General features: G+C 35.1%; 5 protein-coding genes and 1 pseudogene across 7 annotated transcripts; 2 read left to right on the forward strand and 4 right to left on the reverse strand.

The window, feature by feature from the left end:
• Window positions 1–1850: 1850 nt before the first annotated feature.
• LOC120130541 (uncharacterized protein At5g65660-like) lies at window positions 1851–2461 on the reverse strand. Its single transcript, XM_039147763.1, has 2 exons — window positions 2144–2461; window positions 1851–2045 (listed from the first exon to the last, which is right to left on the reverse strand). Exons 1-2 carry the CDS (start codon window positions 2361–2363, stop codon window positions 1921–1923), a joined length of 345 nt encoding a protein of 114 aa, XP_039003694.1. The 5' UTR covers window positions 2364–2461; the 3' UTR covers window positions 1851–1920.
• A 24260-nt stretch (window positions 2462–26721) lies between these two features.
• Window positions 26722–30035, forward strand: LOC120131070 (auxin-responsive protein IAA9-like). The gene is made up of 6 exons (XM_039148170.1): window positions 26722–26853; window positions 27785–28453; window positions 28558–28781; window positions 28905–29046; window positions 29583–29644; window positions 29878–30035. Exons 2-6 carry the CDS (start codon window positions 27819–27821, stop codon window positions 29916–29918), a joined length of 1104 nt encoding a protein of 367 aa, XP_039004101.1. The 5' UTR covers window positions 26722–26853; window positions 27785–27818; the 3' UTR covers window positions 29919–30035.
• Window positions 30036–31598: 1563 nt separating this feature from the next.
• On the reverse strand, window positions 31599–33366 carry LOC120131009 (tRNA-dihydrouridine(20) synthase [NAD(P)+]-like). The gene is made up of 5 exons (XM_039148129.1): window positions 33235–33366; window positions 32520–32730; window positions 32246–32352; window positions 31764–31891; window positions 31599–31674 (listed from the first exon to the last, which is right to left on the reverse strand). The coding sequence occupies exons 1-5, from the start codon at window positions 33364–33366 to the stop codon at window positions 31599–31601; spliced, it is 654 nt and encodes a 217-aa protein (XP_039004060.1).
• A 1700-nt stretch (window positions 33367–35066) lies between these two features.
• LOC120131011 lies at window positions 35067–36975 on the reverse strand (annotated as a pseudogene).
• Window positions 36976–45395: 8420 nt separating this feature from the next.
• LOC120130863 (putative uncharacterized protein DDB_G0286901) lies at window positions 45396–48908 on the reverse strand. Of its 2 annotated transcripts, XM_039148016.1 has the most exons (4): window positions 48853–48908; window positions 46343–48204; window positions 45785–46177; window positions 45396–45736 (listed from the first exon to the last, which is right to left on the reverse strand). In XM_039148016.1, the coding sequence occupies exons 2-4, from the start codon at window positions 48180–48182 to the stop codon at window positions 45558–45560; spliced, it is 2412 nt and encodes an 803-aa protein (XP_039003947.1). In that variant the 5' UTR covers window positions 48183–48204; window positions 48853–48908; the 3' UTR covers window positions 45396–45557. The 2 variants fall into 2 exon arrangements, with proteins under 2 accessions (XP_039003947.1, XP_039003946.1); XM_039148015.1 differs by having other exon boundaries at window positions 45396–46177.
• A 14830-nt stretch (window positions 48909–63738) lies between these two features.
• Window positions 63739–65466, forward strand: LOC120130947 (cysteine desulfurase, mitochondrial-like). Of its 2 annotated transcripts, none has more exons than XM_039148092.1 (2): window positions 63739–65162; window positions 65259–65466. In XM_039148092.1, exon 1 carries the CDS (start codon window positions 63793–63795, stop codon window positions 65143–65145), a length of 1353 nt encoding a protein of 450 aa, XP_039004023.1. In that variant the 5' UTR covers window positions 63739–63792; the 3' UTR covers window positions 65146–65162; window positions 65259–65466. The 2 variants fall into 2 exon arrangements, with proteins under 2 accessions (XP_039004023.1, XP_039004024.1); XM_039148093.1 differs by having other exon boundaries at window positions 63739–65158.
• Window positions 65467–72089: the final 6623 nt, after the last annotated feature.

Below are 72089 nucleotides of genomic sequence, written 5' to 3' on the forward strand. Positions count from 1 at the left end.
AAGATATCCTAATAAGAAGAGTGGTTATAACATTTGACATGGGATCACAAAATTGTTTCTTTGTAATATTTAAAGGAACACGATGGCCCCAAGCTGCTTTCATGGCCTTCTCTCCTTTTCAGTTTTTGTTTCTTAAACTGAGATTGAAAGAAGCCATCGCGAAAATTGCAATTCGGCTGTTGGGATTTTGTACTTCACTTAATTTATTAATGCTTGTAAGTTAATGGAGTTGGTTAAGACCTTTTTGTTCATTAAAATGCAGTTAATAATGATATCCAATTAATTAGTATATTTTTAATTTTAATTGTTCAAATTATGAATCTTTCAATTTAATTATACGAGTATCATTGATTGATTTTAAAAGAATTAAATTATCTAAGTGATTAAAAGAATTGTTGTTCCTAGAGATCACAGGTTCGAGCACCAACGGTTGCAGCAGGGTAATTGAGCGTTCATTGTTAAATTATTAATAGTATGAAGAACATATGTCATGTTTGAGTTACCAATTTAGTCAATCTACAATGTCATCTGCCACGTTATCAACAATCATAGATTACAACGTCAACATCGTGGGTCGCTACGTCAGTATCGTGAACTGTCACGTCAACGCCGTAACGGTCAATGATGAAAAATATTGGTTAAAAGATCACATTAAGCTTATTTTCTGAATTGGATATATAAACATCTAATACTTTTTTACCTAAATTTAATAATTATAGTTATTTAAAATCAATATAAGTTTAATTAAATTTTTAATTAATTAATATCAATTTTGTACTATTGTTGCAACATTATTAAAAATATGAGTTAAATGTACGCTTCTTCATATAAATATTTAAGCATAAAATCCGATAAAAACTCGTTTTATCCTATTTTTAAGTGATTGTTGCAGCATTATTAAATGTACGACTTCTTCATATGAGTTAAATCGTAGTTTTTTTTCTTCTTATTTTTTAATTTTAAATAAATATATTTTCTATTTTGATTTTTTTATCGCATATCCTTATAAAATATCGATGATAATAGTTTGATGTTTCGTATTATATTCATCACGGTACACCTCCTAATAATAAAATATCGATGATCTCGTATGGTTAGAACATGAAACATATATTCAATAGGAAAATATCGATGATCTCGTATGGTTAGAACATGAAACATATATTCAATAGGAGATTTGGACGGATTCAGAATCGTTTACGAAACAATATTTTAAATTAATTTTCTCAATATCCACAATTTCATTAATACTGCGTATAAATTCAACATTAAAATTATTGATATTTATTAAGTTTTTTAAAAAAATATGAAGCATGTATTCGCTCAAAACTTGGGTATTTCAATCCAGTGTTTTTGCTTGATTTCCAAGTTTCCCTAAAATGAGAGAAAAATCCCACAGCTTTACCTAATTTTTGACGGTGACCTCCACTAATCAGTTATTATTCTTCACACATGCGCTTACCTTGGCTTTCCCAGGAAACAGGGTTCCCCGCTTCTCATGGCTAATCCCGATTAGTTAAATTCGTGAACTGCCAAAAAGAAAGTGGCTACGAAATCTCCTTTTTCAGGAACAAAATAGCCCAGCTTGCATACTCCGTTACTCCAGAAAAAATGTACTTGAACTGGAACTGGCAAGTTTAAGTGCAGAAAAAAGCAAAAAAGATTGGAACAGTTGGAATCTTCTTCCTGGTGGGGGAATAATGGCATGAAGCCGTTATAAGCGGTTAAAAGTATACACAAATTTACCTGTAATTTTTTCAACCTGGGGAATGATCCAAAGATGGTCAATTTTCCGACCCATCTCTTTCCTTTTTTTTTTCTTTTACTGATGAAAAACTCGGAGGGAAGATTAATCTAAATATGTACAATCAAGTTGCCAATCCCAAAGGTCATGGGAAACGCGGCGCCTTGGGCGGCTTTTCAACTTTTACTTCGAACTTGTCTTGCCGTGGAGGTTGACATGGACATGGTAATGCTATGAACTTTGGGATCCGGTCTCCCGGCATTAATACAGGCAAGCTCTGGCTTTGGTTTTGCTTCAAATCCTGAAATCATTAGCACAAACTAAGCTTAAGCCTCAATTCTCAACTCAGTTTTCTGTTTGTTTTTAAAGATTGTGAGACAGAGAGAGAGAGAGAGAGACCAGGCGTGGGTCTGGAGAGAGAAGTTTCAATGTCGGCGTCAGGATGGGAACCATCGGCGAAAGATCGGCGGAGTGACCTGAGCTTGTCCAAGTGATAGCAGAAGGAGAAGATGCCACTCAAGCTGAAAATGATGATCAAGAGGAGAGCTGTGCCAAGAGGGAAGCCGATGGACGGTCGAGATGCATCCACGTGGGGCGGTGAAACAACCTGATTCTCCATCGCATAGACTCCTCTTCTCCAATGATGAATGAATTAGCGAGTCTGTCTGATGCTGTGGTTGGTCCTTCTCTCATAAGTAAGGGGAAAAAACAGAGGTAAAGACCCTGCAAAATTAGGGTATACGAAAGAATATTTAGTGATGTTAATAGGCTGAAAGGAAATTTGAGGAGGCGAGTGAGAATGGAGAGTGGGGAGGGGTTTATAAAAATGAAGGGAAGGTGTGTACAGTGTACGTGAGCAATAATAGTACAATGTGGAAAGGTGTACCGGCAAATGTCCTTGCTGTCCGGGCCATAGTACGGATTTTACTGGGTCCAAATGTTGCGTGCTAGCCATGATCCTAGAAACTGGTATTATTTTTTTTGCGTAATCATTATATATCAGTTTTAAATCTTGTAATAATATATATTATAAATGTAATTAAGTCTATTTTTAAAAAAAGTAATAATATTTACTTTAATTACTAAAGTACCTCAATAAATACAATCTGAAAACTGTTATAATGCTTGGATCAGGTCTTGGTCTCCCTCTTTTAATACTTTAGCTTTTTGGGCAAGGGAAACCAGTTACAAGTTAAGTGACCATATTCTATGGACGGCAGCCACCAACTTGTGTATCAAGCATATGTTGTAAGGATTGGTTCCAAACTTTGCAACTACTATCATGTCTTAACTCACAGCTAATTCCCTATACTTCACAAAAAATGCGGAATATGGTTAGATAAAGAATTGTACTTCGTCGATATACCCTTGTGTAAATCAAAGGTCGAAAAGGGAGCTGGGCTCCTACAACAACAAACTGTGGGTATTTGATATTTGGCCCTTAGAAGTTGTTAAAGGGTGAACCATAAACAAACCAAAAAAGCAATAAAAATCAAGCAGAAGCGATTAATTGGGGTCATGTCAAATCCCTATTCTTTTCGTGGTTTTACAGTAAAAAGTGGAACTTTGAAGAAATTGCAGGATGTTTCTGCAATACAAGAAAATAAATATCAGACAATAAAACAATAGGAATAACCAATTGTTTAAGAGTTAAGAGGCATGCATAATGCTGTTCATGCGAACGACTAAGAGATGTCGTGGCGGCAATGAACTCTTTATATAGAGGAAATGTCGTGTGGGATCCGAATTCGAATGTTTAAGACAGATTTTTCAGCTCTCTTTTGACTTCCCTACCCACGAAAACATACAGAAACCCTCGTTTTTTCTGCACAATGGGGACCGCTTTTTAAAAGTTAGTCTAATAGTTTGAACTCACTTGTTTGCATCACCCGATAACTCCTAAATGTTGAATAATTCAAGTGTCGTATGGTACACCGTTGTGCACATGTTGTTGCTGGAAAATATTCAGTGCCCAGCATAGGAAACGTTGATAGCCATCTCTAACTATTGTGAAAATGGGACCATCAGTCTTCTTTAACTTGCCAGTTTCGTACAGAAATTACAGTCAGACAGTCAAGACTTTCATAAATCTTCTATTTTCAATTACGGGTTTTCCATCTATGAATGACGTGTCATGCGACATGCAGGACAGAGGTATATTAGAGATTGAATCTCTTAAATTTTAAGAGACAAAAATATTATATTAATAAAAAATAAATAAATGAAATATAAAATTATTTTAAATATATATTCTCACCAATAACTCTCCATTATTCTCCACGATTTTCAGAATCAAAACAGTCTATATCCGAAGAATCAAATATATATATATATATATATATATATATATATATATATATATATATATTCTCCATTATTATCATATTCTCACTAATAATTCAATCTCACAAAGTTAGAAATATAATATAATAGAATGTAATTAGTTGGTATTGAGTTAGTCAAAGTTAACTGAGTTTGTTAAAGGTTGGTTAGTTTGTTAGATCAAGTTGTTAAACTTGGTTTAGTGGTGCTATATAAGTGATGTTTGTAATGGGTTAAAGACTTAAGCATTTTGTAATTCATTTCTTCACATTTAGTAAACAGAGTTGCCTCTTTCACATCTTCTCATCTTCATTCACTATCATTTACCTTCCTTCATCTTCTGGTTATTATGTCTTATTTCTCACATGGTATCATTCACTAAAAAGATCTTGACACCATTTTTTTCCCGTTGTTGCACCATTGGACTCCTTTCTCTCACGCAGTTGCTGCCACAGTGAGATTGCTATTCCACCGTCATTGACAGTGTTGTTGTTTCGATCATTAAGCGCCACTCCTGCATCAACGAGCTACTTTATTCTTCCTTGACATCGATTTTTCTGTTGGCAGTTTCGAATGTGAATCAGTTTCACCGTCGGAATTCATCTTTTGATGAGTGTGACTGGTGATGTGTTCTTAGTTTTTTGGCTTGATTAATATCTAATTTTCGTTCTTGATAGTGTGGTTTCATCAAATGTTTGTCAATGGTTGGTCTTGTTATAGTTTCCCACACTATCTGTCACTTTGATTCCTGGTTGTTCTGCGCTTCTCTGCTTCAATTGAGCTTGCTGAATAATCATGCATTTTGAACGATTCAATTGATCCTCTAGTGTCTGGAAAGTGACAAGGAAATTGCAGTTTTTTGTGTGTGCATACCTCCAATGTGTTCGACTAAATGCTTCAGTGATGTTATTGTGAGTCCAATTCTTTGTTGTCGTTGAGGACAAGTTTTGTTATGTGTTGCATTGCTGGTTGGAAACTAGTGTTGTAAGTTGATGTTGAATAATGGCCATTGGTACGATGTTGCTTTGCTCAGCTATTGACATTTTAGTTTCTACAGTAACTGTTATTTCTTCTCCAAAGTTTGACATGGAACTTGAAAGCTTAACAGCTAAGTTACCATAGAAGAAAATATCTGGGGAGAGTCAAGTGTTTAACAGCCTTGTTCTCCTTAACCAGACAAAATAGAGTGTTTTCTTGCTCAAGAGAAGCTTCATATTACACTCGGGAGCTTGTAGCTTAACAACCTTGCTTCCAACAAAAAGATTGATCGAATAAGTGAAGAAGAATGACAGTAAAGATGAAGAACAAGGGAAAAAAACTGTTAAAGAAAAGAGAGCTGAAGAAAGCTTCTTTCAACGAAAAAAAATTGTTCAGCGAAAAAAAATTGTTAAAGAAGCAATGTGAATAAAGGAAAAAGAAGAAGAAGACACTATTTTCTTTTGGATGCCATGCTAATTGTTTTTCCCCCCAAGAAGATCAAGAAGAAGAAGCAGGAAGAATGTTATAAATATAATATAATATAATGTAATTATATGGTATTGAGTTAGTCAAAGTTAACCGAGTTTGTTAAAGGTTTGTTAGTTTGTTAGATCAAGTTGTTAAACTTGGTTTAGTGGTGCTATATAAGTGATGTTTGTAATGGGTTAAAGACTCAAGCATTTTGTAATTCATTTCTTCACATTTAGTAAACAGAGTTGCCTCTTTCACAGCTTCTCATCTTCATTCATTGTCATTTACCTTCCTTCATCTTCTGGTTATTATGTCTCCTTTCTCACACACAACTCATCATTTAGCAACATAGATGCCTGAAAAGATGATGAAAAAGTATACAAGGTTTTATTACCAACCTTCCATTTGCAAGCATTCCTTGAAAGACATAATTTTTAAAAATATTTAACGTGTAGCAGCATTAGCCATTGGGTAGCAGGTGGTAGTTAGTACATCTTAGTCGGCATTACAATTAACTGGAGATTGAATGCATTGCTACTGCCTTCCTGAAGCTTCAATAATGTAGTTAAAATATCACATCGAACGTAGTACAACTTATCAATCTAGTAAATTACCTTTTAAATAATGGGTTTTAGTTATATTTCATAATTTGGACTTGCTTCCTTATAGCGTTTGTGTTTTAATTATTGAATACGTCGGTCCAATATTTTAGAAAATGACACTCATATGTTTGAATTAATAGAAGCATACAAATCTTTTATCGTTCGAAAGATGACAAAATTATCTACTTTTGTTTCAAATGTTTTCATTGAGGAGTACATTAGAAGGCTCAAATGGAGACGATGAGTGAACCCAGGACAAAGCACACACCCACCTTGACAGGCAAAATATTAATAAAAAAAGGCAAATCACCTATTTATTTTGTTACATTTATATTATTTTATTTCTTTTTTGGTCATCAATTATTATTTTTTAAAAATAATATGTAATTTATATTTAGTCACTCACCGTTAAAAAATTAACGACGATACTAATGACACGTGTCATGAGTAAAATCAAAGAAACTTAAAATCTAAAGGAGGAATTGAACTCTAATATATTAGAGAAGATGCATTGCAATTTGCACCTAGTCACTGGGCTACGAATGTTGTTTATGTCAATATCACCAAAGCTTATATCTAACTTATATTACAAAATTAATGATTTTAATTGCATCTTTGATTTGAGCATGAGACCTTTAGGACTAAAAACTAAACATTTTCACCCTTTGAAATAAACTAAGAACTTGTAAGCATTCTACAAGCATATATTTAATAGGAAAATTCTACGACTTTCGACGAGCACTGTTGAACACCACTAACGATGAGCACTATTAATTTAATTTATAAAAATTTAAAATTCTAAGTACTCAATTTATAATTATAAATTAGTTAAAAAATTTAAAGATAAATTAGTTAAAATAAAAATATTTATTATATTATTTTTTCATTATCTTTTTAGGTAAACTATAACAATGACCACCTAACTATTATCTATTTTTTTTTTTCATTTTGACCACTATTTTTGAATTTTTGTCAATCAAGTCATAAACTATTTAAATGCATTCAATCAAGCCACTTGTTATTAACAATTAATGAAAGTGTTGACGTGACAGTTAATAAAATTTGTATAATTACACTTTTAGTCATTATTACTTACACAGTATATCAAATTGGTCATATTTTGAAATTAATTCGATATATTTTATCCCCCAATCATATAACTTCAAATCTTTTATATTGAAATATTAACAAATGATACATAGGAAATTATCCTCCAATCATATAACTTCATATTTTGAATTATAATTTGATGATTTAAAATAAATAAGGGAAATAAAAAAAGAAAATCTCTAGATCAACAACGAAACATGTTTGAGATGATTTTGTAGTTGTTATTATCGATATGTATACAATAAACTAAGTTTCACGTGGTATATTTTTTTAAGCAACAATACTTATAATATTTCCTATTATTTTGATGTTTTTTTATTTAATATTGTTTTATATCTATATCTATGCGTCTCATATAGATTGAGTTATAATTTTGATGTTTATTAAGATATATTTTAAAAGTTTCTTGAAAAAAGTAAGTAAAATATTATTTATTTTATCATTGATGAACATATAATAATTAATTGATATTATTCGAATAATTTTTTTTAAATCTATTTAGTCATTAGGCAATTGATAGTTGGCATTATAAAATCATCAAATTATAATTCTTTGTGTATCATTTGTTAATATTACAATATAAAAGATTTTGAAGTTATATGATTGGATGATAAAATATATTGAATTAATTTAAAATTATGACCAATTTGATAGATTGTGTAAGTAATAAAGATTAAACGTGTAATTATACAAATTTTATTGACCACCACGTCAGCACTTTCGTTCATTGTTAATAGCAAGTGGCTTGATTGAATACATTTAAATAGTTTAATAACCTGATTGACAAAATTTCAAAAAAATTGAGGTCAAAATGAAAAGGGACTATAGTTAGGTGATCACTGATATAGTTTATCCAAAAAGATTACGAAAAATAGTATAATAAATATATTATTTTAACTAATTTACCTTAAATTTTTAACTAATTTATAATTATACGTTGAATCCTTTAACATTTTAAATTTTTATAAATTAAATTAATGGTACTTATCGTTAGTGGTACTTAACGGTACTCGTAGAACGTAAAAGAGTCGTCCTATTTAATATATAACATAAAAGAGATTATGACATGAAAATAAAAAATATTTTAAAAAAACACATCATGACATATCAATAATGTTAATATTTTAGCGATGAGTAATTAAAAATAAAACATAACATTAAATATGATATAAAAATAATAATTAGATAATTAAAATAAAAATAAAAATAAAATAAGAAATGACCAGCCGAGATGGCGGCCAAGTGTAACAATGAGTTAGTAGATTTTAGAATTTAATAATGAAAATGGGATTTGGTATATTTTTTTTTTTATTGAATAATATATCATTTCATTTACTTCTTCATTATAGTCAATAGTCATGACTATACACTAAACTGTAAGTCTGTAACACTAACTTCACATTCACCTCTTCCTAATCCACAATACAATGTTACTTTATATGGATTGTTATTCAACGTGTAAAAAATAGAAATGAAATTACATTCTTACCACAACCATATAAAGTACAGGAGCCCTGATTTCATCAAATTCATTATTTTCTTTGTATTAGACTGATAAGGGTGTATTTGGAATATTGGATTTAGAGAACAGTCTATGGATGTACTTGGGTTACTGGGTTGAGAGAATAATCTATGTATTATAAAAACATTTACATGGTAATTTCTTATATTAGCTTTAACAATCGTAGTCCTTAAGTTCCATTTTATTTCTCTATATCATGTGAAAGTAATTTCACCCAAAAGTACTCTTTTCCTTGCAACAATTTTTAATAAAATATTAAATCTAAATTTTTAAAAAAATTATATCGTAATATTATTACCAATTGACTCAATTATAAAATGATAATAATTTAATAAATAAAAAATGCTTACTACTAAAATAAGTGTCCAAATTATACCGCTCTTCCCTAATAAGTGTATAAACTATCTTTTAACTCATACAGGTGCATAAAATTATAAACGTTACCACTTTAGGTATCTCGGTTCTAACGACCGTTAAAAAAGCTTGTTAAGTGATATGTGCTGCAATATGATAATTTAAAAAATTGTTTTTTAAAAAAACTTAAAAATATTTTGTTTTAAAAAAAACCCAATTTTTTTTCTAAAATACCAAAAAAAACCTAAACTTTTAAAATATCTTATTCTAATCTCATTTACTCTAACTGACGATCATCTCGGGCCACCTATATGTTACTGACCATCCACTAACTGGTTACAACTCTTAATATCATCTTAAAACCTAAAATTCCCAAATCCCTAGATTTCAACCCTAGTCCCTAAAATTTCAAATACACGATCCCTTAAATTCATTTGATCGATTGCGATAATCGGTCGTTTAATCGATTGTGAAAACCGACCCCTTGACCATTTGGTTGGTCGGTCGTTTGGTCATGAAAATTGAAATCATGAAAGGGAGGAGAGCGGATGCAAGATTTTTTTTAACAATATTTTTTAAGAAAAAATAAAAAATTCTAAGTCTGTGATACGTGTTATTTAATGTGTTTTTTTTTCGTTATAACCGAGGTACCTAAAGTGGTAACGTTTTTAACTTCAGATATCTAAAGTGGTAATGTTTATAAAATTAAATACCTAAATGAGTCAAAAAATAATTTAAACACATATTCAGAAAAAGCGATATAATTTAGACTCTTATTTTGATATTAAACCATAAAAAACTGTAACTTAACGGTTGTGAGAAGATATAAAATGTCCAGCAATTTTTTAGCATTTTAATATAAGCTTATGTTAACTTCCTAAAAAGACTACTTTTAAAGCTTTTTTCACTTAAGTTATTGTTTGTTTAAAAGCTTATTTTAGTCATTTTAGGATCATGTAGTTGCATTTGTGGTGGTTGTGCTATTTTATTTCTTAATGATGTTGTTTGAGGGAAAGGTGCAGTTTGTCTATGGTGTGCAGGGAATAGCAAGAAAAAGGATTCTTTGGGAAGTAATGCCGCGGCATCACACGTTGCTAGAGCAGATTGAAATGCCTTGGCATTTCTGGCGCAGAAAAAGACAAAAAGATATTTCTGCATCAGGACAGCTGTCCCTGCACGTGGAGGACTGCTGTAACCGCCTGCCAGAGCTACCAATGGACCACTGCCACTTGGAGGATAAGATTCATGCACAAAATGTGATTCTAGGGGTATGAGGGGTATTTTGCACCCAACAAACTCATCATTACCCCTAGATATTTTATTTATTATATATGACACCTCATGGGAGAGAGAGAGAAGAGGACGAAGAGCACACGTATAGAGCAGAAAAATCACATTTTTATTTTCTTTTTTCCTTTCTTCGTCCTTGGGAATATTCCTCCATTGATTAAGCTCCAAGGAGTGGCAAGCTAGGCGCCAAAAGGAGCTAGCGAGCTAGGTAGTTCGTGGTGGCCGAGAGGAGACCTCCGGTGGCGCGTCGAAGGCTTCTTCTCTCTTCCCTTTTTGCTGCTATTTTTTTTTATATTATTTTGTGGGTTGTTGGAACGAATTTTCATGACTTTGTGTTTGGATATTTCGAACCCCACCATGAACTAACTTATTTGGTGGTGGTTGGTGGTTGTTTGAACTTTATTTCCAATAGTATATTTAAGTTTATTTTGGTTCTTTATTTGCTTTGCTTATGAATGCTTCACCATCTAGGCTTGTAAGAGGCATGTAAATGTCCATCTCTTATATGAAGGTTAGGTATTCGGAAGAATCCTAAACTAAAAATACTTGTAAGTATTCGGAAGAAACGCAAGATAAGATCCTCATAAGCAATGGGTTATGGTATTTTCAAGGGGCTTTGAACCGGCCTAGGAATATTATAACTTAATCCCTTAGATCTCGGAAGAGACTAGGATAGGATTTCAACGACTAAAAAGGGTGTATTTATCAATAGGGTAGGCTGTCCAACATCGTTGAGTGAGAGCAGATGCCTTGGCATCCCATTCTGTTAGGTTCTTTTGAACACTTTAGGAAAGCCCTGTCGAGTAAGTAAAGACCAGTTAGCTTAAATATACTTGAGAAATAAATTTAGCAACCTTAGACCAATCCCTACCATTCATTTAATTGGAAGCTTGTCACGTGAGGATTATTTTCTTATTTTATTTATCTTTTTATTTACTGTCTTTACCATTTCTCATTACCTTGACATTTCACCATACTCAATATTAAACATCCATCATTGCCACTGCATTTCCATTTGCTACACCATCACACCATCAATCCACATTCATCAGCATACACATTTCCATTACCGTGACATTTGTATATATAAAGACTAACTATACTTAGATAATTTAGTGCGTTGCTTTGGTTAGACTTTCGTAATTTCACCCAATCCCTGTGGAGACGATACTCACTCATCATTATATTACTTGAGCGATTGTGTATACTTGCACATTATTTGCGTATATTTTATAGTACTCACAACACGTGAACAAGTTTTTGGCGCCGTCCCCGGGGATTGGCAGCCTGAAGTTATTTAATTTTGCCAGAGCATTTTATTTTGTTTTGCATTTTTATTTTTGTATAGTTTACTTGATATTTTTGTTTTATTTTTCAGGTTTATTTAGTGTATGCCTAGAAGAAATTCTGAAGAGCCTTTGGAACCGATAGAACCTGAGATTGAAAGACTCTTTAGAAGAAGAAGACGTGCTCAAGGAAATATGTATCAGATTGGAAACCAAGGCATTGGTCAAGATGACGGAAATCAGAATGCCGCGGTATTAAACAATGCTGAACCTGCTATCAGGCCTCGCATTATTCGAGATCATTTAAATCCGATGCTGGATGATCTGAATCCTGGGATTGTGGCACCTGAAATTCAAGCTGCACATTTCGAGCTGAAACCAGTCATGTTCAACATGTTGAATTCCATTGGGCAGTTTGGAGGTATGGCAACTGAAGATGCCAGGCAGCACATTCACAATTTTCTAGAAGTTTGTGATTCTTTCCGCCAAGAAGGAGTGCATGAGGATTTTCTGAAATTAAAGCTTTTTTCGTATTCATTGCGTGACCGAGCAAGGGCTTGGTTGAGTTGTGTACCAGCCGGTTCGATGGAATCATGGGCCGATCTTTGCAAGAGCTTCTTATTGAGGTACAACCCACCGAATATGAATACGCATTTAAGGAATGAAATATCATCTTTTCGCCAGGGCGACGACGAATCCATGTATGAGTGTTGGGATCGTTACAAGAGTTTTCTTCGAAAGTGTTCAAATCATGGTTTTCATGATTGGACTCAAGTAGTCATGTTCTATAATGGAGTCAATGCACCTATGAGGATGTTACTGGATGCCTCGGAAAATGGGACATTGCTGGATAAATCACCTACGGAGGCGTTTGCTATCTTGGACAGAATTGCTAACAATGATTATCAATTTCCTTCCTCAAGACTTGGGAGTGGGAGGAGAGCACATGGAGCATTCGAGTTAGAAGCCAAAGATTCGGTGTCCGCTCAACTCTCCGCTATTACTAATATGTTGAAGAACTTACAATGTTCCACTGATGTGAAGGAAGTGAAAACAACTAGTCTGGCATGTCTGTTATGCCAAGGCAATCATCACGAGAGCGAATGCCTAACCAACCATGAGTCCATCAACTTTGTAGGCAATTACAATCGAGGCAGCAACAATCCTTACTCAAACACTTATAATGCTGGATGGCGTCAGCATCCTAATTTTTCATGGGGAAATCAAGGAGCCCACAATACTAATCAACCTACTAGGCAGCAAAATCACAATGAGCCTCAAAATTACCAAAATGCTATGCCATGGCATAATTCTAACAAATGAGCTTCATCTTCAGCGAGCATAAGTTCCTTAGAAGATAAAATTCAAGAATTCATATCTACTACGAAGACAATGCTGCAAGACCATTCTACTTCAATTAAGAATCAAGGAGCTTTACTTCATAGTCAAGGCGCCTTACTTCATAGTCAAGGCGCCTTACTTCATAGTCAAGGCGCCTTACTTCAAAGCCATAGCTCGTCTCTGAGAGCTTTGGAAGGTCAAGTTGGTCAGATTGCTACGGCATTGCAAGAGCGTCAGCAAGGACGTTTGCCAAGTGATACTGAAGTCACTAAAAGGCCTGGAAAAGAGCACTGCAATGTGTTAACTCTTAGGAGTGGAACACAAATCAATCGACAAGTCAAGGATAGTGGGCCACAACAAGATGATTCTAATCCCACTACTGAAGCTGAATTACAAGATGATAGAGTTTCTGAGAAGGACAAGGAGGAGGATTCTGCCAAGGTACCAGATTCTGATGCCAAGGCAAAAGAAAATTTTATTCCTACAGCTAAGGAAGCTAGACCTCCCCCACCCTTCCCGCAAAGATTGAAGAAGCACAATGATGAAGTTCAGTTCAAGAAGTTCGTAGACATTCTTGATCAGCTCCATATCAATATACCTCTCTTGGAAGCTGTTGAGCAGATGCCGATGTATGCCAAATTTCTGAAGGACATCTGTACCAAGAAGAGAAAAGTAGAGACTGTTGCCACGACAACAGAATTTTGTTCTTCATTGAGTAAGTTGCCGCCAAAGAGAAATGATCCGGGCAGCTTCATTATTCCTTGTTCAATTGGAGCTAATTTCGTTGGAAAGGCTTTATGTGATCTTGGTTCAAGTGTCAACTTAATGCCGAAATCGATATTCTTGAAGCTTGGCATAGGAGATGCAAGACCCACCTCAGTTATTTTACAACTTGCCGACAAATCCCATGTTAAACCTGAAGGGAGAGTCGAGGATGTCATAGTAAGGGTGGACAAGTTTGTGTTTCCAGTCGACTTCTTAATTCTGGACTGCGAAGTTGATGCCAAGGCACCAATCATTCTGGGAAGACCTTTCCTAGCCACTGGACGTATCTTGATAGACTGTGAAAAAGGTGAACTCACCATGAGAGTGGCTGATCAGTGTGTGACTGTCAATGTTTTTAGAACGCTCAAATATGTTGATGACACTGAAGAATGCCAAGGCATTTTTGAATTGAACTCAGTAATTGAAGAAGAGACTGAACATCTTTGCCAGAACAACTTCATTCAGCTAGCAGAAAATGAATATTGGGTGGATGATGAAAGCTTAGTGGAGTCCGACGACTTTCCAATTTTGGAGGAGCAATCTAGCTTAGTACAAGTTAGATCAGGTATGAATTTTGAACCTCTGGATTTTGATGAATTCATTTCTCCTAAGCCTTCATTAGTGCATGCACCCAATCTAGAGCTTAAGACTTTGCCAGGGCATCTTAAATATGTTTACTTAGGTAGCGATGAGACTTTACCAGTGATTATTTCCGCTAACCTTACTGCTAACCAAGAGCAAAGTTTGTTAAGTGTTTTGATGCATCATAAGAAAGCAATTGGTTGGACTATGGCCGATTTGAAATGCATTAGTCCCACGATCTGCATACACAAGATTCTGCTAGAAGATTACCACGACAATTCAATTGAACCACAAAGAAGACTCAACCCTGTTATGAAGCAAGTGGTGATGAAAGAAATTCTGAAATGGCTTGATGCTGGAGTGATCTACCCTATCTCCAATAGCTCATGGGTGAGCCCTGTCCAATGCGTTCCGAAGAAAGGAGGCACGACGGTGGTTACGAATGAGGATAATGAGCTATTACCCACTCGCACTGTTACCGGATGGAGGATATGTATGGACTATAGAAAACTCAACAAAGCTACGAAGAAGGACCACTTTCCTCTACCTTTCATCGACCAAATGTTGGATCGATTGGCCGGCAAAGCATTCTATTGCTTTTTGGATGGGTACTCGGGGTACAATCAAATTGCCATTGCACCATAGGACCAAGAGAAGACTACATTTACTTGTCCCTATGGCACTTTTGCCTTTAAGAGGATGCCTTTTGGACTCTGTAATGCCCCGGCAACGTTTCAGCGCTGTATGCAAGCTATATTTTCAGATATGGTTGAGGATTTTCTGGAGATCTTCATGGACGATTTTTCTGTTTGTGGGGATGATTTTGAACGATGCCTCGGTAATTTAGCAAAAGTTCTCAAGAGATGCGAAGAGGCTGAGTTGGTCTTAAACTGGGAAAAATGTCACTTCATGGTGACTGAAGGCATTGTATTAGGCCACAAAATTTCACACAAGGGTATTGAGGTAGACAAGGCGAAAATTGAAGTGATTAAAAAATTGCCACCACCAACTTCGGTCAAGGGAATAAGAAGTTTTCTTGGACATGCTGGATTCTATAGAAGGTTTATCAAAGACTTCTCCAAGATTTCTAAGCCCTTGTGCACATTGCTTCAACAAAACCAACCCTTTGTGTTTGACGAATTATGCCTCGGCGCATTTACTGAGCTGAAACGACAACTGATCTCGGCACCCATTGTAGTCCCTCCCGACTGGACATCACCATTTGAGCTGATGTGTGATGCAAGCGACTATGCCGTAGGAGCTGTTTTGGGGCAACGCCGAGGTAAAATTTTTCATGTTATTTATTACTCTAGCCGCACTTTAAATGAAGAACAATTGAACTACACCACCACTGAGAAAGAATTACTTGCCGTAGTATTTGCTTTTGATAAATTTAGACCTTACCTAATAGGCACTAAAGTTATTGTTCACACTGATCATTCGGCTATAAAATACTTAGTGAACAAAAAGGATGCCAAGCCTAGACTTATTATGTGGATCTTACTTTTGCAAGAATTTGACTTAGAGGTGGTAGATAGAAAAGGAACTGAAAATCAAGTTGCTGATCACTTATCTAGGCTAGAGAACAATTCTGAATGCCATGACAATGTAGATATCCAAGAGGAATTTCCTGATGAGAAAATTTTATATGCCGCGGCGATCCCGTGGTACGCTGACCTTGTTAATTTTCTTGTTAGTGGAATTGTGCCTTTTGATTTGAATAGTCAGGCTAAAAAGAAGTTCAATCACGATGCAAGGCACTATTTTTGGGATGAGCCATATCTGTTCAAACATTGTGCCAATCAGCTCATTAGACGATGTGTACCTGAAGAGGAGAAAAGTGATATTTTGTACCATTGTCATTCGGCCCCAAGTGGAGGCCATTTTGGTGGAACAAGGACTGCTGCTAAGGTCCTGCAATCAGGCTTTTACTGGCCAACTTTGTTTAGAGATGCCCAAGCATTTTAAAAAGAATGTGATCGATGCCAACGGACTGGAAACATCTCTAGACGACATGAGATGCCGCTGTAAAATATTTTGGAGATAGAGTTGTTTGATGTGTGGGGCATCGACTTCATGGGACCATTCCCATCTTCTGAAGGAAAATTATATATATTGCTTGTTGTGGATTATGTGTCAAAGTGGGTGAAAGCAATAGCAACATCAAGGAATGACTCCAAGACCGTACTCAAGTTTTTTCACAAGTATATTTTCACTCGGTTTGGAGTACCTCGTGCTATCATCAGTGATGAAGGAACCCATTTTGATAACAAGTTGATTGCCAAGGCATTGCTAAGATATAGAGTTCGACACAAGATTGCCACAGCATATCACCCGCAGACAAATGGCCAAGGTGAGATATCTAATCGAGAGATCAAGCAGATTTTAGAGAAAGTGGTGAACCCAAAGCGAAAGGATTGGTCGCCAAAGTTGGATGAAGCACTTTGGGCGTACAGAACAGTATTCAAAACTCCTTTGGGGATGTCACCCTTCAAGCTAGTATATGGGAAAGCTTGTCATCTCCCGGTTGAGCTTGAACATAAAGCTTATTGGGCTATCAAGCGATTGAATTTCGATGCTCAACTAGCTGGGGAGTAGAGATTATTAGAACTTAATGAAATGGAAGAGTTTAGAGCACAAGCATATGAGAATGCTCGGATATACAAGGAGAAAACCAAGAAGTGGCATGACCAAAAACTGATGCCACGGCATTTTCATGTGGGGCAACAAGTCTTGCTTTACAACTCCAGACTTAAACTCTTTCCTGGGAAGCTAAAATCTCGATGGTCAGGGCCATTTGAGGTGCATTATGTCTATCCCCATGGAGTTGTTGACATCAAAAGAATAGACAATGGGAAGATCTTCAAGGTCAATGGCCAGCGTCTGAAAGCCTACAATGAAATTCCACCACCGCACAACAAGGACGTGTTACGGCTGCACGATACTGAAGCGTGCCCAGAGGAGAACCAAAATTCGATGCCTCGGCATTGAATTTGTGTATGTGCATAAATAAAATTTAACATTCAAGTTTTTTCTTTAGTTTTATTTTATTTTGTAATTAATTTTTGATATGATTTGTAGGGACCACATTGCTGCAAACCGTACAAGGAGCGGTTACCAAAGGGAGGAAAGGACAAAGCATCAACTGGAGAGATATTCTTTTGATTTGTTTCTTTTTATTTAATTTAATTTCTGACATTTACTTTTCTCTTTCCATAGTTTTTGTCCCATCATCATCATTGCTTTTTGACAGTTTTTCCTTCCCCATACACGCAGAACCCCCACCCACTAATTTCTCTCTTAACCGTCCTATCACCCCTTTTCCCTCCCAAATTTTTAACTTTTTCTTTTATCTTTCATTATTAATTTTTCTCTTCCATTTTAACTTTTACCTTTTCTCTTTCTTTCATTCATCTTCTTTCTTTGTTATTTCTCCATAGCCGAAATACATCCAAGTTTTTAAAGCTTTCAAAAGTTTCTTCCTTTTTCATTTTTCTTACATCAAAAACACTGAAAATGGTGCGCTCAAGACCGGCTCCAACCGACACGACCGCTTGACAACAGTTTGAGAACGATGAGGCCAAGGCTCGGTTCCAAAATTTCAAGAATCGAAAACTCTTTTTTGAGTTGGGATTTATTTTTACCGAGGAAACCGATGGTGGTTTTGGACTCGATGTTATGGACATCGTGACGCCGCTCAAGTGGCAGAAGTTTGCCCGTCATCCTGGTTCGGTGAACGCCTCATTAGTTAAGGAGTTCTATGCGAACATTTCCAAGCCCAATCAACACTCCATCTTCGTTCGAGGTAAGCAAATTCGTTTTACATCCACTGCTATTAATCGTTATTTTCATTTACAGGAGGTAGTAGACGGCCATGCCACGTTCGAAGAGGAAGCCGATAGCAACACATACGATAGGGTCTTGGAGGACCTTTGTTTCGAAAACACTGAGTGGAATGGTCGCCAGACGAGCCGATACTCGGTTAACCGGGAACGTCTTCAGCCGCACGCAAAGTTATGGAATCACTTTCTCAAGCATAAACAAATGCCCACCTCCCACAACACTACGGTATCACTTTCACGCTTATTGCTTTTGCATTCTATAATGGTATCCCGTTCGATCGATGTGGGTCGTATCATTGTTCAGCAAGTTCACGATTGTTTGGGTAAAAAGGCAAGTGCTTTGGTGTTTCCTAATTTAATTACCGCTTTATGTCGTAAGAAAAAGGTTGAGGAAAATGCTTTTGATGAAATTTTACCTGGATTATCAGGCATCACTAGGGCTAGACTTCCACTGTTGTTGGGAATTGAAAATCCCAAGTCTAACGACCCTGTTCATGAGCAATCTGCAGGTGCTACAGAATCGAATGCCGAGGCAAGGTTACTTGCTCTCGAGGAAGCTGTGACGCAGACTCAAGCTCAAATGCATTCTTTACACGGTGATATCCGTAACTTCTTTGGATATGTGAAGCATAGAGATGCTGTGGTGGAATCATTCTTTCAAGAAATCATTCCCCACGGACAACGGAATTTTCCTGGATTCCCAGACGAAATTCTATCGGTATTCAATGCCGAGGCATCTCCAGAGCCTGAGCACGATGCACCTGATCCTCCTGCTGATGACCCTACTCCTGATACACACCGGTCCAAGACTCCTGAATACCCACCCACTGTCCCTATCGAAGAAACACCCAGCCCCGTCCCAGCACCCAATCCTTCTCCTGCACAACGTAGTGGTCGCCGCACCAAGACCACGGCTGGACACATTACGCACTATTACTCCAATTCTTACGAGTCCAGCCCAGCACCTATCCGAAAGCGCACCCGACGAGGAGCTGCTAGCACCTCCAAAGTACCACCATCACGTAAACATTGAGGTACCTCTCTTGCATCTATTTTCATTTAGTTGTATTTCATTGCATAACATATACTTTATAGTTAGTTTAGTTCTCTTTAAAGCATTGAGGACAATGCTTCCCTTAAGTTTGGGGGAGGTATTGTTCTTGGTAGGTCATATGCATGATAGCATTAGCATAGTATTATGCCATGGCATCAGTAAATGGTAGGACAGTTAGATGAAATGTTTTGATGATACCCGATGATGATAATTTTGTTAGGCTAGAATCTGAATGTAAATGACTGTTGAGAATGATAGAACTCACTCTAGGGTTTGATGCTTGGTGAAAAATATTTACACGATTTGTATGTTCTCTATACTTAGAAAATTTAGGAAATTTTTATGAAGGAACTTTAGTTAGCCGTGGCATTGAAATATAGTATGGTGTTTAAAAGGAAAATCAAAAACAAACTCCCTTAGAAATGAAACTGTGAATAAATGCTTAAGCATAGCTGTAGAGTGACACTCCTCTTTGCCGTGGCATTTCCTGGAACTTTCTTTAATAAATGGAAGCCTCGTGCATATAAGTGAATGAAAGAAGTCACGGGATGACTCTACTTAACTAGCTCGGGGATGGAAGGTATGCTCCCTTTCATCTAGAGTGCGGGAGAGTAGGTGTGATGAGCTGACTCCCTTCGTAACAACATTAAAAAATCAAAGAAAATGGAGTAAAAATGTGCTTAATGATAAATAAATGCCTTGACAAAAACTAGGGGACTTGATTAGAAATTGTCTAAATTCGCTAAGTATAGATTGGATACAATCACACACACACACTACCACAAAGGATTTTGACCTAGGGAAAAGTACTTGAATTCTTGATAAGTCTAGCATGTTGAAGCCTATCGTTCTGAGGGTTGAAATTCAATTTTGTCATACTGTTTTACTATCGAACTTTGCCATGACATTATGCTTATGTAACTGCTATCCATTGCTTGAGGACAAGCAATAGCTTAAGTTTGGGGGTGTGTTAACTTCCTAAAAAGGCTACTTTTAAAGCCTTTTTCACTTAAGTTATTGTTTGTTTAAAAGCTCATTTTAGTCATTTTAGGATCATGTAGTTGCATATAGTTGCATTTGTGGTGGTTGTGCTATTTTATTTCTTAATGATGTTGTTTGAGGGAAAGGTGCAGTTTGTCTATGGTGTGCAGGGAATAGCAAGAAAAAGGATTCTTTGGGAAGTAATGCCGCGGCATCACACGTTGCTAGAGCAGATTGAAATGCCTTGGAATTTCTGGCGCAGAAAAAGACAAAAAGATATTTCTGCATCAGGATAGCTGGCACTGGACAGCTATCCCTGTACGTGGAGGACTGCCGTAACCGCCTGCCAGAGCTACCAATGGACCACTGCCACTTGGAGGATAAGATTCATGCACAAAATGTGATTCTAGGGGTATGAGGGGTATTTTGCACCCAACAAACTCATCATTACCCCTAGATATTTTATTTATTATATATGACACCTCATGGGAGAGAGAGAGAAGAGGATGAAGAGCACCCGTATAGAGCAGAAAAATCACATTTTTATTTTCTTTTTTCCTTTCTTCTTCCTTGGGAATATTCCTCCATTGATTAAGCTCCAAGGAGTGGCAAGCTAGGCGCCGAAAGGAGCTAGCGAGCTAGGTAGTTCGTGGTGGCCGAGAGGAGACCTCCGGTGGCGCGTCGAAGGCTTCTTCTCACTTCCCTTTTTGCTGCTATTTTTTATATTATTTTGTGGGTTGTTGGAAGTAATTTTCATGACTTTGTGTTTGGATATTTCGAACCCCACCATGAACTAACTTATTTGGTGGTGGTTGGTTGAATGGTTGTTTGAACTTTATTTCCAATAGTATATTTAAGTTTATTTTGGTTCTTTATTTGCTTTGCTTATGAATGCTTCACCATCTAGGCTTGTAAGAGGCATGGAAATGTCCATCTCTTAGATGAAGGTTATGTATTCGGAAGAATCCTAAACTAAAAATACTTGTAAGTATTCGAAAGAAACGCAAGATAAGATCCTCATAAGCAATGGGTTATGGTATTTTCAAGGGGCTTTGAACCGGCCTAGGAATATTATAACTTAATCCCTTAGATCTCGGAAGAGACTAGGATAGGATTTCAACGACTAAAAAGGGTGTCTTTATCAATAGGGTAGGCTGTCCAACATCGTTGAGTGAGAGCAGATGCCTTGGCATCCCATTCTGTTAGGTTCTTTTGAACACTTTAGGAAAGCCCTGTCGAGTAAGTAAAGACCAGTTAGCTTAAATATACTTGAGAAATAAATTTAGCAACCTTAGACCAATCCCTACCATTCATTTCATTGGAAGCTTGTCACGTGAGGATTATTTTCTTCTTATTTTATTTATCTTTTTATTTACTGTCTTTACCATTTCTCATTACCTTGACATTTCACCATACTCAATATTAAACATCCATCATTGCCACTGCATTTCCATTTGCTACACCATCACACCATCAATCCACATTCACCAGCATACACATTTCCACTACCGTGACATTTGTATATATAAAGACTAACTATACTTAGATAATTTAGTGCGTTGCTTTGGTTAGACTTTCGTAATTTCACCCAATCTCTGTGGCGACGATACTCACTCATCATTATATTACTTGAGCGATTATGTATACTTGCACATTATTTGCGTATATTTTATAGTACTCACAACACGCGAACAGCTTACAATAATATCTACCATACTATTATGTTTTTTTATATGGATAAAGTTAAATACACTTTATAAATAATGTTATTTAAATTCGAATAATCTAAATGTAACATACACCCTTTAACTCTTTGATCACTTCTTGAATTTACACAGAAATATTTTAAAATTTTAAAACTGAAAATTTGTACGTGGTAATTGTTTTTTGAGAAAATAACCTCAGGGACCAAAAATGCCTTATAATATACGATTTTAACCAACTTTTTTTGGATTTGCCAAAATGACCAACTAAATCGCAATGCGATCGATAATTCGCAACGCGATCTCCGGTATCGCAAATCAGTTTCCAGATTCGCAATGCGAACTTCGACTATCGCATTGCGATTTATATATTCGCATTGCGATAGTCAAAGTTCGCGTTGCGATTTCTTCCAAATTCGTTGCGATAGTCCAAAATCACAACGACTGGTAGTATTGCATTTGTTTCTTAAGAATTTTCTCTAAAAAGATAGTATTCGCGCGGACGTGTCGAAGATACATATTACCACGACCACGACCACGAGACGAGACGAGACGGACGGCGGCGGCGGCGGCGCGCGAGAGTCCTCCTTGTTCTCTATCACTCAACAAGGAAGTGGGAAAGCCAAGCCTTAAATACCATTCCCAATAGTGTTTCCAATACTATGTGGGATTGAACATTACCAACACTTGTTCCCAATACAATGTGATTATTCAGGAAACAATTAACAATCATGCACCTTAAAACAACTGAATCAGCAACCAATTGCATTAGTATTATACGATTAAATATGTCATAATTAAAAGTCAATCTACAATCAATCACGATTATTGCAATTTTAAGCAAAACATTCAAAAAAAATTGCATCACTCGCGAGAATAAAAAAAATTGTTATCGTGCAATTACAATCAATTGAAAATAAATTAGAATTGTATGAAAAATAAACGAACCACAAATACTTTTCATACAAATACTAAAGTCATTAACTATAATTCACAAATAATATCACTATTTAAGGCTCAATCCCATATAGTATTGGGAATAAGTGTTGGTAATGCTCAATCTCACATAGTATTGGAAACACTATTGGGAATGGTATTTAAGGTTTGGCTTTCCCACTTCCTTGTTGAGTGATAGAGAACAAGGGGAACTCTCGCGCGTCGCCGCCGCCGTCCGTCTCGTCTCGGGTCATGGTCGTTGTCGTGGTAATACGTGTATTCGACACGTCTGCGCGAATACTATCTTTTTAGAGAAAATCGTAACGCAAACTTGGACTATCGCAACGAATTTGGAAAATCGCAACGCGATAGTCGAAGTTCGTGTTGCGATAGTCGATGTTCGCGTTACGAATCTGGAAACTGATTTGCGATACCGGAGATCGCGTTGTTAATTATCGATCGCATTGCGATTTAGTTGGTCATTTTGGCAAATCCAAAAAAAGTTGGTTAAAATCGTATATTATAAGGCATTTTTGGTCACTGAGATTATATTCTCTTGTTTTTTTATATATACATAAATCTGGGGTGAACAAAAGGTAGCATTTGTTCAAAGACTTTCAATCATTTGACAATAAATACTCATATCTTTGGTATCTACGGTGTTCAAACCCGATACTCTCAAGAGATAACTATAAGTCTTTTAACAATTGAGGTCATTTAGTTGTAATTTATTTCTCAGGTAAAGTATACAAATGATCCTCTAACTATATGGTATTGCTTTACTAAATCCCTCGACTATTAAAAGTTATAAAATGGTCCTCTGACTATAGAGTGTTGCTTTTTTGAGTCACTTTAAAAGTTACAAAATGGTCATTCGACTATTCATTATGTTCCAAACTTGTCATTTTCCGTTAAAAGATTGACGGTTGTCTAAATTAGACGTTAACATGATGACTAAGATATGATAGTCGTTTGAGATTCTGAGATAGCATTTTATCATATCATAGTCAGTAGGCTAACGTTTAACTCAAAATACTGTCATTTTTAACAGATAATGACAAGTTTGAAACATACCAAATAGTTGGGTGACATTTTACAACTTTTAATAGTCGATGAACTCAACAAAGTGCACTCTATAGTCAAATGACCATTTTATAACTTTTATTAGTCGAAAGACTTAATAAAATAATATTCTATAGTTGAGGGATGATTTGTGTACTTTATCCTTATTTTTAATGCAAATTATTGTAAGATTGGTAAATTAAACCACTCTTTAACATTTAATGGGCTCGTCAACTTGATAGAGTTATATGGACTTGTGAGCTCGAGATGGGCCAGTGAAACTGGATGCTACATTCTACGAGTTCACGTATCAACCTTACAAATATGTAGGTGTGGGCCTAAATTATCGCAACCAACTAAATTATAATTATATCCGGTTAATGTATAAGAGTTTGAAACACAAATTAAGTAATCTCAATAATAAAAGAATTAGTGTTATTCTTTAAAATTTTAAGTTCGAACACTAATAATAAATACTAAGAGTATGAGCGTTTAATGTTATATAATTAAAAAATATTTTTGAACATATATTATCTTGTAATTACCCAAAATTAATAAAAAAACCAAAAATAATGTATAGTCTAATAACTATTTTGTGTAATTGTTAGAAAACGTATTCTAACAAATGAAATCAAATAAATAAAATTAACATTACGGGAGATGCTACATTCCTTGATTGCATATAGCCCTGTTGGTGACGATATCACTTGCATTGTATAGTAGCTATTGATATTTTATCTCAAGTTATAATTTAAGCATATTATTATGAATATAACTTTATAATAAGATAAAATTATTAAGTGATTTTAATGATTAAAAAGAAATATTATTTTTAAAATATTACAAATTTGAGTAGTCTATAAAATATATGTTATCAATAATTGAAAACTATAAATAGATATTATATTTTAAAAATATAAACTTTAAAATAAAGATAAATTATATTTTATCTCTTGAATCAGTCAACTTTATACATTAAAATTTAAAATTTTTAACAGTATGTTCATAACAATTTTTATTTTATTTTTCTCATATTATATTAGAACTTTTCTATTCACGTTGATAAAAAGTATTAATTTTTTTATATTATACATTTTATCCACTTTTAGTTTCTACAATGTTTATATTAATTTAAAATAAAATTTATTTTTATTTTGAATACAAATAATAAAATAATTTTAAATATAATAATATGTGAAATATTTTATTAGATAATAATTTTTTAATTAATTTAATAATTCAATCTTAATACAATTATAAAATAAAATATTAATATATTATTTTCATAAAAATATTAAACATTTGAATTAAAAATAATTTAAATATTTTCTTTATAAAAATTACTATAAGTGTGGTTATGGGTAGTTCTACTGTATTGTAACATAATATAAGACTAAGGAAAGACGCACCGAAAATATTAATATATTTTTAACATTTTTGATAGTGCGTTATCTAAAAATATTAATTTTTTACCTAATATATTAATCTTTTAATGTTTCTGAGTATTACTTTCTCCATAATATTTTGAAAATATTAAAATATTAAAATTTTAAATAAAAAAATTAACATTTTAAATAATACTCCACTTAAAATATTAAAATAAAATTAACAGTTTTTATTACAATTTTCTTTAATCTTATATTAACTGCTTTCCCATATTAAACTGCTTTCCCTCCGTGTAGTTATAGATCGTCAGCAACCAGACTTGAAAATGCCGCTTTCTTGTCCCCGCAACCCATTAACATTTCTTCTCCCTGTTTTCTTCTGTCCCCTTCTCTTTTCCTTTTCCACTTTTACCCTTTTTTTGATATTTATTTTTTACTTTATTATTATTTCACAAAACAATCTTTTTAATATTTAGTGCAGTACAAGAGGATAAGTAAAACCCATTTTGGGATAAAGGCATTAACTAATAATATCTAGGTTAAAATACATCCTTCTATTATATGATATTTTTTCATAATTCAAAAATAATTTATTAAAAGAATGTGTAGAACTGATAAAATTGATATAATACAAATTTTAATCATTAAATTTTACAAATTTTATAGTTTAATGTTAATTTTTAAAAAGTAACTCTCAATATTTTTAAAAATATATTAATTTAATAAAAAATGCGGGAAGATTTTTGGGTTGCTTATAGCTTTTAAGGCCCTCAGCTTTTTCTTCCCCATTGCCATGGATACTAGCCTTAAGCAGGTTGAGAACACAAATAATAATAAAATTCTTGCACCCTTGTCTTTAAAGAATTTAAATAAATACTTATTATATATAATTTTTATTCAAGTTATATCATAAAATTATTACTTATTTTTCCTAAAAGCTTAATTACATAACAAAATTGAATTAAAGTAAATACATATAATTTAGACTTGGGACATTAAACTTCTTATACTAATCATTCTTGAAATACATATGCTCTACAGTTAAATTAATACAAAATATTTTGTACATTCAGAGAAAAGGTACAATAATTAATTGCTATAAGGGTAGATTTGATATTTCATACATTCACAGTCACTGAACCAGGATGAAAGCACGTCAAATATCGTCTTTCCTAAAATATACCACCTGATAGATACAATACTGGACTTTCAAAAATCGGACGGTCCCGATTCCCCATCTTGTAAACAATCTCAACCGTTGGATCAGATACCTCTCCTTTAATAACGCAGTATAAAATGAACTTGTCTTTTTATTTAAAAATTCGCACTGTTTTTTGTGTTAATTTTCGGTTTTACCCTTTTTGAGTTCCCCGGTTAAACATTTTTTTTTTTTTGCTTATTGAAAGGATCTTAAGCTCTCTTTGTTTCTCTGCTTTTCATTTCGTCTGCATTTTCTTTGGCAGTTTTCGAAAGCACCAACCGATCTTCTTCTCTTTGTTACCTTTAATTTTTTTTTCTCGCCGGTAAGACTTCTTTTTTCTGGTTTTTTTCATATTTTTTCTGGACCTGTATTTTTTTCTTTGTTTTTGTTTTGCACCTTCTTCTTTTCAGTATATTTTTTGGATTCTGGTTTTATCCGTGTGTTTCTGTTTGGTTGCCGTGACAACAGAAGAAAAAGGAAGAAGAAAAGCTTTCTTCCCCCCTCCCCCTTTTTCCTTTTATCTTTTGTTTGGTTTCTCTATCATTTTTTCCGGTTCAGCTTATTATTCAGGAAAATGGAAATTTCAACACTCTTGACAATACCAAATGCATAAGATAGTTACAAATCTACTTTTTCCCTTTTTCTTGGTTATTTTGGTACTAAAAAAAGCTTAATCTTAACGTTTTCATCCTAAAAAGTTTAAGCTTTATCATTCTGGGAAACCTAGTGGAAGATAACGCTAAGAAGAGTTAATTTTTTTAATAATGTTCTTTGTAAAGTTTGGACTCAGGATTTTGCCTTGCTGTTTTTCTTCTTTCCACATTTTAAGAGGTCTTTGTTGAAGTTGGTAATCTACTTGGGGTTTTTCCATTGTCATGCAATCTAGTTTGTAGATTGGTTGAATGCAGATTAGCTGGTTTACACCTTTTTCTGAGCTTGAACAAGTGAAAACTTTAATTAGCTTTGATCGTTTCCTTTAAAAATGACACAAATTAACAAATTCTGGCAGCTAGGATTGATTAAGAAAATGGATAAGTGGGTTTCACAGATGCTGTTATCGGTTTAGAAACTGCTGATGCATGGTGATTTTTCACCAGATTGGTCTACTTGACAGTTTAGCTTATATATCTTTGTAAGTAGATGTTGATCTGTTGTAGTTCGTAGTGGCTTCGAATCTTGTTTATTTAATTCGGCTTAAGGGTGTTGTTCTTGGACTAGAAGAAGACTTGATTTGTAATTCTTTCATTATGCAGCAAAAGAGGCTGTCTTGAGAAGTTTTTAGTTCTGATGTCTCCACCGCTACTGGGCGTGGAGGAGGGAGGGCAAAGTAGTGTTCCTTCTCCCTCTGTTGAGTGCGTCTCCCAGAATGTCCAGGGTTTAAAGGAGATAAATTATATGGGATTGCCAGATTGCTCTTCAGTTAACATCTCTGGTGTCTCAAGCTTGCCAGAGGGTAGCAGAAATAATCTTAATTTGAAGGCGACAGATCTTAGGCTTGGTCTTCCTGGATCTCAATCCCCTGAGAGAGATGCCGATCTTTGCTTGCTGAACACGGGTAAACTTGATGAGAAGGCACTTTTTCCTCTACTTCCTTCTAAAGATGGAATCTGCTCTTCATCACAGAAAAGTGCTGTTACTGGATACAAAAGGGGGTTCTATGACACCATGGATGGGTTCTCCCGGGTGAAAGGCTCTCTACACACTGAAAAAGATTGGATGTTTTGTGGAGGTAGTTCTGAATCTCAGCCTGTGGGACATGGTCAATGTCCTGGTAATTCAGGGGTTAATGTGATGTCAGCAAGATCTTCTGGAGTTCAAGCATCTGTAAAGAAAGATGGGCCTGCAAACGTTCAAACCACCAATGTAGCCAACCTTAAGCAAACTGGCGTTTCTAACCACAACAGCGGTGCACCTGCTGCCAAGTAAGAATACTTGAGAAAGGACTCTTAATCTTTGATTGGGATAAATGGAATTATGTAATGACCATTTTTATTTGATTGTTATTGTGATATATCATCCTTGACAGGGCACAGGTTGTTGGCTGGCCACCAGTTAGATCATTTAGGACCAAAACGCTGGCCAGTTCTAAGAACAGTGATGAAGTTGATGGAAAACCTGGTCCAGGTGCTCTTTTTGTCAAGGTCAGTATGAATGGGGCTCCTTATTTGAGGAAGGTAGATTTGAGAACTTATTCAACTTATAGGGAGCTGTCTTCTGCACTTGAGAAGATGTTCAGTTGCTTTACGCTTGGTAAGCTACTGCTGTACTCTTTGCCTTGCGGCAATATCATGTACTTTTTGGTGCAACAAACATGTTTACGGTATTGTTAATGTTTAGCATATGTCTGGTGACCGCATTTTGTTATGATTTTAGGTCCATGTGGGTCTCATGGAGCTCCTGGGAAGGAAATCTCCAGTGAGAGCAAGTGGAAGGATCTTTCACGTGGATCAGAATATGTGCTAACGTATGAAGATAAAGATGGTGACTGGATGCTTGTCGGGGATGTTCCATGGGAGTAAGCTTCATTCGCTGAAAGTTACTGTTTGCCTTGATGTTTTCTTTTTGAAATCGTTAATCACGTCTGAAATGTTGGAGTATCTTTTATAGATTGAATCTCTTTAATTTCAGAAATGGTTAACGTAGATACAAATGACAGTAAACATGTGATTACATTGTATGCTTGTTTACATATTATGATTACTTATTTAGGCAAGCACTTTAGCTCTAGCTCTCCTATTTCCTGCCAATGTGAATAGAAGTAACCGCTTGGTTAGGTCATAATTCATAATATGGGTTTTAAGAATAGTGGTTGAGACAATTTTTTTCCCTTTTCCACAATATGGTACAATGAGAATAATTTTACAGCTAATAGTTTGGAGCCTTTCTTTTGATAAAAAAAAGGTTGAACATGATGATAGATTGTTGTTTTAAAAGTCTTGATTTCGGTCCTGAATTGAATTGCTCCATAATAAAACTTTAACTGCTGTTGGATTGAGATACCGCACTGAGGTTACCTTCACCCCCCTGAACTGTGATTTGGTTTCGTCTCAGGATGTTTACTGAAACGTGCAAGAGGCTGAAAATTATGAAGAGTACTGATCCGATTGGATTAGGTAAGTAATTTTTTATTATCTGAACATCACTTCATTGTGGAAACCGGGTGTGTGGATTGTGCTTTCAGTTTTCATTAGTGTGATTTCATGTTATAGATTTCTTATAATCATGGCCAAAGCCTAGTCCGCTTAGCCTTGCTAGATTACTTATCATTATTTTTCTTTTGATTTCTTGTGAATTGTAGACGGACAGTCTTAGGCTAATGTGAAGTGTGTTTTCTTTCTGTCTACAGCACCAAGAACAACAGAGAAATGCAAGATTGATGAGTACTAGAAAGAATCAGTTTACTTTTATGTTTCTGTCACAAGTTTACGATGGTTGTTGAAAGTGTTTAAGAACATTACTGATTATGGATATTATATTACGTAGAATGTGTGCCCGATCTTATAATCTCCCTGATTTTCTTTCTTCTTTAATCTCATTGCCTCCATAAATGCATTGGGTAACTCATCTTCAAATGTAAATTTCTTTTTTCCCAATTTTGTTCAACGAGAGAACCCCGAACTCTATCAGAACGTCTTAAAAACACAAAGGACAACATGTGATTATATCAACAGATGCTGTAAGAGAAATGTCAAAAGCGTACAAGCAAGGGACCTAATTAATGGTCCTTGTCGTTGCTGGTGGAGACAGGAATTCAACCAACCCAAGAAATGCGTGAATAATAATAATTTGCAAGTTCATTTCCAAGGGATTTGCATTGAACCGCTAAAACAAGATGACTTCATTGCGGGGGAAGACCGATTATAATTGGCTCTTCAGTTTGTTGCTCTGTTTTAAGTAAAAACGCATTTAAAGAAGCTTGCAGGGAAGACTAAGGTTACAGAGTATAATAGGGTGGCGTCGCTTAAGCTGGGCTGTGGTCAGCTACGCCTATGAGTCCGATCTTATTAATGTCGATGTTGAAAGCAGCAACTTATTTAATAAATGATGCAGTCAACACCAACATAGAGAGAAGATGTATTAAGATTGCTATGGATGGATTGGATTATAATATAGCATTGCAAATGAAAAAACAACCTTGGGAAATATATAAGAAAAACCACCAACAAAATTGTTCGAACAATACTCTTTAATTATTGAAATTATTCGATAAATTATGGTGTTGATAATGAAAAAAGATGGTTAAAATTTTATTGTCAATCTACTAATAAATCAATGAGGGAGGAGAAAGAAGAATTCTTGGACACTGACTTGAGTGATACCATCATCGCCGACAAATGAACTGAATTCTTTGAACGACACAGAGACCTTGTGGGAGTGTGTTTTGTTGTAGTTTGAATTCTGTGGTAGACATGAAATGTGGTTTGAGAGGATGACTGAGGAAATTTATTGTCGAGTTCAAAGGAAAAAATCATATGAGACAGAGAAATGGTACATAAATTTGTTTGTTATTGATGCTATATAGTTGTAATTGGTATTATTTTTTAAGATTACTTTTTGTTTTCCAGTTTAAAACTTGTGGAAAAGGATTCTAAATATTTAATGTTAAAAATTTGGAAAGCTTAATGGTGAAACCGGAGGGATTTTTTTTGGACAGAAGGTGAAATATGAGTTTGAAGGAGATTCTGAAAGATTGTTTGTAGATAAGAATTGGTTTAAATTAATTATTTAATTAAGTTTAAATATAAAATTTAAAAAAGTATATAAAAGTTTAGATGATAACATGACACAACATTCCCACCCATTTAATATTTTTTTTTATAGAAAAACATAAATATGAGACAAAATACAAGTTTTAGTTTAGAGGGTAATGTATAATTAAGTAAATATATGATAGCTTCACCTTCCCTGAACAAATTTTACTTTAGAAGATCAAAATGCTCCACAAAAACAATCAATGTTACATATTATATTCACTAAAGATACAACAGAGGAGACTGGGTCTGGCACCTCCTTTTTGCTAGCTCATCTATCTGTATTTAGTTTATGGTTCGGCTTGCCGGAGCTTCTTCACGCAGTCTGTCCATCGAGTGAGAACCTGTTACCGCTAACCAACTGGTAATACTCTTCCACTCCGTAAACTTTCCTGAACAATCGGAGCAATAATACACATGACAGACACACGCAAAAGCAAATTACTTAGGCTGAAAGAGGTGAATGTAAAGGCGGGCTTACGCTAGATCGGCCAAACTTTGCGACTTGATCACAGCTTTTCCTTCTGGGTGTTCAAGGCAGGAGTAATGCACTACCATCTCCTTTAGCGTGTGCTTCGTGCTTTTAACATCATTATCCCATAATACGCTCTGAAATAACAAGTCCAAGAAACTTGTAAACTTGGTAACTCGGGAATGTCTGATCCAATACCAGGATATGAAACTTAATCAGCACGCTAGAAACCACATATGCAATATAAATTGACAAAATCTTAAGTGATGACCATTACTCTCAATCTCCGAAGGCATATGTTTAGTTTTCGATTTCATATCATGTTTCTTATACCTAAGACGCATACGTAAAATTAATAAATAAAGCTAATAAAATTGCATTACTGTTCACATTGGTGTAGATACAAGAATAAATATTATCGTTCTTTGGAAGAGGAACTGCAAAGCACAATTTTAAGCTGTCTTGCAGTTCGCAAGTTAAGAGATACCTACCTTCCTAACATACTCTCTTTTCACATCTTCCCAATCTGCTTTACCTTCAGGAGAGAAAATTGAAGCATTCCAGAGAGCACCTCTAGCAGCCATAACCGATGAAGCACCTAAAAGAAAAATATTTACACATACCAGGACACAGTACAAAAGCAAAATAAGAAACATTATGGCGTTGTGCAACTGCCTTAAAGTTCAAAGAGCTTGGAATCCAGTAGGAAACCAGAAAAATATATTTAAAGATATCATTAGAAGTTAGAGAGTACCTTAGGGACACCTCTTGCAACTTTAACGCGTTCAAAATCATCATATTCGAAAACATCACCATTTGCAATAACTGGAATAGATAATGCGGATACAACATCGGCAATCTCATTCCACTTTGCTGGGTCCCTTGGCCTATCTAGAACTTTTCTGCAAATTATACGAGAAAAATATAATAAAGCGTTAAGAAAACAAAAGAACTTCCGAATCTTAAATGGATAAAACTACAAACATAAATGAGGGCAGCACAGAAGTGTGATCCCTGTGGTGTCCTTAATGCCTAGTTGATGTCATAACAATGTTTTATGTGCAACTATTTTATCCCTGACTCCTCTTAGGCTATATAACTCTATGCTGTCAAAATGACTTGGGGCAACCCAAGTTGATGTCAAAAGCAGCACCCATACCTCCACTCACAGAAAATGACTTGGGGCAACCCGTATTGATATCCACAGCATATACAAATGTGGATGGATTCCAACTTCAACCCCTATATGTAGTTATACATTAATGTGAGCCCAACCATCCCAATTAACCTACAACTCTAGCCAACTTGCACACGGAGAAAACTCTTAGTGGGAGAATTGCAAAGGTAAAAATGAAAATAATTTGATCATAACAAACGAGTCATCAGAATCTAACAGAACAAAAGGGATATTTTCCAGATTATCATACAAATAACATAATTAATAGTACTTGACTTGAAGCTAAAAGAACCACGTGCGTACAGAAGATGCAAACAAACAAATGTGTAGGGTCATCATCTCAACTTCATGACAATGAGGAAAAAGAATGCAACCGGAATAAACATACACTATTTGAGCTGCCTCCGGAGCCCTCACAGCATCAGAAGTGCCCATTTGAAATACCACCCGGTCCCTTTCTCGGTTGAGCCAATATATTCTACAGGAAAGAAAAAGAGCAGAAATAAACAGACATGAGTTCTCATAATCAGCCAACATCAATCGTGACAAATACACTGCACACAATGTCAAGGCCTTATTCTGAAGGCTTCACAATAAACACGTACAAAACATTGAAACAAATATGATTCCCATTTCATTCCCCTGTTCCATTTTTATTTCATTGACCCTGTTTGAATTTCACAGAACTTAAGAGAATAGCTTGGGATAAGGTGCAAATTTACCACAAATCCCCTCCCCTGGTTTCAATCTCCTCTCATTGAGCCCATTATCCCAATCCCATTTATTATGTCAATATATGCTCCTCGTGTATTATTTTTAAAAAAATTTAATATTCTCAAATAATCATAAAATAGTATCTTTTTAAATTTTATTTACCTACTGATAACGTGTATACGCCCTATAGACATATCTGGTCGAATTTAAGACCTCTAAAAAGAACAATTCTCTTTTTAATCAATAAACCACTTGAGAGTTTTATTTTTGGGTATTTTATTTTCATTCATCATGTAAAATACGTATACAGTCTATATTAATTGATGTATCGAAATTTTTAAACAAAATACCATACGCGTACGCAATTACTGTATTAAACGTTTAACATGTAGACAAATATTTATTTATATCGACTACAAATTGTTTGTTGTGTCTATCTACAAACTTGAAGTATTTATTATTAATTTTGGTTTAAATACTCTTTTAGTACATGAATTATACATAATATTTTAATATCATATAAAACATTCTCAATTTTATAGATGATTTTTCAGTGTTATTTATTTGAAATTGAATATAATTCATGTAAAAAAGAATTACTTAACCCTTTTTACTTGGTAATTTGAAATTTTGATTCTATGATTTCCCCCGATTAACAAAAATAAATCACACTGATATGATTAACAAACAAAATTCCGTGGGCAAATGGCTTGACAATGATGGTTATGGATATGGTGAAGGATTTTGGCAAAATATTTTCGATACTTATCTAATTTTTTTTTTGAAAAGTTTAGAAGTTTAAATTCATTGTTTTTTAATTTTTGAAACTTAATGATAAATTTAAAAAAAATAAAAAAAAGAAATTAAATTAAAAATTCAAAGAAATTAAAAGTGAAAATATTAAAAATCATGAAGGAACTAGATTTTTTTTTTTAAAATTGAGATGTCAAATACTAATTTTCATTTTTTGGGGGGCAGGGCACATCGGTCCAACGGCTAACGCCCGCCCCTGGTTATGGCAGCAGCTGTGGATACTGTTTTCAGGTTCATGCCATGGATTCAGTTAGCCATTTCCTCCCTGTCATCTTTATTGTATTCAGGTTGCCATCCCTAACAAGTAGTGACCAAAATGAAAGAAAATAAAGTGTATAAGTGCCGTGCATATGTAACTTTACAAGGACCCGCGCTCTAATTATACCAATTTTGTTAATTGTCACATAAACACTTTCGTCAATTGTTAACGGCAATTAGCTATATTTAAACTATTTAAATAGTTTAGTGATCATATTGACGCAAATTTAAAAATGATAGTCATTTCGAGACCAAACCCTATAGTTGAGTGATCATTTATATAATTTACTCATTATTTTATTTGAGAAAAATAAATATTTTATTTGACAATTACGACGCTTGTGAACGTTATTTTGAGAAATGGAATATAGAAATATAGTGTTTCTAAGGGGAAACCAAGTTATCAGCTACCCGTATTTATTTGTTGACAAATGAAATCCCCTTTTGAATGCCAGCTACAAGCTCCCTCTTTGCCTTCTCCAAGCCAACCCTGTTGATCATCATTGGGATTTTCATGGTGAGATTTAAATAAAATATTGGACAGTGAGATATTTTATTACATCTAACAAAGATGGTTACTGTTACAGACCTCTCATACTCGTTAATTGGGTCGAGAGGGTGTATTTCTTCCTCAGCACCGGAACGACCCAGTCTTACCTTGGATGCGAAGAAAGGTAATTCAGTTACCTGCAAAAGGAAATATACTAGTTGTTAAAAAACCTAGAACAGGAAGAGAGAGAGAGAGAGAGAGATTCAAGCGTAGGTGGACCTGTATAACATACATGAGATGCAACATATGCACATTCGACAATTCTGGCATCACCTCTTAAGCTACGGAGACATGCATCAGCAAATTTAACAGCAACGTATGCCTGCACTTTTATTTATGTTTTGTGATATGCATTAAGCTTCAGCTAAAATCATGCCTGCAAGAAGTTGCACATAATGGGTCACTCACCAGACTTCAAGTGTGCATACATCACATGGGAACAGAACACCGGAATAAATAAGTTTCCAGAACCCAGACAATGATGCGAACATGAAGTAACATAAGTGGATAACTTCAGAATAACTGACAGAATGAGTGGCGCATGAAGTACAAATGTGGTGCGCTCAACTTTTTGTCTTACAGTTAAAATTAAATCCATTGATGTAGAGAAGAATGTAATCATCGCTAATAGTTACAAGTCCATTAAGAAAAATAGAAATGCAAAGCTCTGGATTCATCCTTATCGTTAAAAGCTCAGGACATGGCTAGATTTATTTGTAGGACTACCTGAAAATTTTAAAGGCAGCTAGCTGCATTAGATCAAATAACACTTAATCCCCCAGCATCATCTTTTTATCAGTTCATTTCTAAACAATTATTCTTTAATCATTAAATCATGCCCTAATTCATAAATCCTGTACGGTTACTTTCTCGGAGCATTTTGTTTCAATTGATCCATGTTATAGCAAAGAAAAGTCACTTCTACCCCATAACGTGTCCTTTTCTCAATCTCCAGATGCAACTGGTAATGTTTCTATATAGATCGAGTTACTGGATAACAAGATGGAAAATACGGACTCCAACAAAAATGGCCTATAGAATGCTAACTAGTAGGTGTGTTATACTTGGATTTAATAACTTTTAGATCACTAGGGCATTTCAAGCCATTTGAGTTTTCAGTCAAGGAAAAAAAATATGCTTTACCTCAACGACCTCTGTACCACCATTCTGAATAGGATCTGTCAGATAATCAATTTCTCTTGCGGTGAAAGAGCATGGGGGCTTAACCTGTATAAGGAGATTGTTACATAGAATGCCATTTTAATTCAAATTAGCTAGCACGTTAATGCTTGGAAACAAGTCCCTTGAATCTGAGATAAAAGAGGTAAAATAGTAACCCCTGCATGTCCCCCCGGCAACTGGAACATCAACCTCTCGTGGGTCCAGACCCAAAACTTCCACCTCTAAAGATACCAAAACAATGGGGCAATAGTTATTAGTGAATATCGGTACACAACAATGAAGACAACTAGGCTGCAAACGTTTAGATTCATCACAGATAGACTAAATTTTCTGCTATATGCCTATGCCATGTGAAAATGATTACCAAAGAAGGCTATCCAACATTGTCTAACAAAACCAACATCGACTAATCAACAATGGAAAAATATGTAGCTACCATGAAAGTAATTGACAATAGCTTTGGGACAACACTTCACAATTCCTTCACATAGTCTTAACAATTCCAGCATTGATGTTGAAAAGACCATCTCTTGTCATTCCATGTTTCCTAGGAACTCCAGCTGGAATAATTACAAGGTCCATCCCTGTTAAAGCCTCCTCCAATTGTTGTTGCCCCAGAAATCCACGTACCTAAAGATTCAACAAATATTGCTAAAATTCTTAGTGAATACCTCCAACAAAACTCGAACTGTCTCATCGTAACATTTGTGAAAAGCAGCACTTTGCCAAATCAAGTTCGGTCAGTAAACAACAACGCAAAATCAAGTATAAACTTGGGGCGATTTCCTATTTCATTTCAAGCCTTGGTTTTTATTGTTCTCTATCTTAAGTTCTTTACTACATTGATCACACCTACATCCTAATTCCTAATCGAAACAATGAATTCGATGTAGCAATTACAATATTCCAACACCAATAAAAACAACAATTATCGATTTCAAAAGCCAAAAGAAGAAAGGCATTCTTATGTAAGGGAACCAAAACATACCACAGCTCCAGTGTTCATGTGGCCAGGGATAGGCCTACCCGGGGCGGGTGGGGAGGTCACCACCTAAAATTTTAAAATTATCAATTGTCATATATTTTAATTTTTTATACGTATTTTTTTATTGAAAATCTGTTTTAGATGCCTAAAATTATAAATGTTACCATTTTAGATGCATAACATTAAAAATATTATTAATTTAGGTATTTTAATTATAACAGTCATTAAAAAAATTTGTTAAACGACACGTGTTACAAACCTATAATTTTAATTTTTTTTTATAAAAAATTTTAAAAGATTTTTTTTTAAAAAAAAAGGCCAACGCGTGCCTCCCCTATCCCTCCTCTGCTCTCCCTCCCTTTCGTGGATTTAATTTTCATGGCCAAACGATCAAAATTCAAACGGCCGACCGATTAAATGGAAAAGATATCGGTTTCTATAGTTGATTAAACAACCAATTACTACTGTCAATCAAATGAATTTAAGAGATTGAGTATTTGAGATTTTAGGGATTGAAATTTAGAGATTTGAGAATTTTAGGTTTTGAGATGAAATTAAGAGTTGTAACTGGTTAGTGGGTGGTCGACGATGTATGGGTGGCCTGCCGCCGGTGAATGGGTGGCCGGAGGTGACTAACGATTGGAGTAAATGAGACTAAAATAAGAGATTTTCATAGTTTAGGTTTTTTGGTATTTTAGAAAAAATAGGGGTTTTTGAAAATAAAATATTTTTAAGTTTTTTTTTTAATTTTAAAATTAATAAATTATAACACGTATCACTTAACGAAATTTTTTAACGAACATGAACAAGTAAATTTAATCTAATACATTAACAAGTAAATTATTTTAAGATTTATGACAAATGCTGCAGTATAAGATAATTTTGTCATATCGACGAGATGAATTCTAATGAAAAATTATTTCTTTTTCAAAATTTTCATCTTAATATGACAAAATATAATTAAAAATTATATATTATTAAAATCCATTATGTCGACGTGACGGGTTTCCTCTATACTATAATATTTGTTGTAAATCATAAAATAATTTTAAAGATGGTCTAATAGACTAAATTTTTTAACGGACTAATCTATTAGGTGAATCTTACCCAAAATCACCTCTATTGGATTACATCGGGCATTTTGTTCTCTCAAGATAAGGTTGAATTTCACCATTTTTCATTCGTTGCTAAGTTATTTATAATATAATATGATATTTTAAAGTGATTTCATATGTTATTTAAATTATTGTAATTTAAAAAACTTCAATAATTATATTTAATTTAACTTGATTTCAAACTTTAATTATAATTTGAATAATTATACGAAAAGGAGGGTTTCTAGAAAATGTAATATCATTTCCAAGTTGCAATTAATAATTAAAAAATTTCAGAAACTTTTTGAAGAATGATGATGGCTTCCTTTGAATAAAGAGAAACATTAACGTCTAAGGCACAGCACTTGATTACCCATGTCATTGTCATTGTTACTTGGGAAAATGTCGGTTATCTTCGTGTCGCGGCTTTTTTATTTTAATTATACGATGATAATAAGATTTGGTCTAGTGAGATAATATATTAAGTCTTTTAAGTAAGGTTAGAAGTTTAAATCTTGGTGTTTGCGAATGGAGCAAATTAAATTGGGAGGGTCGTCCTCGTCTCTGTAGTAACTGAACTGGATTAGTCGGTCAATAGATCGGATATATAATTAATTTTAAAAAAATAATGAAAATGACTAATACATAATGGGAAATCAGAACTATTTAGTTAAAAATCTTATTTTTTTTTCCAACTTCCTACTATTTACTACTTCAAATGTTTTTTCCTAGTTCAACATATATAATATAATCATTGAATTAATTGATATCCATTAAGTAATCGTAATACAACTAAGTAAATTTGGTTTGTCGCCCAATCATAATTTTGATGCTTTCCAAGTCGCTCCAATTTAGATATCCATTAAGAGGGAAGAAATGAAAAGCCGAATAGATATCCATAAACAAGTTTAGGCCGAAGGGTAAGTTGAAAAGGCTCTTTCACCGGCCACCAAAACCCAACAATCCCCTGAAACCAATTGCTTCGGCTTTGGCCTTGTACAAACAAAGTTTATTCCCCCGCGTGCATAAAAATGGCCCTATTATTCCATTCATCTTCCTCCCCTTTCAAGGCATCTGGGTCCCTCTTTTATAACCCCATCTCTATGTCCCCTTCCAATCTTCACACCCTGGTGGGGCTGAAATGGGAAAGTTTCAGAAAATGGCTTCCCATGACAGCCCATTCTCACCTTTCTCAACCATCCATTTCTCTACAGTGACGGTTGGTTAGACCAGATTGCCCTTCCATTCATACTTCCCTTTGTAGGCTGCAACTTAATGTACAACTCTTTTCTCTCTTTCTTTGTCTAACTCGGTACAATTTACAAGTTTAAAACAGCATTGGTTCGTAGAATTAGAGAAATAGGCAGACAGGATGGAGCCAGGCAATATATTGTGCGAAACTTATGGTTTTCAGTGATTATTCTTCCTCTTGGTTGAATGATCTTTGTTATGTAGTTTCCAAGAAAAAGGAAAGCAACAGACGAGTCCTTTGAAACACGTACGTATGTATGATCTTTTCTCATGCTATTATTTATATGTGAGGACGATGATATTTCTTCCCAGTTTTCAGTAGATTGTATTTATTCTCACACGTATAATGAAATGAAAGACCCTTTCTCTAAATCTTGCTGCCAGATTTTTCTCAAGTTGTTTTCGGTTCAATTTTCATGATCGATTGCCCATCTTTCTGTACGTAGCTTTGCTTGTTCCTCTTGTGCTGGTTCTCAAGTTCAACCTTCAAACTCGAGAGTTAATGAAAACACTTTGAAATTCAAAATTTTCTGCCTGAATGTTTCCATGGATATGTTTAGTTTATGTGTATTATAATAGTGGATAGTATAAAACCTGGTTGGCTGTGCAAAAAGAGAGAAACTAATATTAGTATAGTAATAAAGTAATAATGTGGAACGAGCAAGTCAAAAAATGCGGAAATATTAGAGTATGCATGAACGGTGAGTCCAAGGCATAAAGTTATGCATCGACAATCGGACAACTTCATTCCTTATTTGAAAACTATTCATATTGTCCAAGTAATAGTTGCACCACTGTCTTTTAAGTGGAAATGTTGAAGATACACTATACCTTAAAAGACTTGAATTTCTACAAGTTAATCTTATTAATCCACAAATTTTACACGATGAAATGGGGCATCGTCCAGCAGGTTGAAGGCATAAAAATCTTTTTGGTTTGTCTGCATAAGGTAGTGGCAGGAATAGATATATATTTTTATATAAGATCTTTAATTGATTTTTTCTACTTTATACGTGAGTGGACATAAATAAAATTCAAGTTTAATAAAAATTTTTTATTTAAAATAAACACTTATATACTCTGAATAAAATGTGGATGGTTAACGTAAAGTATACACTAGAAGCACCCACTATAGGCCGCCTAAAGTTGATTAAATTTAGTTCATAAGTTTCATATTTCCCTTTCGTAGAGGGCAGCTAGCAAACCAATGAAATGAGATCATACACACATGATTAATAACTTTAATCATGAATTATTCTTCATCAGCAGTTACTAAGACTAATTATATAAGTTTTGTCCATTTGGAATGTTATGCAAAAGGGAAATTGATTGCACCACAGAAATATGATATAAGCTATATTAGTGCATTTGACACAAAAATAGTACTCCATTATTGACTTCATTTGTGAGTACGCACGTGGGCAGAAAGAAAAACTCGATTTATTTTTGAGTTATAGTAGACAAAGTACATATGCATATGTTGATGCTATCACATCCTCAGTCTGTGTTTGGTCAGTGACAAGACGCTTTTGGAAGAGTACTCTGATGTAGGTGAGAAACTGAAAGCTGCAAAACTTCAAGGTAAGCAACTCGACGATGAAGATGGAGAATTATGAGTCGTAAAAAATGAGAATGCAAAATTTTGAACAATGAAGTATGTGAAGGAATTATGATCCAACTAGATAAAGAATGCACGAAAGTCATCAAAAACTGGGGGGGAGTAGAAATGGTTTCTTTTTGTTGATATTCAGTAACATGTATTCTGTGCAAGCACAACTGTTTGAGAAACTTTCCTTTCCAATTTGTGTTTTATTTAAGCGTCTGGATTAACATGATCAGAAAAATGAGAGATCTCCATCGAGGGAAAAGTAGAGTGCCTTTTGCCAGGTTTCATACAGCGCTACTGAATTCAGTTATTGTGGTCATCTCAACATTACTATTAACAAAAATGAACTATTCCGCTACATTTTTGTGTTAGAGAAAATATTTATTTGTGCATGTGTTGGAGAAATATGGCTGTGTTGATAAGAATCCATTTCCTAATAGATTTTTCTGGCTTAAATCACCCCGTTTTCATCTGTTGTCGCGTTAACTCTGTAGCATGTACTATGTTATCTAGACCTGGGGTGTCGATATTAGATTTTTGGTCAATAACAAGAAGCTTTTGGAAGAGTACTCTGATGTATGTAAAACTTAGAGAAAAACAATTCCACCGTATAAACATTGTCAATTGTTTTAGATTTGAGAATTATCATGATTTCAACATAACAAGTGATGCAAACAAGATTAATTGTTCAATTTTAAATCAAATGAGTTCATGGGATTGAAGATATGCGGAAGAAAGTTTGTTACAACCGAGTGTGGGGTACTGTATGTGTTTAAAAAATCTGTCAAAGAAATATTCTTAGCAATCAAATAATAGACGTTTGCGTAGAGTACGCATTCTATATGAAAAAAGGGTAAAGTACACAAATGGTCACCCGGCTATAGGGTACTGCTTTATTAAGTCCCTCGACTATTAAAAGTTACAAAATAATCCTCCAACTATAGAGTGTTGTTTTGCTCCCTTGACTATAGAGTGGTGTTTTGCTAATTCCCTTTTTCGTTATAAAATTGATGTTATTTTTAGTTAAACGTTAACTTGTTGATTGCGATATGATAAAATCTTATCTCAAATCATCATATTCGGGTCATCATGTTAACATCCAACTTAGACATCCGCTAATTTTTTAACGAAAAAAGATGAGTTTTGAATATAATGAATAGTCAGGTGACCATGTTGTAACTTTTAATAGTCAAGGGACTCAATAAAGCAACACTCTATAGTTGGAGGACCATTTTATAACTTTTAATAATCGAAGGATTTAATACAATAATACCCCATAATTAGAGACCATACGTATAAAAACTTTATTCGAAACGAATACAGAAAGGGGATATCTTAAACTTTTGGGTAATATAGTAAAAGTCTCTTGGTTAGGGGTGAGCAAAACTCGACTTAACTCAAAAAATCGATTTCTTTTGACTCAACTGGACTTGAAAAAACTCGATTTGAATTGACTTCGAGTTGTAATTTCATAAACTCAACTCGACTCGGAAAAATTTCAAGTTCAAATCGAGTTGTGAAATACAACTCAAATAACTTGAATTTTTTAGTAATGAATAGATTGATTTTCAAATTTGAGTCGAATACTTTGACTTTGTATATGGTATATGTAAATCAAATATGAAAAAAAATATGAAAAAACTATATATGTATTGTATCGGGTTATAAAATATTATCTAAATTAGAATCAAATAATGTCATAATATTGTAAATATTTATAATTAAATATAAATATAAAATCAAAATTTTGACTCGACTAGACTAGAATTTTATAAACTCGACTCAAAAATTTTTTAAGTCAATTCCAAGTTATAAAGTAGGACTCGTAAACTCGAATAACTCGAAATTTTTTTACTCGACTCTATCGAACGCTCACCCCTACTCCTGGTTATAGAACTTCTTTTTGTTAAGTTCTAACTATAAAAAAATTATAAAATCATTTTTTGACTTAAAAAAGTAACGGTTTATTCTTGTTCCATTAATCTTTTAACGGAAGATGATGTTGTTATTAATAAATTTAAGGCTTAATACCAAAATAAGTATCCAAACTATATCGTTTTTCATGAATAGGTACCTAAAGTATGTTTGGACTCATCACGGTGTCTAACATTACAAAGATTACCACAATAAGTGTTTGGGCCGTCAACGGTGTTAATTTCCCCCGTTAAGTGACATGTTTCATAATCAGGTAATTTTTTTTAAAAAATATTTAAAATTAAAAAATTAAAATTATATATTTTTAAGCACATAAATTTTTTGAAATAACCCCTAAAGCTTTGAAAACCTTCATTTCAACCCCTAAACCCACGCTGGCCATCGACTTTTACCATCGACAAAGCTCCACCCGACCTCACCTCCCCCTGACGACCAAAACCCCTATAAAATTGTGATTGATTGACAGTCGAGGAATCAACATTTTATACCCCACAAACCCAATGATAAAAATTACGATCCCACGTGATTTTGATGCACAATCGGCGACAACTACAACAGTGTATGACTAGGAAGATGGTATGGACTACATCGGCGGCAGTGATCGTGGACGAAAAGGGCAGCGGCTGGGGGTTAAGGTTATGATTTGAGGAATTTGAGGCTCTATTATAATTTAAGAAAAATTAGTGTTTTTTTATAAATATAATAATATTTTTAATGTTTTTAAAAAAAATAAATTTTAAAATCACCATATTGTGACACATGTCACTTAACGGAAGAAATTAACATCGTTAACAACCCGAACATCTAAAATGATAACGTTTGTAACGTTAGGAACCAGAATGAGTCAGAAAATACTTTAGGCGACTATTTGTGAAAAGCAGTATAGTTTAGGCACTTATTATGGTATTAAGCCTAAATTTAACTTTCCAATTTTACACTTTATTTCAATTTAATCCTTATTCTAAAAAAAAATCTTAATATTTTAATACTCTATTAATTTAATCCCTTTTCTTTCCTATTTTTTCTTCCCTTAACATCACTTCTATTTCTTCTCCCCTTAACATTACCCTCGAAACAACGACAGAAGTGCTCGAGAACGACGGGTTAAGGTAGGCACATAAGGCAATGATGGGGAATATGCCGAGGGTGGTAGTGAAGAGGATGGATGAGTTAGAACATGAATTAAATTGGTATAATATTGAAATATCGATGTTTAATTTTTAAAATTAGGACTAAATTAAAATATAGTATAAAAATGAGGGTTAATTTGATTATTATTAATTTTATTCATTTCATATTTTATTATTTTTAATGGAAAATGATCAACTTTTCATATTTTATTATTTTTAAATCAAATTATAGTTTGTAACTTTTCATAATCAGAAAATCTAACAAAAAAAAAGTACCGTATAGTTGGAGAATTATTTACACAAATTCGTAGCCTGGGTGTCGATGCGGGAGCCGTTGGTAGTAGAACTGGATATTGAAAATACGAAAGCCAGATTGAAACTACATGAGAATGATTCGAGAGTTGAGATTACCTATCAGAAATGGAGTATAATAAGTGAGAATAGGACAAGAAAATGATTAGGGAGTTAAACTATACCCATTGAAAGAGAAGAATATTGGTAAAGATTATGACAAATCACTGAAGACTAGAGAGCTTGCTTTCTCAATGGAAGATACCAAGTTTTCACAGTTTAATGATATATGGAAGGTCATTTCATGAGCAACAATGATGTAACCAAGAAATCCTAAAATCTCCAACCGGAACTTCGGATGATAAAGATAAGGTAAATGGTCTGGTTTTTCAGATAGATTTTAGGTGTTGGGGCACTATCAGATTTTATTGCTTTGCCAACCTCACTGGTATTTGTTAGTTGAGCAACAAAGTCATGGACTCAAAATGATGATCTAAGAAGCCCCTAGACACATTTGCAGAAAAAAAACTTTCGTTGTTAAGCAAAAGACCTCCAGGAAGATACTCTGTTGAGTCAAAACCTATGACTTCCATTTTTGGTAGACCGTAGAACACAATTTAGACATATACATACGTGGCTTATGGAAATATGGAGTGTTATCATTAGAAGTAGAAGCACAAAACAAACACTTTCAGTACTAATATCACATTAAAGCACAAATAGCCAGGAACTCATAATTGCCTTTTCATCTCAGTAAGAAGAAAACAAAACTTTGATGGCTATAATAGTCATATAGTGAACAACAGATCCATCATTTTCACTCTGCAGCTACGTTCTCACCATCATTTCCCCCTGTTCTGGTACCTGGCAAAGTCCTAAAATTGTCACTTGCATTGTTGTCCTTGTGGGTCTGTGAAACATTATTGTTCTCATTCTCATCTGAATTCCCACTGTTGTTGGTTGCGCTTTGAGCAGAATTGTTGTTTTCATTCTGACCTGCATTTTCATTATTGTGGGTCCGAGCCCTATTAGTCTCATTCTGACTTGTGGTTTCTTGGTTGTTTGTGTTTCCCTGAGCAGTATCATTGTTCTTATTCTGGCTTGCGTTTACATTGTTGTTGCTGTTGTTGTTGTTGTTGTTCAAGTTTTGGGAGGCATTATTCTCAGTCTGACCTTTATTTTCTTTGTGAGTAATGCTCTGAGCAGCATTGTTCTCATTCTTACCTGCATTCTTATCGTGGATATCGTTTTCAACAGTATTGTTGTTCTCATTCTGTCTTGCATTCTCACTGTTGTTGCAGCTCTGGGAAGCATTGTTCCCATCCATACCTGCATGCTCGTTGTTGGTGGCTATTTGAACAGCGTTGTTCTCATTCTGACTTGCATTCTCACTGTTATTGCTGTTGTAGTTCTGGGAAGCATTATTCTCATTCCGACCTGCATTTTCTTTGTTGTTATTTCTCTTAGCAGCATTGTTCTCATTCTCACTTGCATTCTCGTTGTTGTTGGTGTTGATCTGAACAGCATCATTGTTCTCAATCCGACTTGTATTCTCATTGTTGTTGGTATTGATCTGAACATGATCATTGTTCTCAATCTGACTTGCATTCTCATTGTTATTGTTGTTGCTCTGGGAAGCATTATTCTCATTCTGACCAACATTCTGGTTGTCGGCAACGCTCTGAGCAGCATTGTTCTCATTTTGCCCAGCATTCTCGTTGTTGTTGTTATTGCGCAGAACAGTATCGTTGCTCTCATTCTGACTTGCTTTCTCATTGTTGCTCTGGGAAGCATTATTCTCATTCTGACCTGCATTCTTCGTCTTCTTGTTCTGAACAGCATTTTCATTTAAATTTGAATTATTGTTGTCCTTTTCAATAGCATCTTCATTTGCATTTGCAATGTCGTTAGTGTTGCTCTGATTGTCAGTGCTGCTGTCTCTCCCATTTACATTTGCATCATTGTTGGTATCGCCACCACTCTCATTCTCACTCTGTGCAGCACCAGCATTATCATTAGTGTTCGAGGATGTTGTCTTCTCTTCGGCAATTGAAGAATCAGAAGAATGAACTCCTTCATTCTGGCCAGCATTTGAATTATCAATTGTGTTTAAGGAAATAAGTTTTTCCCGTGTACCCTCTACTCCAGAATTATTGTTGGATTCGTCAGTCTGAACTTTGTCATTTTGGCTTGTAACTGAAGATGAAGAATTGCTGTCTGATCCTGTCCATGCATCAGAGTTCTCAGTCTTCCCATTTGATTCAACAGATTCAGAGTTACCGGTAGAGCTTGCAGAACCTCCATTAGCTCCATTCACGTGCTCAGTCAAAGTGGAAATTGCATTTAAATCTAACCTCTCGCCATTGCCAACTGAGGCGGATTTCTCCAATTGCTGATCATTTTCATTCCGAGTTGAATCGGATGTTGCCTCTGTACAATTCTGGTTCCCATTTGAGTTTGTATCCGTCACTGAAGCCTCGGTGCTCTCATTACCACTCCCTTGATTGTTCTCAGTTGTTTCATTCTCCTGCACATTCGACTCGTTATGATGGACACTGGCTGCTTCACGGCTATTCGATCCTTTCTCCTGGTCAAACTCATTTTTACCATTGTCTTTTAACTGCTCCAACTCCTTGGAATTTTCTGAACCACCTGACTCATTCTCAACTGATACATGTTGGCTATCATGGCTTACCTCGCTTGAAGCATCATCCCCCTTGTAAAGTTCTTCTCTTGCTTCTTCATTGCTCCTTTCAACTCCGTCATGGACCCGATCATCTGATGTACCAACATTTTCCATCTCACCTCCACTCTTCTCAGTCTCTTTCTTGCGGCTTTCCGTTGGGACGCTCTCTTTCCCGATATGTGTATTTTCCTTCTCTCGACTCTCCTCGGTGTCCTCTGTATTGACTTCACTCACCTTGTTTTCACTGTCCTCTTTACTCTCTTCTAACCCCTTATCTTCACCAACATTCTCTTTAGTCTTTTCACTCTCCAGGTCTCCGCTTTCCTTTTCTTCAACTTCAGTGTTCCGGATTTCTTCATTTTCCTTCTCGCCGTCTGTAGTAGTTTCGGTGTGCTTGGTTTCCTCTTCCGGTTTCACATCATCGTGCTCACCCATCACATCATCATCTGCATTCCCTCTTCCTTCAGTTTCAGTTTCCTCAAGCTTGTTATCTTCTTCTCCAATCTTGCTTCCTTCCTCGTCTTCCTCCTTGATCCGCACATCCTTAATAATCGTTTTCTCTGGTTGAGGAAGGTCCTTTCTCCCCAACTTTATGACTTGGGTCGCCGATTTCTCGTACTCGGCTTTCTTCTCACTCGAGTGCCTAACTTGGTAAAGCAGCCAAATGCAAATGGCAGTCAGAAGACATATTTGCAGAGCATGCTTCACCTTCAACCCTTTGGATCTTTGATTCCTATAAGGTGAACCCCTGAACATGGTGCACTTCCTTCAACAAAACCTGCCGGAAAAACACCACATGACATCGAATTTGTTTTGTAATTATAGTCATACATTACATCAACGATAACATTGTAAACAAAGAACTAATAGGCTAACACGACAGAAAGAAAACGAAAACTCAAGCAGAAAATGTTTCTATATATTATTAAAATGCAATACATGCAAAGAAAATCCAGATCATCCCATGAACTAAAGCTCAAATGGTAATTTACCATGAACATAAATATATTCAACTCAAATTCCCATAAGAGAATATTGTCGAACACACTAATACCAACAATTACAACTGATCCAATTCAAAGAAAAAGACGATAAATAATGAATGAACAATAAAAAGGTTGGCAAAATTCGGAAAATATATCAATGGCACGCCATTCAAACAAGAGGAATCCAACGCTCTTACAGCTTTAACCAAGACATAAACTTTAACTCTTATGTATTTTCAAGGTTCAAAAAGGAAAAAAATAAGTTAAGAAGACGTCTTATGAAGAGATAACAAAGGAAAAGATGAATAATAATGCAGTATGCAGGATCAAACTTATATTAAAAAGAATAAAACTGAAACAAATCAACCACTTGAATTTTAAAAGTAAACCCAGTTTTAAAAATCGAAAATTAAATTGAAAAAGCTCGGATAGAGACTTACCTCGAATCCAAAATGATCAGGAAGAAACGAACAACGAAAACTTTTTGCTTTCTAAGCGAAAATATCCGAAAAGAGTTATATTTCCAGAAATTTGGACGAAATGCAAAAAGAAAAAGGAAGAGAAGAAAACTTGATTCCAATGTTGTATAAGCTATGGGATGAGATTGGATCTCGAAATGGATAATCAGAGAGTTTGGAACACAAATGGTGCATTCGTTCATGCTCCTTAAAACGGCATTCTATCGATCACAGCAAATCTAAAAAATCTCCTGCATTCTCACCCTCTCTGTTTTCACATTCTTAATGGCGCGTGTAATTACATGACAACCGTACTACGCCGTTTGTAGTTAGATCGGGTTATAAGGTCTTATTCTATTTTGAGCCCTCTACTGTACATAAGTTTATATGGTACCAACTATATGACATTGTTTTATTAAATTCATCGACTATTAAAAATTATAAAATGATTCATTCACTATAAGATATTATTTTGTTTTGTTGAGTCCATCAACTAGTAAAAATTATAAAAATGTTCACTCAACTATTCGTATGTTTCAAACTTGTCTTTTTTTGTTAAAAATTGACAGTCGTCTGAGTTGGATATTAACCTGCTAATCGATATATGATATCATCTGATCCTAGAATCTAAAACAACTACACAATTCAAATGATTTTGGGATAAGATGTTATCATATCCTAGTTAGTAGATAAATGTCCAACTCATAGAGACGAACACAAGATTTTATATTATGGAATAAACTTCTAAAATTTTAGAAAGAAACGAACTTATAAAATTCCAAGGGGACGAAAAGAGATTTTTAATAGAAAATAACTAGAAAAAAATATATAAAATATATGGTAATTTTAAATTTTCTGGGGGCGACTGTCCCCACCCTCGGTCCATCCCTGCTCGCTCAGACGATCGTCAATTTTTTAATGGAAAATGACGAGTTTAGAATATATAAATGATCGGGCGATCATTTTATAACTTTTAATAGTCAGGGAACTCAACAAAACAACAACCTATAATTAGGGGATCATTTTGTAACTTTTAATAGTCAAATAACTAAACAAAATAATACTATATAGTGGGAGTACAATTTATGTACTTAATCCTTTAATCTATATTTAAATTTGACATAATTTGATCTCATACTTCTATAATATTTTTATTACTCAATATTAACTATTTTGTAAGATATACATTTTAAATCAGAAAACTTAACATTAATTTTCATATACCTCAAATTCGTTAAAATAATTTTACATAAAAATATGCCTTATTAGGTGTATGACTTAGTACTTTCTAAATAAATTTAACTTCGATTTTGAGCTGTACGCATTTTGAGTAAGCTTTAATCATAAAAATTACTTGACGGAATTAATAAAAAATAATTTAATTTATTAATAATAGTAATTTAAATATAATAAAACAGGTTTAATAATTACATGGAAAGTCAAAGTCAAGTATAATTTAAGTAACTTAAAATATAAATTACTTTTATTGCAGTTTGAATATCGACAGATTTTTAAAGAAAATCTATGTAGGTGAAAATGATGCTTTAAAAAAATCTATATTCGTAACTTAATTGAAATATTCAACTATTAATGACATTATAAAATGTAAAAAGAAATTAAATTATATCATACTAAAAAATAAGAATCAAATTTTAATTTAAATAAATGGAGAAATATGAGACCAAATTTTTTTTTTTGTTTAAATATAATGTATTGTTGACATTTGTTGTTGACATTTGTTATGAATCCTTTAATTATAGAAAGAGTTATGATTTTCATTGAAACAAAGGCTGTCAAAATATACACATGAGTCACCCACCAACAAATGTCAATTGTCTAAACAACTTTCATAACAACAAATTATAAAGCTCTATTGCAAACATTAGCTAGCTCAACCACTCACGCAACCTGCATGTCAACCATTCATGCATGCATGCATCCTAATAATTATATATATGTTAATATTTTCCGTACTTTCGCAGACTTCAAGAGCAAAAGAACCTGCCACATTAAGGTTTTCACGAAAGCGAGGAAAGTGAGCCTTGGTGAGAGGCTTATGCAAGTTGAGAATGATCAGGAACATAATTAACACAGATAGGTCCAGCGTCAAGTTGAGAATAAACAAAATGAACATCAAGTTAAATGTGCTTAGACCGTGCATGGAATACCAAGTTAACACCGTGGCAATAACACTAGTACTGTCACTCTAAATAACATGCGCTTCAGCACACACAACACCCATATTAGTAAGAAGAGCACGCAACCAAACAACTTCAGAGACAACATCAGCCAAACAACTTCATTTGTGGAACAGGAGATCGACTTTTGTTTCTTCGAGCACCATGACATAAGATTGTCTTCGTAAAAAACATAGTACCCCGAAATTGAGCGATGATTATCAGAGTTGCTTGCCCAATCAACATCCGGAAAAGTTTAAATAGACGAGGATGTCGCAAAAGCATAAAACACCAAACCCTAATCCATAGTCCCACTCAAGTAGCGCAATATACGCTTGATTGCTAGCCAATTAAGCTCACATGATTGATGCATGTATTGAGCAACATGTTCAACACTGTATACAATGCCAAGTCTAATGTGACAGAGGTAAAGAAGAGCTCCTACAATACTTCGACAAAGTTGAGGATCAACAAGAGTTTGACCCGCATCTTAAATTAACTTAAGAGAAGAAATTCATAGGTGTAGGAGCGGACTGAGCATTACTCATATCTATTGTGTCAAGTAACTCACGGATGTACTTGTGTTGAGTCACTTTAACACCCCGTCACCACGTTCAACTTCCAAACCAAGAAAGAAATTTAATTCCCCAAGATCTTTTAGAGAAAATTGACAACTAAGATGTTGAACCACATCTTTAATCAATGTATCAAGAACTACTCGTTATGACAACGTCATCAACATAAATAAGAATATATAAAGAAGAATCATGATCACACACTACAACGGAATGAGTCTATACGGCACTTTTCGCGGTGTTTATAATACAAACGCCAGTAAGATTTCACATATAACGATGTTTTTATAATGTCGCTGAATGTCAAAATTAGCGGCGTTTATCATTAAAACGTCGCTATAGATATGTACCTTAGTGGCATTTGTTATATAAACGCCTTAATAGAGACACCTTAGTGGCGTTTGTTACTAAAACGCTGCTATTGAGGCGAACTTTAGTGGCGTTTATCATTAAAACGCTGCTATAGAGCCGTACCTTAGTGGCATTTGTTATCAAAACGCCGCAATAAAAGAGAACTTTAGTAGCGTTTGTTATTAAAACGTCGCAATAGAATCTATACTTTAGTGGCATTTGTTATTAAAATGCCGCAGTAGAGGCTCACATTAGTGGTGTTTGTTGTTGAAACGCCACAGTAGAGGTGCACGTTATTGGAGTTTGTTATTAAAATGTTGCTATAGATTTGTACTTTAATGGCGTTTGTTATAAAAACGCGCCTTGGAATGTATAAATCTCCTCTCACCCCCCGATTCCTAATTTGTTTCTTCCTAAACCTTTCTTCTTCCATCCTTAGCGAGCATCTTCATCAAATCGGCATGTTAGTCACCATCGTCACGCCTCCCATCACCATCGTCTCACTGCCAGATGCTCCTCAAGGCTCAAAATTCAGGTACGCTTTTAATCTCTTCTCATGGCATCCATGTTACTAAAAACCCTAAGAAGAATCCTATGTTTACTTCATAAAAACTCATTGGATTCTGATTTCAAATTAAATATTGTTGCTCTTTGCTTGTGTTTTTTCGAGAAAATTCAAGCTTCCCTCCTAATGTCAAGATAGATTATTAGTTGAACTTAGGAGTTTTACGTTTGTTTACTATTATTCAAAAGTAAAGAGCTTTGATTGTAAATTCGTGGGATTGGGATGGTTGTTAAGTTAAGAGAGTGAACAAAACAAAACAATGGGTGCTTGTTTCCTATTACGCTGAATAAATAACAATGCATCGACTTAAGTTCCCACAAAGCCAAGAGAAAGCAAAAACTACAAAGCAGAATACCAATTACGGGGTGCTTGCTTAAACCCATACAAAGCTTTTTCCAACTTACACACAAGGCGTTCACCACTAGATTACTCATTCTCAAACCCCGGATGTTGAACCATGAATATATCTTCAACAAGTTTTCTATTAAGAAAAGCATTGTTAATATCAACTTGTCGAAGTTTCCAGTTATTCTGAACTGCCAAAGACAACACCACATTCACTGTTGGCGGTTTGATAATCGGACTAAAGGTATCTCTAAAATTAGATCATAGAACTTTAAGAAAACCTTTTTCGACAAGGAAAGCCTTGTACCTAGCAATCGAACCATCCAGATTTTTTTGATCCAAAATAACCACTTACACCCAATTGCAGTCCGACACTAGGTAAATGAACCAATGTCCATGTACCATTCTGAATAAGTGCATCATATTCAGCAAAAAACTGCTTGATTATAGTGAGGAAATGCAAGAGCCTTCCAAACAGAAGTAGGTTCAAAAATGTCAAGATCATGACGAAGAGCATGAAAAATACGAGGTTTGAAAATGCCATGTTTACTTTGAGAAACCATGGGATGTTGATTCAATGAGGAAGATGTATCATCCCTGCGGCCACAAGTATATGTAACTTGTACATTTGAGGGGACATTCATATGACGAGCATTATCATCACCATTTGGTATAGTAATCATAACACCCTCATTGTCACCTTCCCTAGGTGGAGACTCATCAACTAGCACATCCCCTGCTATAGAACTAGAAGAAGAATCGAGCCCCACCACTAAATCATCACACATGGCACGTTCAAAATCTTGAGGACCAATAAAAGGAAACAAATGAATTACTTCATCACTATTCTGTTGATGACTATTAGAGTCAGTGGTACTCATTTGTAAAATTTCAAAGGGCACAAGAACAACATAGAAGTCACTGTTAGTGTCAATGAGCTTTGTTGTTGTGCAGAGCCTATGAGTCATGATGGACGCTTGTGCAAGTAAGTTTTGAATGAGCTTTGAAAGAGGATGTTAAAGTCAAAGATTGCAAGGGGAATGTTAGGGTTAATTGTATACTGTACATGGTTGTGCATGCAACTACTTGTATACGTTATAGCCAATCAGTTGGAGAAGTTAGTTTGTTAAAGTCAGTTACAGGATTAGTTATAGTTGTAATCCATAGCTATAAATGTTCACCTTGAGACTTGTATATATTCACACAATAAAGATAATAAAGTTTAGGAGTTTTCTCTCTTTAGTTTTTCTTCTTGCTTTCATAGTTTAGATATATGTTGACATCTTTACATGGTATCAAAGCCAAAATGGTCCTGCGATTCCTGGTTTACTCCTTTTCTTGGCTTATATCTCTGGTGATAATCTTGCTCTATCCTAGTTTATTACAAATGAGCCAGGACAACTTGAGGAAAATTCAGTATATGTTGTGTATAGGCAACAAGACAAGTTGTTTGCTTCATGGTTGTTGACAACGGTTAGCATTGAGGTTTTGCCACATCTTACGGGGATCACGTCCTCTCGTACAATCTGGAATACATTATCAAGATTGTTTGGAGTTCATTCTAGTGCCAAGATTTCTTCTCTTAGACACAGTTTGCACTCTCAGAGGAAAGCTAGCTTGACTGTGAGTGATTATTTAGCCAAGATCAAGACAATCTGTGACTTGTTGAATGTTGCTGGTTGTGTTGTATCTGAACAAGAACAAGTAAGTGTGATTATTGCTGGATTGTTAATGGAGTTTGAGTTCATTATTGCTATAGTGTCTCGTGATGCAATATCCTTGGATATTCTCACTGAAATGTTCCTGGATATTGAGGCTAGGCAGAAAGCCTTTTTAAGCGATGATATTGCTGCAAATATGGTTGTTCAGCCAAAAGAAGAGAATGAGTCGAGATCTCAGGTTGTCACTGAAACAGATACAATAGAAAAGTAATTTTATTCTGTGAGAGGTCAACAGGGAAGTCAGCAGAGAGGTTATCGTAGTCGAGGCAGATGAAGGTTTAACAATTCGAATCTACCACATTGCCAGTATTCTGGAAAGTTTGGGCACATTGTTCAACGGTGTTATCGTCATTTTGATCGAGATTTCACTGGAGTTGTCAATGATGATCAGTCTGCTGAGCAGTTGAAGAAACCATCTGAACAGGTTGTTCCTGTGAATGGACATGCGTATAATCACACGCTAAATTCTCATGTTTTCTACCACTATCCATCCAGCTCTATGCAGGGTATGCCTTATGCTTTGACTCGTCAAGGACTGTTTTACTCCTCGAATCAGGTAATGAATACCTTTCCTGGGGACTATGTATCTCATCCTACAACAACAGAAGGACAAGAGTCATTTGTTCATACTACACCTACAGTCTTTGTATCCACTGTGCCTAGTATGACAGTAGTTCACAGTGTTCCAAAACACTCTAATGCTTTGTGGTATCCAGACACGGGTGCCACTCATCATGTATCAAATGATATTGTATCATTCAATTCAGGCATGGCATACAAAGGTAACAACACTCTTCTAATGGGAAATGGTGAAGGAATTAAAATTGATCATGTTGGTCAAGTGTTTCTGTCTTCTTGTCTCAGACCTCTGGTGTTACAAAATATGCTACATGCCCCACACATTAAGAAGAAATTATTGTCAGTATCTCAATTAACTCGTGATAACAATGTGTTTATTGAGTTTCATCCTTTTGAATCCTTGGTGAATGATGCACAGACTCAGACCATTTTGTTGAGAGGGAAGCTCACACGTGAAGGATTATACCAGCTATTACCGTATGAAGAGAAGAAATCAAGTTGCATAGTGAACAATGTGTCCAAGGCTTCAAGCAGTTTGGAACTTTGGCATAGGCATTTAGAACACTCGTATGTGAAGATTGTCAAAGATGTTATAAAAATGTGTAGTGTTTCTTCTAGTGAAAACAAATTAAACAATGTTTGTTCTGCATGTTTACAAGGCAAGGCTTACAAGCTGCATTTTTGTAATTCGTTGACTGAATACAAAGAAATTTTTCAACTGGTTGTGTCAGATGTGTGGGAACCTGCACCTGTAGTTTTGACTGAAGGTTACGTATATTATGTATTATTTATTGACGTGTTTAGCACACATATATAGGTGTATCTAATTAGAAAGAAGCCTGAAGTCAGCCAATGCTTTCTCAACCTTATTAAAATAGCCGAGGTTCAGTTTGGGAAGAAAATCAAAGCGTTGCAAAGTGATGTTGGAGGTGAATATCAAGCTCTAAAGAGTTGGTTTTTTACCAATGGTGTACAACATCGAATCTCATGTCCTAGCACATCAGAGTAAAATGGGAAGGCTGAGCGTAAACATCGCCACATTGTTGAGATGAGACTAGCCATGTTACCTCAAGCATCACTGCCAACAAAGTTCTGGAAACATTGCTTTTACTATGGCAGTTTACATCATAAATAGAATACCATCCGAGACCATTTCAGGAAAGACCCCGTTTGAAGTTCTTTATCAGAAAGCTCTTGACTACTCGGGTATGAGAGTTTTTTGTTGTGCTTATTTCCCTTTCTTGAGGCCGTTTAATCAACATAAATTGGATTTTCGGTCAAGGTAATGTGTGTTTCTTGGGCCCAGCACCTCACATCATGGGTACAAATGTTTAGACAGTGATGGTAGAATTTTTGTCTCTCGTCATGTGAGGTTTGATGAGCAAGTATTTCCCTTTGATAAGAATCAACTTGTGTGCAAGTGTCATAGACAAGAAATTGTCACGACTGGACAGTTTCCTGTAGTTTATAATAAGCGTGGAGCCACACCACTTGGTAATCATAATAATGTTGGGGTAGGTGCGCATAATCCAAGTCAAAATATTGTTGGGGCCATGCCTTTTAGAATGATGGATGCACGTGGTAATGCTCTTGGGGACACACCGAATTCTATTTAAATCGATAGTGCATATGAATCTCCTCTTAGCGTGGTTCCCACCCATGTTGATACTTCAATAAACGCATGGGTCCAAGAATTAAATAATGGTAATGTGCATGGCGTGGTGCCTACCCACGTTGATACTTCAACAAACGTATGGGTCCAAGAATTAAATAATGGTAATGCATATGACGTGGTCCAAGAAAAGAATAGTTATGCGGTAAACTTAAATAATAGTGGTGGTGACAGCTCACATGGGGACCAAGGTGCAGCAAATCCACAAGAAGAAAATGATGGTGCGACAAACTTAAATAATAGTGGTGGTGACAGCTCACATGGGAACCAAGGTGTGGCAAACATAAATAATGGGAGTAATTTTGATGGCTATTTGTATGAGGTCTAAGAAGAAAGTCACGATGATAGCAATTGTGGGAGTAGTTGTTATGACAGCTCACATTGGGTCCAAGAAGAGAATCACGATGGTAGCAATTGTGATGATAGTTCACGTGGGGTCTAAGAAGAAAATGGTATAGTAGAGACGTGCATTGAAGTTAAACGCAATGTGGAGAGTGGTGTACCACAAGCTGTCTCCAATGTACATCCTATGATGACCATGAGTAAGCATGGAATCTGGAAGCTGAAAGTTTATAACATTGCAAATTCATAACGAGAGCCAGCAAATATCACAGAGACCCTGATGAGTCCTCATTGAAAAGAAGCTGCACAAGCTGAGTTTGATGCCCTGGTAAGGAATGACACATGGACTTTAGTTCCTCTTCCTACAGATAGGAAGGCAGTAAATTATAAATGGATTTTTTGAATAAAGTGAAATATTGATGGCTCGATATCAAGGTATAAACCACGCTTGTTGGCGAAATGTTTTCTTAAAAAACGAGAAATTGACTTTGATGAAGTTTTCAGCCTGGTGGTCAAGCTTGCAACGATCAGGGTAATCATTTCCTTAGCGTTGTCACAAGGGTGGAAGCTGAGACAGATAGATGTCAACAATACCTTCTTGAATAGGTTGTTCACTGAAGAGGTGTACATGACTTAACCACCAAGATATGAGCAAGGAAATGGTGAGTTGGTATGTAAGCTACACAAGGCAATTTATGGTCTGAAATAAACACTAAGGGTCTAGTTTGAATGATTGAAAAGGTATCTAGAGTCTGAAGGTTTTTGTCTAGCCAAGTCAGATGCTTCTCTTTATGTTAGAAAGATCTCGAATAGTTTGGTGTACCTGTTGGTATATGTCGATGACATTATCTTAATAGGTGATAAAGAAGTGGTTGTACAGTTAGTTATGAAGATGGTAATATTATCCCCAGTCAACAAAAGTACATACAAGACCTTTTACAGAAGTATGGCTTTGGTGAAGTGAAAAGCCTTCCCACTCCCATGGTCTCAAATGTCAAGCTGTCTGCTAAGGAGGGATAATCACTTGAACTTGAAGATGTTGCACGATACATAAGCATAGTAGGTGCTCTGCAGTACATTGTAATTACTCGACCTGATGTTGCATTTGCTGTGAATAAAGATCAATTTATACAAGCCCCACTAGATGTTCATTTTCAAGCAGTCAAGCGAATACTTCAATATCTACAAGATACCATTGACTTTGGGCTACATTTTAGATCCTCTTCAAGGATGGCTTTGATTGGATTTGCATATGCAAATTGGGGGTCAGATGTAGATGATAGGCGATCGACATCTGGTTTATGTATATATTTTTGTGGAAATTTGGTCTCATAGAGCTCTCAAAAGTAACAGGTTGTTGCACGATCAACTGTTGAGGTCGAATATAGAAGTGTGGCTTTTGCAGCTGCTGAGATGGTGTGGCTTCGATCGTTGTTGGGGGAATTGCATGTAGTTTCACATGGCAAGGCCACATTGTGATATGATAATACGAGTACAGTCGTTGTATGTGCTAATCATGTATTGCATTCTAAGTTCAAACATATTGAGCTAGGCTTGTTTTTTATTCGAGAAATGATGGCTATGGGGTAATTACAAGTACATGAAGTTCCTGCAGTTGAGCAGGTTGCTGATGTGCAAACCAAACCTTTGTTAGCACCATTATTCTTCAAACATAGACAGCAGTTGCTGCTAAACCATTGTTTTACCTGCCACGAAACTAGTCTTATATGGAAACAACATGGTCTGAGAGAAAATTGTTCCATATGAAGTTAAGCAAAAATAATCTCTATGTTGAGGACTATACCCAAGGAATATACAAGGTTAAGAGCAAAAGTTAAACTTATGTTTTTGAAAGGGTCATAGACAAAGAAAACATCGACAACCAAAAACCCTTAAATGATCATATCGAAATGGTTTACCATAGAGCTTCTCAAACAGAGATAAACCATTCAAAATCTTGGTGAGCAATCTATTTATCAAATGAGTTGTCGTAACCACTGCATATGACCAAAACTTCAAGGGTAGAGAAGCTTGAGCCAACAAAGTAAGAGCCATATCAACAGCATGCCTACGTTTTTGTTCTACCACATCGTTTTGTTGAGATGTATGAGGGCAAGTTACATGATGAATTATACTAAACCGAATAAGAGTCTTGGACAAACTATAAAATTCACCTCCCTAATCACTTTGCACTTCTGTTATCGACACTTTAAATTGTGTTTGAACTATTTTATAAAACATGCTAAATGCCTCCAATGCTTGTGACTTATCACGAAGCAAGTAAACCCACACATGTCAAGAATAAGCATCCACAAATGACACCTAATATCAAAAGCTATTAGATGAAACATGAGGAGACATCTCAAAGATCCGTAAACACCAATTAAAAAGGAGCATTATAAGTAGTGTGAGACTTAACAAAAGGTAACCAATGATTCTTTCCCATTTAGCAAGCAACACAAACATTATTATATAACTCATTTGAAAGGACAACATTACAAGAATGACTCACACTTAGTAACACCTCATGAACCAGATGTCCTAATCGTATGTGACATAACTCATAATCTTCATTGGCAACACACGCTATATTAGATTCAACTCTACCACCTCTAGATTCGATTATTGCTGAATCAAACTCATATAGACCATCTTTCTCCCTTCCTTCAAGTAAAATAGCCTCAGAGCCTTTATCACAAATAACACAACACTCTACATGAAACTCTAAGAAAATTCCATTGTCTCTAGTAAACTTAGACATCGAAATAAGATTTTAAGTAATATCAGGAACATTGATTAAGTCACTTAGCTTCAAAGTACGAGAAAAGGTAAATAAATTAGCACAACCAATCATATCAATATATAACCTGTTACCATCACCAACTATTAGCTTACCAACTATTAGTTTATCGGCCCCATGAAAAGTAGAACTATCCTATAACTATCCTCTGATGAGTGTTCAGAATAGGTAGTATTTGCTCGTTAATTCTTCGATATGATGAATTTATAGCTGTTAATTTGGTTGTGTTATGCTTGTTTTCGTGCAGGGACTTACTTTCCAGAATTAGTGGTAAAACGGATGCACTCTGCATTTTTTTATTTGGTCACGACTGGAGATATGGGCACGACTCTGGGTATGACACGGTCTGATGTGGTAGTTTCTAGAAGGTCCAATCAATGGCAGTTTCTAGAAGGTCCAGTCAACGACAGTTTCTAGAAGATCTAGTAAGTTCACCTTCTGGAAGATGGACGAGCAGAGTTGCATTAGGAGACTTGTTTAAAGTTTGAATATAGGAAAAACAATTATCTTTAGGATTATTTTATTTTAATTTCTTTGTTTATTTTAGGGTTTTTAGAGGCTATAAATACCCTCTTGGGGGTAAGCCTAATGACAAAACTCATATTACAATCTTCTTTTCCTTTCTTGTTTTATAAAAATTCTCTCTTTATTTGTTTTTTTTCTAATTTTCGGTTTTTCTCTTTACTTTAAAGCTTTGTTTTTAAATATGCTAAATATGAATTTTGTCATGCTTAGCTAATTTTCTCATAAGCCGAGAGCTGAAGCGATGACTCAGTTCCAAAGGGAGAATTGAAAAAGACCCTTAATAACTTCGGAATATCTCTCTCAATCTCTGTGCTTATTTTTCAAAATCAAAACAGTTTTCAAAATCAAAGATAGACTTTAGTCAAGAGGTTGTTGTGATTAAATGTGTGGAAGGAAGGATCAACTTATTGAAAGCACATTCGACTTCCTAGGAACACACTTGGCGAGATAGCTTCGTCAAGAGGGAATTGAGATCGGAATTAGTGATTATTGAAGCAACAATCCGAGTCGGTCTTCTACGACAATTGATGTTGATAAGATCAGTTTCTGAAGCCGGAATTAAAGATTGCCTTGGGTATTCAGTATACAAAATAGAGTCACGGGGATTGCATTTGTAGACAAAATAACCGACGTGAATCCTGAAGGAAAAATCTAATTCTATGATCTAAAGGAAATTGAGTCAAAGCGAGGCTTTAGGCTATTTTTACCATATCTATTTCAACTTTAAATCTTTTCTTTACTTTACTTTAAATCGCTTTTATTATTATTTAAATATATTTTTACCAAAATCCCCTATTTTACTATTTCACGCCTGTTTTAAACAATTTAGACAAAAATTTGAAATTTTCTAATTCCCTGTCGAATCGACTCTTATTTCTCTTTACTACATATATTTTTATTTATTAATTGAGAAAAAAAAATTATTTTAACATCAAAACCACAGTTGTCATCCTCCAAAATCGCAGCATCGGCCGTAACATAGTGAATAGCACCGGAGTCAACACAACAAAAGCCTTAATAATTTACCGCCACACGATCACCCTGAATCCAGACTGATTAGTCGCTCTAGCTCACGAACAACTTGGTAAGTACACACACTAGCAGAGCGAATCGTATCAAGCTGAGAAGTTTCAGTCGCCACACCAGCCACCCCAACACAAGGAAACTTCTGGTCGAACCGCTACCAACACATGTCCACATTATGACCAAGCTTCTCACAAAGTTGGCACTAGAACTTGGAGTGTCCATGACCTCTTCCACCATAAGAAGAACTACTAGCACGACCATGAGCACCATTGAAAGAACCAAAATTAAGAGTATTGGAAGAAACCACGGGTGAGGAAGAGTGATGACCCACATACGAGGAAGATCGATGAAGAGCTGGAGCCAAAGCAGGCTGAACCATCGACGAAATCTCAATCCTAGTTGAACCAACCACTGTCATTTTTTCTATATTGGCACTGAGCTACAAGCTATCAATATGGTCAAAGTTACACTGCTGTATTTCAGCGTCCAGCAAAATTGAAACCACATTCTCGAAAGAGAATGGTTCACGACTGGTTGTTATAGACGATAATCAACTGGAACACCATTCAAAATGGCCATTACATGTTCATACTCCGAGATCGGAGCACCAAAAGCGGCAAGAGCATCGGAGATCTCATTCACCTGTAAGATGTATGATCTAATATTTGAATCACCCTTTTGCACAATCTTTAACTTGTAATGAAGATTCATAATAATGGTGGGAGATTTACTGGCAAAGAACTTTGATTTTAGACCAGATTTTAGTCGACGTTTCTACGCCAAAGAGGTAAGGAAGAAGGGAAGCACTTACGGTTGACAAGATCTAAGAAGCCAAAGCACTGTCCTAGGCAATAAAAACTTCATACTCATCGTTATCGATAACTAATCCATTAGCGAGAGTAACAGTTGCACTAGACGGTCTAACGTCACTAGTAAGGAGCTTCTCCAACCGGTGACTTCGAACAGCAACGAGAATTTGTTGTTTCCGCAGAAGATAGTTGAGCTCATCAAGAGTGACGCTCACACGTTTATTGGTGAACATTCGGTCAACACCAAGCAAGCCAAGAGTCAAACCACCAGGAGAGCCATGCTCCGTCGCTGGCATCACTAGATCAGTTTATTAGAGAAGAAAAATGAAACCAAGATTGCAGAAAACTGATACCATGCTAACAGTTGTTAACTTTCGAAAAGAATTCTTTAATTATAAAAAGTGCTATGATTTTTATTGAAACAATATATACACGTGAGTCACCAACCAACAAATGTCAATTGTCTAAACAGCTTTCATAACAACCTAACAAATTGTAAACCATCTAACTTAACCACTCACGCAACCTACATGTCAACCATTCATGCATGCGTGGTCCGTAATATCCATATGCTAATACGTATTAAAAATAAAAACATTATAATTTTAAATCTATATCATAATCAAATGTATAATATTTTTTATTTATATTATTGTTATGTTATTTTTTTGTTAGGTTTCGTAATCAAAAATAAAATTTTAATTACTATCAATTTGAGTATAATTATTCATCTATAAAAGTTATATTATAATATTCAAATCTTGTCGAATAATTAGACTCAAACCGAAAACGATTAAAAATTTATTTGTGAGATCATTTACCAGTTGATTTGAATTATAGATTTTAGGGTTTAATAATAACGATGACGATGATCAACGTTGACCGGCGAAGATTGATAATGACAATGGTAAGTTGTGACAACCATGAGAGATTTTGGTTGAATTCAAGAGTTAAATTGATATTTTATATAAAGTTTAGAGGTCAAAATATGTTTTATCTAAAGTTCAAGGTCTAACTTGTATTCTATCTAAAGTTAAAAGATAAAATTAAACATTAACTCCTTTCAACTAACATATTATGTCATCAAATTAATGAGAATTAATGATTCAATGATCAAAATATAACAATTAATTATATGAATAACTAAAATTTAATAAAATGATAAAAATAATTACGTAAGTTATCAAAAATTAAATTATTTGAATTTAGTGAGTAAAATCGCACAACTATAAAAGAAAATGGAACAATTCAGTAGTTTACCCCAAAAATTAATCAATATGTTTCCTTAAGCGGCAGAAATCGAGCCACGTGTTAGCATTGGAAACAAAAAGTGGGTGATCGTAGAATTATCAAAACCCTTTCTTCACCCGCATATATCCCTCTTCAACTTTGCTTTCCTGCAACGCTGAAAAAAAGTTCCAACAGAAAAGGAGAAATGGCCTCGCTGCTTCTTCGTCAAACCCTAGCCAAGACCAAGCCAACCACCATTATCCGCCGCTTCTCCAATGCTGCCGTCGTCGCTTCTTCTACAGAATACGAGGAACCAACAGGAATCAACATGAAAGGTGTGAAAATATCGGGTCGTCCGCTTTACCTCGACATGCAAGCTACTACACCCGTAGACCCTAGGGTTTTAGATTCGATGCTACCGTTTTATCTCTCCCGTTACGGGAACCCTCACTCTCGTACTCATCTCTACGGTTGGGAATCTGAAACCGCCGTTGAAACAGCCCGATCACAAGTCGCAGCTCTCATCGGAGCTTCCCCTAAAGAAATCGTCTTCACCTCCGGCGCCACCGAATCGAACAACATCTCAGTCAAAGGCGTTATGCATTTTTATAAAGAAAAGAAGCGCCACGTCATCACGACTCAAACGGAGCACAAATGCGTTCTGGATTCTTGCCGGCATCTTCAACAGGAAGGTTTCGAGGTAACTTATTTGCCTGTTGGGTCTGATGGGCTTGTTGATTTGGATAGATTAAGAAAAGAAATCCGGCCGGATACCGGGTTAGTTTCTATTATGGCTGTTAATAATGAAATTGGTGTGGTTCAACCTGTTGAAGAAATTGGTAAAATTTGTAAAGAATTTAATGTCCCTTTTCATACTGATGCTGCTCAAGCTTTAGGGAAGATTAAGGTTGATGTAGAGAAATGGAACGTTAGTTTAATGAGTTTAAGTGGTCATAAGATTTATGGTCCTAAAGGAGTTGGGGCATTGTATATGAGAAGGCGGCCACGGATAAGAGTTGAGCCACAAATGAATGGAGGTGGGCAAGAGAGAGGGATAAGGAGTGGAACTGTGCCTACTCCGCTTGTCGTCGGGATGGGAGCCGCATGTGAGTTGGCAATGAAGGAAATAGAGTACGATGAGAAGAGGATCAAAAGTTTACAAGAGAGGTTGTTGAATGGGATTAGATGTAAGATTGATGGGGTGGTGGTGAATGGGAGTATGGATAGGAGGTATGCAGGAAACTTGAACTTGTCGTTTGCGTATGTTGAAGGGGAGAGTTTGTTAATGGGGTTGAAAGAAGTGGCAGTGTCCAGTGGGAGTGCTTGTACTAGTGCAAGTTTGGAGCCTTCTTATGTGCTGAGAGCATTGGGTGTGGATGAGGATATGGCACATACTTCAATTAGGTTCGGGATTGGGAGGTTTACTACTGAGGAGGAGATAGATAAGGCAGTTGAGCTTACTGTGAAACAGGTTGAGAAATTAAGGGAAATGAGTCCACTTTATGAGATGGTGAAGGAAGGTATTGATATCAAGCAGATTCAGTGGGCGCAGCATTGATCAAGCTTTAAATGTAGGTGAGTTTGTTTTGGGTATTAATTGCATCTCGAATGAATATACAGAACAAGAATTGTATTGTTATATTCTGATTTACTTCTCTTGTCCATGTACAGTGCCTTGAAAGCTTCCGTTCTTAATCTACATGATTAGAGAGTAAATCTAGCACTTCATCAAAATAGGGAGAACCTGTTTTGATAATAGAAACAATAAGAGACGTTCCTGCTTTAGCAGAAAAGTTGTTTAATATGTTCTGTAACTCCGAGCTCACTCTGTGCTTGTGCTGGTGCTGGGTGCCAAATAATAATAACTATTTGCTAGTTTTATGCTGTTTTTTATGTGATAAATGATGAATTTGGGTGATCTATTCGCTGAAGTCATTACTTGTTACTTTTAATAATACTTCGACGGCAGAAAGGTTTTCTCTGTTTAACGCCTTTCCCTCTTGCTCCAAGCTGGTGAGTTGTTTTCGCTACTGATGCATGGTTCCTATTGTTAACCATGTTTGGCAGTTTTGTTGGATTAAATTGTGAAGTAGGAAGAGATTCTTGTAATTACAGTGTCCTCAATTCCTCATTGCTGCTGAAGTCTAATAATGGTCTCTAAGATGGAGAAAAATTATGTTAGATTGCATCTTAATAGATGTCCTTTTTTTTATTAAGTAGAGAGGTATTATATTTCCAAGGTGAATGCTGGGATTTGAACTCACACATGGTGAGACAACACTAGTATGAGTGGCCTTGATCACTCGGCCAATTAATGGATCTCTTGATGGCCAACCTTTCAGTGACTGTATTTTAAATTGTCGAGTATATTTAGAACAGCTGGTGCCGTGCTACATTCCTCCTCATAAGTGTTTGGAGGCCGCCGATACTGCAAATGACCCATAGTCTTAGGGCTCTCAAATATCCTAAGTTTGGCTGGTAAGAACCAATACTGCAAATGACCCATAGTCTTAGGGCTCTCAAATCTCTTAAGTTTGGCTGGTAAGAATTGAGATGCGTGACTTCTCCTTCCGCTGTGCAGTAGTGTTCATGTTTGCTTAAGCCAATGGATAAATTTGCGGAAACTATATGTTACGCAGTCATGTCGTCTTCTCTGAATTTTAGCCATTTGGATTGGTAACTTAGATTTTTATGTGAGGAATGGGATTTCTCAATATAGGCAAAGGTTTGAGCCTTATTTTTTTAATCTCGCATTATGTAAGAACATATAAATTTGAGACTAAAATAGGAAGGATATCAACCATGATTTGATCCAAACATGGATCCTTGCTCTTGATTCTGTTAAATATTCGTGATTTGGACCAACTTATAGAATCTAATATGCAATTAATCTTTCTCAAAAGTCAAATTATTTTAGGAAAAAGTAGAATCCAATCCCCTCGACGCAGTCCTAACCATCCACTGTGATAACTGCTGGCGCCAATTCAAATAAAATGGGATTGATAGGGGTGACTCCTGCATGCCCTTGCTGCTGTCTCTGTATGTCGAAAGTACTGCATGTTTTGTCCGAAAGGGGGATAGAGAAATTTCAATGCCTGCAAAAAACATGGGAATCAGAATCCTTTTTGCTGCTCTCTTAACAGATTTAGGACAGCACCCCACGCCTACGTGACTGTTCTGTTGCGACTTGCGCCTTGATATTCTTTACCCTTACCAATGAGTGTGTCGGATAACTCGATTAGCGCGGTGGCCCCTAACCGTTGTTTGGGACAGACAATACAATGAGTCCCTGCACTTGATATTGATAATGCATTTGGAATCCAGATTATATGTGCAGCTTAAGACGGAAACCCACTTTGGATCTTAAATAATTCCTACACTTCACAATCTGATAATGAAGCACAGGCTCACTGAGCTAAAACCATCCACGTCGTTGGAAAATTTGTTGTAGATTTATTTACCAGTAAAGGAGCTAATAAGTAGATACGACCCCATGGCTTTTGGCTGTAACAGCCGTGTTGGACCTTTCGTTTAGCTGCTGTCATTTAGGAATTTGGTAGCTTGTAAGCTTGGCTTCTTTTTATTTGGAGAAATTATTTCACGGTCCTAGCACATTACGTCATCCATGATTTTCAGCAAATCACATTCATCAATTTTAAAATAACTTCAAAAACTGTCCACTTTTTATTTACACGTAGAAAATAGATAAAGATTCACCTTAGAAAAAAATGAGATGAAAAAAATGTTATTGATTAGAATCATGGATAACGTAGTGAGCCGAGTATATCTAATAATTTTTCGTCTGTTTGAGCGTTTTAAACAGCGAAAATTCGTACACAGTACGTATGGAAGGAAGTCTTATCTAATCACGTCTACGTGAAAGACTCGTGAATTTTGGATCACATCCAGAAAAAAACAGGAAGAGATAAAGCCCATATTAGAAATATGACACTGAAATATCCCATCAAGCTTAACGGTTGGTTTCTCATCTCTGAGAATTCATTATATGATTGATGTAATGCGAAGCAAAAATATTTAAATCTAAACCTTTTTTTTTGGATAATTTAAACCTAAACCTTATTAGCAGTATATATTCGATTTTCTGATTATCAAGAAATTACAATATATCTCGGAGCAGACAATGAGAAATGAGAATAGTAGTACGAACTATGAAGGTGTAGCAACGCCAAACATCCGAATCTCACAAGAGAACAATACTAAAGCGATATATATTCTCTTACAATGATTAACATGGTGCAAAAATGGTTATTGGACGACCTAAATGTCTGTTCGGGCAAACAATATATTCAGGGGCTGAAGATGAAGTTCCCACATTTGGATTTCCGACTCATGGGCTTGTAGTTGGAGTTATCAACTCCTCTGGCGTAAGCAGCATCAAAGTTCAACGACGTTGAAATATTCTTGTTCCCAATTCTGACTTGTGGGTCTATAGGCAGCTTCACAATGCCCGCATGAGTTGCATCTTCTCTCGCACCTTGGCGGCCTTGACCCTATCCGACCTCTCAATATTTCCTTCTCTTCATTTACTGCCTATCCATCGTAAGAAGAAGAAGAAGAAGAAACATTCTCAGTGTTCATTGTTTGATCGAAGAGAAAACCAAACATAGCTCTTTTGTTTTGTAGGCGGCTTACCACTACAACAAAATCGGGTTTTAGCGGCACTTTTTCAGTCATATAATAGCGTTTTTAAACGCTGCTAAAACCTTTGTGGCGCAAAATCAAACGCCACAAAAAGCGCCGCTGAAACAAATGCCGCTAAAGGCTATGTTTTTCAGCTGCGCTTTTTTACAAACGCTGCTATTTATCTTTTCTTTTGTGGCATTTGTTCTCAAAAGCGCCGCAAAGATCTAGAACTTTAGTGGCGTTTTTCAAAAACGCCGGTATTGACTATGTATTTAGTAGCATTTTTTATACAAACTCCGTGAATTAAAACTAATTTTTCAAATGTTGTTTTCTAATATTTTGTTACCCAAATTTAAAATTTTAACCTGTAGCATTATCAAATAAACTTGACATTCATAACAACAAACTTGAAATCCATAACAATAAACTTTAAATCCATAATAATAAAACAAAGTTTACATTAACGTAAAATATAGTGTAGTTCAGCATTGTTAACTAGAATAAACAATAATAACGCCTAAGATGGTGGACTTTGGGGTTGATTTTGTCGTATCTCTGCATTATAGCTTGAAGTTGATTTTGAAAGTCTTCACATTTTTTCTGATGTACTGCTTCTCTTGCTTCAGTTTCGACTCCATTTCAATATCCGTCGCTTACCCTTGACAAATTCATCCAACTCTTATCCATTTCGTATTTCTGGATTATCAATTTCAAATGTTAATTGCTAATATTATAGAGAAAGTAAGCAACTAAACATAAACATTACCTTTAATTTCACAATTGAGAACATGTCTCAACAAACAAAAACTGACAACCAATATATCAAATAATTTTCAAATAAATTATGACAAAAACTAATTATTTGTCTTGGTTCAAAATTAAATGTGTTGTGATAAATGAAACACAAAATAAAATTATACTTTAACTTACTTTCTATAATGATGTAGTAGTATACATTCTTTTTTAAATTCGAATTTTGTTTAATTAATTAATCAGATAAGTATATGAATTATAAATATTAAAATTTAAATCTAGTATTATAAGTATAGGAATTATAAATATTAAAATTTAAATCAAGTATAAGTTAGATATCATATTTTAAATATAATTATAAGTATAATGCAAACTTAAACAAGGATGAAGATAACAATGACTCATATCAATAAGGTCCAAAACACTAGAATATAGCCAAATAAAGATTTTTCAATATTTTTTCCCCAACAGAATAATATGACATTTTATGTATTCTTTCCCCAACACTAAAAGATATAAGTTCTTTTAGTATAAATAAGGAAGAGAATTGAAATTAGGGCTAGGATTATAAGTTCTTTTAATTAGTACTACCTAAAGAAAATTTTTTTTCTCTTTTAATTAGTAGACTTCATATACTGGAGGTTTTTATAATTCTACATTTTTAGAGTTCTAACTTCTGTCTTACTCGTTTTTGAACCTTAAATCTATTGATTTTTTTGATGTTTTCTTCCTAAACAAGATCATTATAAACTAGAACTAACTACCTAAAGAAAAAGGTGTGGATTGCACCATTAAGTACAAAAGCTAAATAACACATTCAAGGTGATCTTGGTTTGAATAAGATTTGCAGATTCTCCTAAGAGAAAAAGTAATTTTGATGGATAATTTGTATTTCTAGTGTATAACATTTTACTAATCTTTTACTCTACAAGATACCAAATCACAGATAAAGACAATTCAATGAATGATGAAGAATTCAACATCATTATGACTTACAAGCTAACAATAACAATTTCAGAGATAACTAATTGATAGGGGGAAATTCATGCAAAGTCCGAAACACAAAAATAAAAAAATGAAGAAAAGAGTAAAAATCCAAAGCACAGAAACGGATTCTATGAAAAAGAAACCAAATACCTTGTACATTTGGGTAAATGGCAAAACTTGTGAATTAGCAGATTCCGCGAATCAGCAGATTTCGCAAGGAGAAAGTGAGATCGGCGAAGAAGCAGCAGATTCAGCAAAGAGAAAGTGAGATCGGGGAAGAAGCAGCAGATGGGTTTGGAAAAGAAGTAGCAAAAAGTGAGATCGGCAAAGAGAAAAAATGAATAAGAGTTAAAGGGGCGCGGGATTTAGAAACTGTAATCTTCCGGCGTTTGTAAATACACACACCACTAATGTACTGATAAATTGTGGCGTTTATTCAAAAAAACGCCATTACAATACGAGTCTTTAGCGGCATTTGTGCTTAAAACACCATTACAGTACGACTCTTTAGCGGTGTCTGTATAAAAACGCCACTAAAGTACGAGTCTTTAGCGGCGTTTGTATAAAAACACCACTAAAGTACGAATATATATATATATATCATTACAATTTAGTAAGTTATCATCATATTAACATAAATAGTAAAATGAATTACAAAATATTATTAATAAAATAAAATAACTAAGATCACCCTTGTAATTCAAACGAGAATGAAAAGTCCAACAAAACTTCGTAAAAAATCGCATTAAACTATAAATGAAATAGACCAATCTTGATTGATTATTAGTTGATTCAATAAAATAAAAATCTACTTGAAAATGTTCTTAATAGATCTAGAACCCATAATCTTAAATAATATCAAAGAATAAAGATAAGTAGTTTGTCAAACCAACCAATACAGTTCAAATAATATTAATGATTTAAATTCTAACATTATAAATTAAATAAATTAAATTAGATTAGAAGAGTTATCTTTATAATTAATCTCTATAATATGTACTTTAATTTAATCGGTCAATAGATTAAATATAAATATTTATATAAAAAAATAAACCACTCTTAAGTTAACAAGTATCCATATTTCAAAGTGTGAGCTCAATCAAAACTATCGAAGTGATGAAAGTTGAGCTCCCACATGATGAGGCCTCGAAATGACAAATTTAGGAAAAATATTAAAAAAATAAAGTAGAACCCCCCCCCCCCCCCCACACACACACACTTGCTTTCTCCCTACGAAAGACCTGACTCGGCTACCTCAAAAGAGAAAAAAGATGTGGAGTGCTAAGATATTGAGTTGGAGGATAAATCTCAAGAAGACGGTGAAGACACTCTTGATGCATGCATGCAGGATACTGTCAGTAGCCAAGATACAACAAAGAACCTCGAGATTAACATCGATGATGAAACCAAGAAACCCACATAAGCGACGACAGTTGTGGGATCGTCAAAGAATATGAAAAAGAAAGCAGACACCCACTCTAAGGAAGAGATAGTCTTTCAAGAAGGCGATGTCCTCATAGACAAGAATGAACCTTTCTCGAAAATCAATTTCTCGAGTAGGGTGCATGGTATAATCGATCAGAACATGAAGTAAACGATCATTGTTAGATTCCTTGATAGAATAACCTGTTACAAAGATCTTTCAAATAGAATCTATGCTTTATGGAAAACAATTGGTGATTTGAATATAGTCGACATGGACAACAAATACTACCTGATTAAGTTTGATCAAGAAGAGGATTACGTGAAAGTCCTCACCGAAGGACCCTAGACGATATAAGTGAGTTACTTAACAGTTTAACCTTAGATAAGAGATTTTATCATAATCGAACAACACCCATCGCACGTAATTGTTTGGGTCCGCCTCCATGGACTACCGTATAGATACTACACCAAGAGCCTGTTTCAAATAATCACCATCTTAATAGGAAAAGTCATTAAAGTTGATTACAACTCCAATGTCAGGGAAAGAAGTAGGTTTGTAAGGATGACAGTCATGGTCGATTTAAATAAACCTCTCCAACACTGTCTTGAGATAGATAATTGTATCCAAAAAATTGAGTACGAGTGTCTTCAACAAATATGATTCACCTGTGGTAAATATGGGCATTCAAAATA

This window comes from Hibiscus syriacus, unplaced genomic scaffold (assembly GCF_006381635.1).
Source record: "Hibiscus syriacus cultivar Baekdansim isolate YM2019G1 unplaced genomic scaffold, ASM638163v2 tig00110548_pilon, whole genome shotgun sequence".
Lineage (NCBI taxonomy): Eukaryota > Viridiplantae > Streptophyta > Magnoliopsida > Malvales > Malvaceae > Hibiscus > Hibiscus syriacus.

What these genes read in the sequence shown, in the direction of transcription:
- LOC120131070 (XM_039148170.1), top strand. Translation starts at nt 27,819, where the DNA reads ATGTCTCCACCGCTACTGGGCGTGGAGGAGGGAGGGCAAAGTAGTGTT. An exon ending in AGCGGTGCACCTGCTGCCAA is followed by an intron (nt 28,454 to 28,557) that starts GTAAGAATACTT and finishes CATCCTTGACAG; the next exon opens with GGCACAGGTTGTTGGCTGGC. An exon ending in GTTCAGTTGCTTTACGCTTG is followed by an intron (nt 28,782 to 28,904) that starts GTAAGCTACTGC and finishes TTATGATTTTAG; the next exon opens with GTCCATGTGGGTCTCATGGA.
- LOC120131009 (XM_039148129.1), bottom strand. Translation starts at nt 33,366, where the DNA reads ATGGGCACTTCTGATGCTGTGAGGGCTCCGGAGGCAGCTCAAATAGTG. An exon ending in TTTGTTTGTTTGCATCTTCT is followed by an intron (nt 32,731 to 33,234) that starts GTACGCACGTGG and finishes TTATGTTTGTAG; the next exon opens with TTTTATCCATTTAAGATTCG. An exon ending in CAAAGTTTGGCCGATCTAGC is followed by an intron (nt 31,675 to 31,763) that starts GTAAGCCCGCCT and finishes CCGATTGTTCAG; the next exon opens with GAAAGTTTACGGAGTGGAAG.
- LOC120130947 (XM_039148092.1), top strand. Translation starts at nt 63,793, where the DNA reads ATGGCCTCGCTGCTTCTTCGTCAAACCCTAGCCAAGACCAAGCCAACC.
- LOC120130863 (XM_039148015.1), bottom strand. Translation starts at nt 48,182, where the DNA reads ATGTTCAGGGGTTCACCTTATAGGAATCAAAGATCCAAAGGGTTGAAG. An exon ending in CAATAACAATGAGAATGCAA is followed by an intron (nt 46,178 to 46,342) that starts GTCAGATTGAGA and finishes AAGAAAATGCAG; the next exon opens with GTCGGAATGAGAATAATGCT.
- LOC120130541 (XM_039147763.1), bottom strand. Translation starts at nt 2,363, where the DNA reads ATGGAGAATCAGGTTGTTTCACCGCCCCACGTGGATGCATCTCGACCG. An exon ending in TCTCTCCAGACCCACGCCTG is followed by an intron (nt 2,046 to 2,143) that starts GTCTCTCTCTCT and finishes TAATGATTTCAG; the next exon opens with GATTTGAAGCAAAACCAAAG.